The sequence below is a fragment of the Haliotis rufescens genome, unplaced genomic scaffold, assembly GCF_023055435.1.
Source record: "Haliotis rufescens isolate VD_foot unplaced genomic scaffold, xgHalRufe1.0.p SCAF_38, whole genome shotgun sequence".
NCBI lineage: Eukaryota > Metazoa > Mollusca > Gastropoda > Lepetellida > Haliotidae > Haliotis > Haliotis rufescens.
This window is the reverse complement of record NW_025964090.1, coordinates 1,690,784-1,762,491: the sequence shown is the minus strand read 5'-3', so window position 1 is coordinate 1,762,491 and position 71,708 is coordinate 1,690,784. Positions and strand designations below refer to the sequence as shown.

Genomic DNA, 71,708 nt, shown 5'->3' with positions numbered 1-71,708 from the left:
ATCAGAGTCGGGACAGTTCTACAGGAGACAACCCTGGGGAACATGTGTTTCCAATACCCTGCATAGCAAAATCTTCCTTTGCATTCAAGATTACCCTTCCCTTCAGACTCAATAGCAGTGTTCTTGATCATGATAAAATCGAAAACGTGCTTATCTTCAAATATTACAGATCAATAGTGAGATTTTTTGGGAGATAAAAATTTCATACAAGGTTGCATTACTGGACACATGAGGTCTACCTTGTATTAGCTACGTACACTTCTGCATCTTCAGCAATATTACCCATGGGATTAGAAATAATGGAGTTCATAAAAATTGTATGTGCACTGATGCAAATATCACTTCACATACACCAGGTTGTTTCCATCATTTGGGCGGCATTGTTGACGTCATTCGAATCTTATTGTGACGTAAGGTCGGAATGATGTCACAGTAGAAACGACATTTGAATATTGTTGACAAATTTGTGCATTTCTAGGACAGTGGTGGAGATTAGTGCATTTTTCAAAGGGCTGTGCATTTTATGAAACTTGTGTAAAAAATTATGTATTACCCTCGCTCGGGAAATACAAGAATTCTGACACTCGTTTCAAAAAATCAGTATGACACACATGCTCGTGTAATAATCTCTATGATTGAAGTACCCATTCTTACAACATGTACAATGTCCATATTGGTGATTGAGTGAGTGAGTTGGGTTTAACGCCGCTTTTAACAGTTTTCCAGTTATATCGCAGCGTGTCAGCTTAATGTGGGAGGAAAGCCCGAAGGGATGCAGGTCTCAGATGTTTATCACTTTGGTGAAAAATACGAGCACGGGTATGGTGCTGACAAACCTAGAAACATAATCGGGGCAAACCGGGATTCGAACCCACAATCATAGGTTTCTGGCGTGCCCAAGGGACGCAACTCTGCACAGCGGATCGCGGCGCCTTAGACGACTGGGCCACCCGTGCCCCCTGTCCATATCGGTTCTCAAGATTATTGCACTTATATAGCAATATGTGCAAGCATGCATACACTTGTCCAGTTTAATGCCAGCTAGCCATGCCATAGTTGAGTTTCCTTTGGAACGACACGGCAGGGGGTGGAACAATCGCCCTTCCACACCCCGGGCAGACGCTCTATCCACTAGACCACCGAGTCAGTCTGACCCTATCAGATATACATTTGGTTTTTGTGTCTGGTCTGCTTAGAGGAATGAAAGACCATCAAGATGCCTAAGAGAGATTTACCACTTAATGAAATCCAGAAGCCAGTATTTAGCCAAGAATCATAACTGCAGCAAATTTGGATTGGATCCTGGCAGCTAAGGGATGCAACACTGCGTTTCAGGTTGGTGTGGGAGGAAGGTCCATGGTGATGCAGGATTTATGTGTTTACATGTTATTAAAATCATGTGCCTATTGATCAAGCTGTGATTTCACTTCTCGCGTAAAAGGCAACTAACAGGATCGGGTGGTCAGACTCGCTGACTTGGTCGATGCATGTCATCAATCCCAATTGTGTGGATCGATGCTCATAATATCAATCACTGGATTGTCTTGTCCAGACTCAATGATTTACAGACCGCCGTCATAAAGCTGGAATATTGCTGTGCGGTGTAAAACAACTAGACAACCAACCGACATCTGGATGTCCGCCTGACATTACCATGATCACCACCTTCAGGAAATTCAATAGTGCTGGAATGATGCTGGCAAACCCAAAAACATTTTCAGGAAGAATCTGGCATTTGCACCTACAATCATATGTTTCTGGCTCATCTAAGGGATGCAACTCTGCACAGTGAATTGCTGCGTCTACGAAAATTTGGCAATCTGTGCCCCCCGTGTCTTGGTTGAAAGTGACAAGAGTTACTTCCCCTTAATGTTTTTAGTATTGCATTAGTGTTGTGATCATTAAACAGGATTGCAATACTATGATGGCGGTCTATAAATAATCGAATATGGACCAGACAATCCAGTGTTTGACATCATGAACATCAATCCACGCAATTGGGATACGAAGACATGCATCAACCAACTCAGCTATCCCCACCACCCGATCACGTTAGTCTACTCTTACAACAAGCATAAGATATAAAGATATGGTAAAAGAGATTTAATGAGAGACCTTTCATTGTAAAGGACAGAAAGATTTCTGGTGGCCATATTGGAAAATAATGAACTATTATTGCGCAAAGTTTCAATCTTTTATGACAAAAGTACAATTCAAGTTATATTGTCTACTGGACTACATGAGTGCCAAGTCCAAGATTCAGCACACTGCTGTGGAAAATGTTAATGATTAAGTGAGCTGAGGTGAAATGGGGTTTAACGTCGCGTCCAAGATTATTGCACTTATATAGCAACGTGCATGCATGTGTGGGTGTGGGTGGCCGCTTGTACTAGTCCGGACTGATGCTGATTCATAGTGCTAGTATACTGACTCCGAGCCGACCAGTCCTTGTTTCAGCCCCTTATGCCGAGCGCCAGACATGGTACCATCTTTTAACACCTTTTGGTATGACGCTGCTGGGGATCGAACCCTGGACCTTCCGCTCTCTGGGCGCACGCTCTACCACTAGACCACGGAGGCAGTCGTTAATGATTAAGGAAAGTACCTTTGATTTTCTGAATGGATGCCGAACATGTGCTCAGCCAAGGGGCCTGGTTTGGATTAAGAGTAAAATGTCTATTCCATATGTTATATGGCAGTGTAATACACTGCTAAACAATGCTTATAACTGCATTACTTGGTTTCTGTTGAGATTCAGTAGAAGTTCATTGCATTGTATTTGGACAATGATTAGTTGTCAAGAATGTAGTACTAATTAATGTTAGCTGTGGTGAGGAAGTTTTTTACATTTAGATGTTTGAATTATATGTAAACTTCCGGAATAGCATGGATGAATGTCAAGCTTTTTTAGAAACATGTGGAATATTCTGTGATGTTCTAGTGATACTGGACTTGTCAAGGACTGTGTGGAAAGTGCTGGAAGCTGGTTTGACTATACATTTTGTGGGCTGTTTGTTGGTTTCACACTAAATTCTTTATACGTACAAATTTCTGGGCTAACATATTGTTTCGATTTGGGAATCCACACGTAGAAGAGAAAAGAACCTGTTTTAAGAGAGAAACATCAGTGCAACTTACTCTGGTTCATCGCCGTCCCCCCCGGCAGTCTGACGGTACAGGTAGCGGTAGAATCCACTCAGATCCTTCTGCTTCGTCACATCCAGCATTGCTAGTAGAAATAGAGAAATACCATGGGTTAACAACAAGCTCTGCTAGCCTGTATCAGTTCAGTATTGGTGAAGAATGTCAGAGAAATAACATGGGTTAGCAACACACACTACTGGCTTGTATCAGTATAAGTGAGTTTCATGCAACAATTACACTCACCCAGTCCTCTACAACCCACCCCCATCCTCCAAAATCCACCCCAGATCTCCACATCCCACCCCCATCCTCCACATCCCACCCCCATCCTCCACAACCCACCCCCATCCTCCACAACCCAACCCAGTCCTCCACAACCCACCCCCATCCTACAAAATCCACCCCCATCCTCCAAAATCTGCCCCAGTCCACCACATCCCACCTCCAGTCCTCCACAACGCACCCCCATCCTACAAAATCCACCCCCATCCTCCAAAATCCACCCCAGTCCTCCACAACCCACCCCAGTCCTCCACAACCCACCCCCATCCTACAAAATCCACCCCCATCCTCCAAAATCCACCACAGTCCTCCAAATCCAACCCCCGTCCTCCAAAATCCACCCACATCATTCACAATCCACCTCCATCTTCCACAACCCACCCCCTTCCTCCACAACCCACCCCCTTCCTCAACAACCCACCCCCATCCTCCACAACCCACCCCAGTCCTCCACATCCCACCCCCATCCTCCACAACCCACCCCAGTCCTCCACATCCCACCCCCATATTCCACAACTCACCCCATCCTCCACAACCCACCCAGTCCTCCACAACCCACCCCATACTCCACAACCCGCCCCGATCCTACAAAATCCACCACCATCTTCCACAACCCACCCCAGTCCTCCACAACCCATCTCAGTCTTCCACAACCCACCCCGTCCTCCACTACCCATCCCCATCCTCCACAACCCACCCCATCCTCCACAACCCACCCCCATCCTCCACAACCCACCCCAGTCCTCCACAACCCATCCCAGTCTTCCACAACCCACCCCATCCTCCACAACCCACCCCCAACCTACAGAACCCACCCCATCCTTCACAATCCACCCCCATCTTCCACAATCCACAACCATCTTCCACAACCCACCCCAGTCCTCCACTACCCATCCCCATCCTCCACAACCCACCCAATCCTCCACAACCCATCCCCATCCTCCACAACCCACCCAATCCTCCACAACCCACCCCCATCCTCCACAACCCACCCCATCCTCCACAACCCACCCCCATCCTCCACAACCCACCCAATCCTCCACAACCCATCCCCATCCTCCACAACCCACCCAATCCTCCACAACCCATCCCAGTCTTCCACAACCCATCCCAGTCTTCCACAACCCACCCCATCCTCCACAACCCACCCCCATCCTCCACAACCCAACCCAGTCCTCCACAACCCACTCATCCTCCACAACCCAACTCCATCCTCCGCAACCCAACCCCATCCTCCAAACTCACCCTCCATTTCTGCCTTCTTCTTCTCCCTCTCCTCCTCCTCCTGCTGCTCCTGCATCTTCTTCTTGTAGGCAGATGTCACAAAGGCTTCCTTGTCTGCAAACTCATCCCCCTCCTGCTCCCTCTCCTGCTGCACCTTCCTCTCCACGCGTCGCTCGTCCTCCTTCTTGCGGATCTCTGCATGCTTCAGCAGACCTGCGATGTAGCGTGGCTAAACACAACACATACCACCCTTAGAACTGAGAATTTGTTGGTATAAACAGGATATACTTTAATGATAATAATAATAATAATAATAATAAAGTCCATTTCTTCAGCGCCATCTACGTAGTCACTCATAGCGCCTCACACAGGGTCATAGACACATCTAAAGAGATAAGTCTTTAGTTTTGTCTTGAAAGTGTCCAGAGTTGGAGAGTGCCAAATTTCCACTGGAAGGGAATTCCAGAGCACAGATGCAGTGTGAGCAAAAGTAATCACTTTTAGGGACTCTTCATTTGCATCTGTTTATACTGTTAGATGTGTTTCAAATGTCACATATATAGAAGACTGCAAACTGCTTGAGTTAGCTATGGTAACGAATGCATCATAATCAAACATTCACAACACTGAAAAAATACAAAATATTGCATGTGTACATCAGAGGAGCACATCAGAGTAAAGTGATCCAGGTCTACAAGCTGGCAACAGCGATAAGCAAGAGTCAGCTCTTTTGTGCATTATTCACTGCAGTAGAGCATATAAATGTATAATATAATAATATACGTTATGCCTTCATTCAGTCAGTACATGAAGAAGATTAACGAAATACCTCTTTACTGGCTGAAAGGTTTCATTGGGTACTGCTACAAACACTTATTGTTGTTATCATACTGAGTGAGTGAGTGAGTTGCGTTTAACGCCGCTTTCAACAGTATTAGTTATATCGCGGCGTGTAAGCTTAATGGAAAGGGAGGAAAGCCTGAAGTGATGCAGGTCTTAGACGTTTACCACTTCAGTGAAACCGGCGAGCATGGGTATGGTGCTGACAAACCTAGAAACATAATCGGGGCGAACTGGGATTCGAACCCATGATCATCGGTTTCTGGCGTGCCCAAGGGTCACAACTCTGCACAGCGAATCGTGGCGCCTTAGACGACTGGGCCACCGGTGCCCCTGGCTGATGATTAAAACTGACCCTTCTTTCATCACTGTTGATGAGGTGACTATCAACCTGGGCAAAATATATCTGTAAACATCTTAAATGTTGAACATTACACTTAGCAAGTTTCCAGTCATAAAAACGTATTAAGAGTCTGTTAAATATATTCAGGAGTGGAACAAGCATGCCAAGTTTCAGCTCCATTGGCCCGATGGGTGGTCCTGGTGAGCTATACATCAGTTTGAAATAAACAACTGTGGCAGGAAAACTTTGTGTTGATAGTTCGCCTGTCAGACATTGTAATATCCTGGATATATGAGCACAGTAACCATGGTAACCAGGGTAACTCTTACCTTCTTATCAACCTTCGCTTTGACCTTGACATCCTTCTTCTCTTTCTCAGACTGCATGTTGTCATAGATACTGTCATATTCATATACTGTGGCATCCTCTGACAACGCCTTGTCAATCTCGATCTGAGTCTGAAAATTACAAGGAACATTTTACTTTACAGTTTAGTTCCTCTTATTTGTCACTGTTCAGTCTGCATAAACCCATCTCATCATTGCTCATGACTGATTTGTTTGGGATGAATGATAATGTTCCTTTACCCCTTAATCTGCAATATTCCAACAAATATCATGATGACCTTTGAATAATTGAATCTGGGCCAGACAATTCAGTGATTGATAGATGAGTAACAATCAACACCAGTAGAAAGACAAGCAATCAACAAAGTCACCAAACCAGACTACCCGACATATCTGATTTTTGTATTTTGAAAACGAACATAAACAGACAGTTCCAAATGGCAATAATAAAGACTGTACTATTACATTATTGTGGATCGTATAGACTGAGCTCGGTGCCATCTACAACCGAAAGAGAGAACCATCAAACAAATATTTGTGTTCTAGGTGGTTTCTCGCCTCTAAGGTTGTTGGGGCCAATTCTAACCAGATAAACCAGTGATTGATAGCATAAGCAGCAATCCAAGCTATCAGGGTGCTGACACTATATACAAAGTTACAATGTGACTACCAGATCCTCATCATGGGAAGCTGGGGACCTATTTTAACCTGGAATTCCCATGCACTTTAAGGGGGTAGGTGAAATGTCATGTTCAAGATTATTGCGTGTGTGTGTGTGTGTGTGTGTGTGTGTGTGTGTGTGTGTGTGTGTGTGTGTGTGTGTGTGTGTGTGTGTGTGTGTGTGTGTGTGTGTGTGTGTGTGTGTGTGTGCTTGTCCAGACTTATGATAGTTTTATTGAACTAGCCCACTCAGACACAGAGTGAGTGTGAGTGTGTGTGTGTGTGTGTGTGCTTGTCCAGACTTATGCTAGTTTTATTGAACTAGCCCACTCAGAAACAGTAAACCGACTACAAGCCGACCAGTTCTTCTTTTATCTCCTTAATGTCAAGCACCAGGCAGGGTAACAACAAGTACTATCTTTGCAAATCTTATGGTATGGGGATCGAACCTACAACCTTCTGATCTCTGGCCAGAAACTCTACCCACTAGACCATGGATGCGGTATGCACTTTATGAAGCTCCATTAAGGCCGGTGTATGGCATATATTATGAGCAGTATATCATATTATTCTATTATTAGCAGTGAGTGAGTATTATAATTGTATTAGTAAAAATCACCCATAATCATAAGAGAATGGATATAAAGAATATAAATTTTTAAACTGAGAAATGTTATCCTTGCTTCCTGCTTCTTGGCTAGCTCATCATGTCTATTGTTACACTGACGGCTGGTGCAGCAACCGTTGGAAAAATTAAGATGTGAGTTATCTCCCCTGATCGAGTATGCAAGTCTTGGCAAGGGACTTCAGTCCTTCCAAATCCAACTTTGTGCTCGGGTATCCATTTGTTTGTTTGTTGTGATTGTTGTTTAACACCACAATCAGTATTATGTGAGCTACAAAATGGCAGCCTGTTAGACAATCATGTGACTAATATTATGAGTAACAATCAACCTCATCAGGGTACAATCACACGCTGACTACAAAGTCACCAAGTCTGATCACCCAGTCCATTAAGTCATGACCAATCGTATGACCAGCCTAAATTGCAGGGGCGGTCGGGTTGCCTATTGGTTAAAGCGTTCGCTCGTCATGCCCAAGACCCAGGTTCGATTCCCGACATGGGTACAATGTGTGAAGCCCATTTGTGGTGTCCCCCGCCGTGATATTGCTGGAATATTGCTAATAGAGGCGTAAAACCATACTCGCTCTCTCTAACCTGGAATCATTATAGAGCCCCACTAATCATGCTTACAACAGGATATATAATTGAATTACGCCCTCCATACTGACCTGTTTCTTAACTTTGAGGGACTGTGTGGTAGATCTCTGCATTGGGTTGACGTCTGCATTACCTGTGTCCTGTAACCATGGTAACAAAATAAAAACCAAAACATTATAAGACAATCAACATGATCTTGTTGATCACAAAAAGGGCAGATTAAAATGTTTGAGATATAACTGTCAACTCAAGACAAGGTTGGAAATCATTTTTTTTTTTCACTTATCTGCAAACCGAATCTGCTTCATAGCTGGAATCTACCTAATGGCAAAAGTGCTAGTCCACAAGGAAATGGCCTCCTGAATCTTTCTATTCTCGAACTAGATAACAACATATGTAAATTTTGAACCCTGATTCCAAGGGGAAAAGCTACAATTTCACAGCCACGTATTGGGGTTATCCCCAACTTGATGATGTACCTCATCACTGTCATCTCCAAATATATTGGGTCTTCTCTGTATGGAGGCTGTCTTGTTGTTCTTGGGGATAAGTAAACCATATCTGAAAGAAGACACATGGACTTAGCATGCAACAAAATGGAGATGGAGTATTGTATCGCGATACAAGGACCACGATACGATACCTCAAGTTACAACTCCTGTATCGCGATACATACAATACATTACATTTTTCAAGATATATTGGTGTAAAAACGTGTGAATAATAGCAGAAACTGTTCAACACCCAGCTAATGCAGATTCTTTCGAGCTTCCCAGTCAGTGACACGTATCGTAACCATCACAGTGCCTACTAGCCAAAATATTTCTGCCCACAATATTCCATCTTTGATCTCTAAAATTTAAAAACAAATTATTCTGGGTTTCAAATTACATGCAAAAAGAACAAATATCAACTTAATAAAATAAAAGAACAGTTTTAGGATACAAATCGTATTGCAGCCATAGCATCAGATACGTTTTGTATAGCGAGCCCACCATATTGTTACTCCTCTAGCATGTATAACAGGTTTAACGGTGTGTTCAAGAATATTGTGTTGGTGTGTGGCTGCTTTTACTAGTCCAGACTAATGCCGATTTAAAGTGCTAGCTCACTGAGATACCATGCCAAAGTTTAATATGAATACCCCACTCAGACACAGTTTACTGACTCAGAGCCGGCCAGTCCTTGTTTTAACCCCTTAAGGCCAAGCACCAGGCAGGGTAACAAGAAGTGTCATACATATGTTAGTATGACACGGTCGGGGATCGAATCCCTGGCTTTCCGCTATGCGTGCAGAAGCTCTACCCCTAGGCCAGAGAGGCAGTCAGTTCATTATGCATAGCAGCTTACAGGTGTTGGTCAAGTTTGAGTAGCAGACTAAGTAAGTAGTAGCAAGTAATTGTCATGGATCACTGAACCATTCACCTCAGATAAATCCATTAGCTACAAATTAATTCATTTTCGGACAGCACAACCAGTTCTGTTTTTGAGTTCATTTTTGTTGTAATTGTGACAGAGGCCATTCAGAATAGCATAAGTGAATAGCATGCATTCCAGGGATTTATCTACACCTGCTCAGAGGTCGTCATTAGGTCACAACTTGGATTTCAAAATAACTTAAAAGTATTTTATTAGTTAACAGTTATAGCTGATGCTATGTCTTAGTAGCAATGACTTGTATACCACATCTTCCTAAGGCAAGGGAGTTAAATGACTATAAAGTCCAGTTTCCACCCTTGCGTAACTCGGCTGGAATTATGGAGCTGTATTGTGGTACGACAAACGAGTCTATGCATATAGTCCAATCAAAATCGCATAATGAAATCAACATCCTGTTCGTAAACTGATGTGCAGGTTTCGGACGATTGCAGGATTTGCAAACCATGTGTACCGTCAACTTAGCATCAATAGATATTTTCTCAATCTTTACATGTTTTTAATCAAATAGCTCACATGATTTGATGTACTTTACGAAGTAAGACTCGTTTTATTACCATATAGATCTTGAATATTTATCAGACTGTCTTCACTGAGTGCCCTCATTTTATTTGAAGTAAATGCAAGTGATATCAGAGGTAGAATCTGATTGGTCAATAGGAGGGAAATAGAAGGGACATAACTCGTAATAGCCACTGGTGGTGCTAAGATCAAACCCAGAAATTCCAGTCCTGTTCGGCATGGGTGGAAACTGGACTTTTACAGTCATATAACTCCCTTGCCTTGGGAAGACGTACGTATATACCAGGACCAATAATGAGCAAGAGGCTTTAATGCTCGGATTGACATTATTGCATTGAATGTTTCGTTAAACATGTTAAAATACATCTGAAATTAAGAACGTAAGAAGGTTTAAAAAATCTCAATTTTGAATTTATAACACAAGAAAAATCCCTGTCTTCAATCTATACATCTATTCTATATACCGTATTCGATGTAATAAGCGCCCAAGGCACTCTCAAAATTAGAAAGAGGGGGCATTTATTAGAATATTATTTTGGTGGAAAAAACAGAGTTGAAAGATAAATTTCGTGGTTTATGCTGACAGCCTGACTGTTTATATACGACAGATATATTTTTCCAGAATTTAATTGCCCATAATTAAGAGTGCATATAACGCATGAGTGCGTATTATACATGATTAAATAGGTCTTGTGTACATTGATCAATCAGAAGGGGTGCTAATTGGGATTGTTCACTTGCCAATATATTAGCAAATATCGCCGTGGGCGCTTATTAGAACGGGGCGCTTATTACGTCGAACACGGTATTATTACCAGAGATTATTAACTTTCTTAAATGAAAATCTAAAAATACATTGAAACCACATATATTGGCCTGGGAAAACAACAGTTACAGGGACTTTGCTTGATATAATTGGCACGAGGACATTTTTCCGATCTTATCAACATTATAGAACATCCATTCAGCTCTATTAGTATCAAATTTGAAAAATCTTTAGGACATTTTGAGTCAAGGAAGACGAACCAATCTGAAAGTCCGACTTAGTGATTAAATGCCTTGATTCCGTAGATATAGCCTATACCACAACTTTTTCTGTGATGCAGTTGGTGATACAATGATAGATTTGGTAGTCTATAAACATGTAAAACACTAGTATCTAATGCAGATGTTCAAATATCACTCTAATACTACAAAGTAGACAAGAATGATTTGCATCATTAATATTAACCATAGCTGTGACCAAATTACATATCGGTCATTATACAATCTGTTGATTCCAGATTCACTCACTGCTTTTTGTTGCCGTCCATGTTGCTTCGTTCGAGTGACGTCCCTTGGCAAGGGCGGGTAACTCTATGTATGTGTGCCGTACCAGACCACGCCCCCTTGTTGATGTTGATTGGATTTCGTAAATGTACCAGTTTTCAATTGTGTCAAAGAAGGCATGTGAGAGAGAACAGATGACAATTTAGGAACGAATCCATTAGACATAAATCATCGCCATGGCACTCGGGAATGCAATAACAGTTTTGGAAAAGCAAAATTTAGGTACGTTGCAATAAATGTCTATCTCGAATCAATCATATTAGGATAGCAATTTACGATACAAGCTGTTATATGTCGTCATTTGTATGTAGTCACTGCACTTCATTTGAAACAGACTAATGAACATAAGGAGTAATGCATATCGATCACAGGCCCCTGAAGCAGGATAGTGATATTACTGAAACACCGGACATATGGAGCCCGTTTTGTTTGTTTGTTTGTTTGTTTGTTGTTTAACGCCGCACTCAGCAATATTCCAGCTATATGACGGCGGTCTGTAAATAATCAAGTGTGAACCAGACAATCCAGTGATTGACATCATGAGCATCGATCAACCAAGTCAGCGAGCCTGACCACCCGATCCCGTTAGATCCCTTTTACGACAAGCATGGGTTGCTGAAGACCTATTCTACCCCGGAATCTTCACGGGCCCGTATTGCAGTAATGTTACTATCCTGCTTCTGGGGCCCGTGATCGATATGCATTAATCACTTATGTTCAGCTGAAAAGAGTATGTAATGGACTTGACAACGTTCTTCTTTGCGAGACCGCCTCCGTGGTCTAGTGGTAGAGTGTCCGCCCGGAGAGCGGAAGCTCCTGGGTTCGATCCCCTGTCGCGTCATACCAAAAGGCGTTTAAAGATGGTACTTGTTGTTACCCTGTCTGGCGTTCGGCATTAATGGGCTAAAACAAGGAGTGGTTGCCTCTGAGTATGTATACTGTGTCTGAGTGGGGTATTCATGTTAAACTGCGGCATGGTATTTCAGTGAGCTAGCACTATAAATCGGCATCAGTCCGAACTAGAACAAGCAGCCACACACACACGTGCATGCACGCCGCTATATAAGTGCAATAATATTGAACGTGACGTTAAACCCAATTTCACAACCTCTACTTTGCGATTATAGCTATTACTTAAGAAGACTGGGCACAAGCCCGGATTCAGATTATTTTTAAACAGGGGGGAGGGAGCACTTAACATAACACATGCTTGATGAATGCACATAATTCCCGAAACAATTTGCGTTTTGTAGTCTCGATAACTTTGCTGAAAACATATCACCAAATGATTCAGTTACACGGTTTCTTGTACATTGCCATGTTAGGTATGTTTAATCAGAACCTTGTAATCCCATAACCACTAACCCCGCTCTGGATTAATATATATTTAGGGGTAGATTCATATACATGCTTCAGTCACACTGGTTATTTATGCAGCTGAACTGCGGCGTTAAACAGCATTCACTTTAAGAGTTAATATGCCTTTTAACACTGTATTAACAAATATTTCAGTTATATCACGACGAGTCTATGAAATAACCATAACAATTAAACATGTAAAAAAACGCCTAACCCACATTATTCAAGCTAAGTATGTGGCGGATGTTTGTAAATAATACATTCTAGACCAGACAATCCAGTGATTGATAGTATGAGCAACGTCTCACACCGTCGGCGTGCGATGATGCGCAATCAACCAAGTAACCAAACCCTAATCACTCTATTCGGGGGCACGGGTGGCCCAGTCGTCTAAGGCGTCGCGATTCCCTGTGCAGAGTGCGTCCCTTGGGCACGCCAGAAAACTTTGATTGTGGGTTCGAATCCCGGTTCGCCCCGATTATGTTTCTAGGTTTGTCAGCACCATACCCGTGCTCGTGGGTTTCACCGAAGTGGTAAACGTCTGAGACCTGCATCACTTCGGGCTTTTCTCCCACATTAAGCTGACACGCCGCGATATAACTGGAATACTGTTAAAAGCGGCGTTAAACCCACCTCACTCACTCACTCACTAATCACTCTATTCATTGAATCTTAAGTAGTCTCGTGGGGCGGTCGGGAAGCCTAGTGGTTATAGCGTTCGCTCGTCACGCTGAAGACCCGGGTTCGAATCCCGACATGGGTACAATGTTTGAAGCCCATTTCTGGTGTCCCCCGCCGTGATATTGCTGGAATATTGCTAAAAGCGGCGTAAAACCAAACTCACTCACTCACTAAGTAGCCTCGTATGACAAGCACAGGATGCTGTTATCTATTGTAACCAGGGATCACAGCGGGTTTCAGAAGAAGAGTTTGTCCACAATACAATTCCTAGGAATTGCATTCGATTCTGTTTCAGGGCCACGAGTGGCCCGATCGTCTAAGGCGCCGCGATTCGCTGTGCAGAGTTGGGTCCCTTGGGCACGCCAGAAACCTATGATTGTGGGTTCCAATCCCGGTTCGCCCCGATTATGTTTCTAGGTTTGTCAGCACCATTACCGTTCTCGTGGGTTCCACCGAAGTGGTAAACGTCTGAGACCTGCATCACTTCGGGCTTTCCTCCTATATTAAGCTGACACGTCGCGATATAACTGGAATAATGTTAAAAGTGGTGTTGAACCCAACTCACTCACTTACTCGATTATGCTTCTGTGTTGCAGCTTTGACAATCAGCGTATTCTCAGTTCTTATAGTGTTTTATGTAGCACTGGCAGTATTTATCTACCGTCCGAATCGTCGAAGGCGTCAACGTGCTCGAGTGTTCACAGTGGTCGAGGACGACGACACCACTGAAGACGGGCCCAGTAGAGAAGGTCGAGAAGGACGCCGTCCTGATCTCACATCCGGGCCTTCCAATGTACACAGATCTTCAACCAATGAGCTCCGCGGCGTACTGGAGATTCCTTCCTGATACGTGTTTACATCCGGGAACTCAAGTGCCTGCTACTTTCCTGCATTGACCTTCCGTTGGGACCATTAATTTGTGATCTGTCAAATACCAATACTTTTATCATTATTCAAAAATAACATAATTAAAGTTCAGGTAATGATCTACTTGCAGGGTGACTGAAAAGTATATATATTCTAAAACCAGCTTACGAATTCATGTAGCTGCTAAATTCTGAATATATTTTTCGTGTAAATATTAGTGACACCCTATCATGCGATTTAGGTTCAGAAAGTGAAAATGATTTTCATTATTTTCTTGAATACCCTAGGTATACCAAATTCCGTTTTCAGTTAATTTCTGAAATTTTAGAAAGTGGTGTAATCTTTAATATTAATACACATATTTTTGGTAATGTAAACTTTTTGGAAGTTGTTTTTACACCAGTTCATAAATATACTCAGCGATGAAAGAAACGCGAATACCATACATGTTGGTTAATATTTGAAGTATTATTCATATTCAAGAGATTTTAGATTGGTTCGATGCACACACGAACGTACTGTCATGTTGTGTGAACCGACGCTCATGAACGCATCACATGTGACGTCATAGATCCATGACGCTGGATGCACCATTTGTCTCGTGCAGGATTAGCGTGTAAAGTTTGGAAATCACGTGCAGCATATCGTTATAAGAATAAAGGCACTCTGTGGTAACACTTGACTGAGTGTGAGTTTTGTCATTAAGTGGTGCACATTGGAAATATCTATTCTCAACGTACATACTTCTCTATATGTTTCTATGGTTCGCGTTCCTTTTGCGGTGAGTATATATAATGTGTGTGTGTGTGTGCGTGCGTGTGCGTGTGTGTGTGTGTGTGTGTGTGTGTGTGTGTGTGTGTGTGTGTGTGTGTGTGTGTGTGTGCGCGCGCGCGCGCATAATAAAACTTAATCTTGGTTGACCAATGTTAGCATATGTCAACTGATGTACATCACACTTTGGTTGACCTGTATTGCCCATACCTACAGAACTCCGGAGTGCGATACTCTGGTAAGAAACCTCCAAGTAGCGTCTTCGGTAAAGCTAATTTGTTTCATTTATTAATTCAAACATGAAAATGAAAACATTTTGATGAAGAAAATTAACCAGGTGTTGATGGTTTATGTGAGGGAGTATGGTTTTACGCCGCTTTTAGCAATATTCCAGCAATATCACGGCGGGGGACACCAGAAATGGGCTTCACACAATGTACCCATGTCGGGAAACGAACCCGGGTCTTCGGCGTGACGAGCGAACGCTTTAACCACTAGGCTACCTGACCGACCCTGATGGTGTATGTGTATTCTGACATGCGTCCTGGAGACGTAACTTTCGTTGGTTGATATAAGTACTTGAGAAACAATAATGCAACTTTGATGATGATTTTGCATCTCGTTTGCTGTTCTACAAGTTATGGGGCGGTCGGGTAGATTTCTAGTGCTAGCTCACTGAGATACCATGCCGCAGTTTAACATGAATATCCCACTCAGACACAGTATACTGACTCCGAGCCGACCAGTCCTTGTTTCAGGCACTTAATGCCGAGCGCCAGACAGGGTAACATCAAGTACCATCTTTCAACGTCTTTTGGTATGACGCGGGCATGGATCGAACCCCTTCCGCACTCCGGGCGGACGCTCTACCACTAGACCACGGAGGCGGTCGTCCATCAGTTTGGACAAGAATTTCCAGAGTACTTCTGACAACATAATATATTGCTCTAATCAGGGTTGATTGTTCCATATTTGTTTTGTTATCAGAAGTAGAAATTTAAGTTTTTAAGTTTTAAAAAAATTAATTTTAGGTTATTCATTGACAAAATCGTTTAGCCAATAAAGTATTAATACTCTCTAAATCGTTAAAGTTACGGAGGTGAGTTTGAATCATGAGGTGCCTAAAAGAAAACCCTCATTCACAGTAATCTATATTCGTAGAAAATAGTCGCCTCCAATAATGTAAGGTATTGTTTTGATGGTCATATCTCTGCCATACCGGATGCGTTGTGTGTGACAGTTGTTAAACATTACAGCGTCATGGCTGTTGTATTGTACTCCCCGATACGGGAATAATCTCTGCGTTTTTATAAAACAAAATATATGCATTAACACATATTTGACAAGGACAAGGGAGGTACTCCGGTACAGAAGCAGCAGGTGTTACAGATACATCATCTCAACACAAAAACAGAACAATCATCAATTAACCGTGTTCTTTATATTAATGACAAGGTCAGTCAATATGTTTACAGAACAGCCACTTGGAAAGGTCAGTCAATATTTTTACATAACAGCCTATTGATAATGTGACGTAACACTTCCAATATACAGTAAAGTACGTTTATAACGAACACGCTTATAACGACTTGACCTATAAAACGAACTTATTATTTAGTCCCGACCATTTATTGTATAAATGCTGTATATATGCCTATAACGAACTACGGTTATTACGAACTAAAATTAGTGGCCCCTTTGAGTTCGTTATAACCGTAGTTTACTGTAGGCCTATACACACATGAGGTCTTTTGTCGAACAGAAGACTAAATCTATGGACGTTTGCTATTTTCGATATTTGTTTGAAAAGCACTCCGCGGTCGTCATTATGAACAGTGTATTTTTAATAAACGAAACAATTCAGCATATTATACTTTGGATGCTGAATTGAAGTTAAACTCTAAGGAAACTATTACAAGTTACATTTTACAATAATAAACTGCTGTTTGTTTTCATTGGCGCCCTGATGTTTGCAAGGTTACAATTGGACAAAGGGCGTCTCGTGAGATTTCAAGATATCCGACTAGCCGTCTCCCAGGTGACGGAATGACACGAGTAGTGACCATTGCTGTATTAAAGAAGTTTGTTCACCTCGAGTTTAAAAATGTTAAAATCACAGTCCCATTTTTATGTTTCATTTGTCAAAATTACCCTAACGTATTTCCATTCAACGTAAACATAATATCAATCCCATATTAATCTCTCATTCGTGACAACTCGTGTCAATCCGGGACAAATCGCGAGTGGTCACGATTTCATGGCGTCAAGAGATCTCCTTAGTGCTTAGTTTTGTAGTGACAGAGAAAACTATCAGTATGTGTATGCACAGTTATTTAATACACTCACAACGTCCAAGACAACATAAATGTGAGTGAGTTGGGTTTAACGCCGCTTTTAACAGTATTCCAGTTATATCACGGCGTGTCAGCTTAATGTGGGAGGAAAGTCCGAAGTGATGCAGGTCTCAGACGTTTGCCACTTCGGTGAAACCCACGAGCACGGTTATGGTGCTGACAAACCTAGAAACATAATCGGGGCGAACCGGGATTCGAACCCACAATCATAGGTTTCATGCGTGCCTAAGGGACGCAACTCTGTACAGCGCATCGCGGCGCCTTAGACGACTGGGCCTGCCGTGCCCCCCAAGACACCATAAGGTGTGTGTGTGTGTGTGTGTGTGTGTGTGTGTGTGTGTGTGTGTGTGTGTGTGTGTGTGTGTGTGTGTGTGTTGGTGTGTGTGTGTGTGTGTGTGTTTGTGTGTGTGTGTTATAACTAACTGCTTCTTTTTTGCCTTGGAAGTTTATTTAGTAACGCAATACCGTACATTTTGAAAGCTCTTTGAACGCCAAATTCTAAAAAACTAAAAGAAATGTAGGGTCTAGTTACAGTTAAGGTAGACGTCCAGAAGGTATATTGTAATACTCGGCGACTTGGTTGCTTGTGTGTAATCGTACCAAGACGGCAAGGGGCATTGCTGATACTCTCAGTCACAGGTTTGTCTGGCCCAGAATTGATTATTTACAGGCCGAGTGATATGTCTGGAATATTGCCGAGTGTTACAAAACAAACAGAGTGTGCTATTATAGGTCTAAGACCTGCACTGCAAACACGCTTATGGAACTCAGCAGCTGGTTCCAATGATAAGGACGCAGCGTTGTAGGTCACCATAACAACGTTTCAAAAGTTGTGAAAACTCAAATTTACATGCACCTGAAATGGGGTATTTGCGTTCTTCTCGAAGGCTACCGATTCACAGAATAATATCAATTAGTAGAATAATGTGTAGAGAACACTCGGAAGTATACTAATCAGTGAGAGAAGTGTTTGCAGATTATTGACACAACACTTCAGTATCAAAAGGGCGTTATGCTGATTATCAGGAATCTTTATTTTAGCACCACGGTATTGGATACGTGTCATCGAATCATCAGCGTCACCGAAGGATAAATACTGGATCTCGTGAGGGAAGTCAGTCAGTATCACACACTCATCAGCGTCACCGAAGGATAAATACTGGATCTCGTGAGGGAAGTCAGTCAGTATCACACACTCATCAGCGTCACCGAAGGATAAATACTGGATCTCGTGAGGGAAGTCAGTCAGTATCACACACTCATCAGCGTCACCGAAGGATAAATACTGGATCTCGTGGGGGATGTCAGTCAGTATCACACACTCATCAGCGTCACCGAAGGATAAATACTGGATCTCGTGAGGGAAGTCAGTCAGTATCACACACTCATCAGCGTCACCGAAGGATAAATACTGGATCTCGTGAGGGAAGTCAGTCAGTATCACACACTCATCAGCGTCACCGAAGGATAAATACTGGATCTCGTGAGGGAAGTCAGTCAGTATCACACACTCATCAGCGTCACCGAAGGATAAATACTGGATCTCGTGAGGGAAGTCAGTCAGTATCACACACTCATCAGCGTCACCGAAGGATAAATACTGGATCTCGTGAGGGAAGTCAGTCAGTATCACACACTCATCAGCGTCACCGAAGGATAAATACTGGATCTCGTGAGGGAAGTCAGTCAGTATCTTAGTGTGTGAACAGAGTCGGTGGGCGGCTTCATGAAAGCTCTGCTCGAAAAAGAAGATCTATTGTAATTTACACAGTAGTGTCACAGAAGAGGGAAACAACGGAGACTCCAATGATTTGGCCGGATAGAGAAAGCTAGATTCTGGAGAAGACACACAAGAGGACAAATTTAAGAGATTTTTTTCAGGATCTTAGGGACATGAAAATGTGCACTGAAGATTCAATGAATCATTGAAGCCACTGTATACGTATTCTGTTACATTCAATCAAGAAGTTTTAAAACCGGTGGCTTAAAATGGTGTCCATGAAAGGTCTGTGCCGATTCTGCTTGGGTGTGATTATATTTTTGACTGTGACTGTGACTGCTAATCCGACGTCAAAGGATGTTCAAAATGTCCTCAACTTTCTACAGAATAAGGTTGACCGTCGTCTTCGGCCAGTTTCCAACCAGTCTAAACCTGTTGGTGTCAGCTTGACCTTCCACATCCTCACCATCACGGACCTCGATGAAGTCGAGCAAAAGTTATCCTGCACGGGATGGATGGATATCTCGTGGACCGACGAGTTCATGACGTGGAACGAGACTGAATACAATGGCATCAGACAAGTGTATCCGCCCTCTGACTCGCACTGGCTTCCTTTCCTAGCTGTGGCCAATTCCATCGAAGAGATGCGTCCTCTTGGACAGAACATTATCATCACCAAGGCGTTGTCTAACGGTACAATGCACTGGTACCCCGCAGACTCCTTCATTACGGCCTGTACCGTCGACATCAGTAAATACCCGTATGACACCCAGACATGCGTGATAGAATTCTTTCCCTGGGGGAGATCATCTGATGAAATTAGGATGATGGTGGGGGATGGTGTTCCTCTTTATAATTACCGTGAAAATGGAGAATGGGAACTGATAAAGGCATATATGCATCCGTGGACGAAGTTTACTGGTACTGGCTATATCTCCATGGCGTACGTCACCTTCATCATCCGACGGCGTCCAGCGTTCTTCATCCTGAACGTCATCCTACCCGTCCTCCTCCTGTCGCTCCTCAACGTCCTGGTGTTCCTCCTGCCGGCTGAGTCAGGGGAGAGGGTGTCCTATGCCGTCACGGTGCTCCTTGCGCTGGCAGTGTACCTAAGCTTCATCAGCGAGACCATGCCCAAGACCGCGGAGTCAGTGTCCATGCTGTCCGTCTACTTGACCATCATGCTAATTGTCAGTGCGACCAGTGTGGCTGGGTCGATCTGGACCCTCGTGCTCTACCACCGAGACCGGAAGAGACCGATTCCAAGATGGCTGACTCGCTTCATACGTAGACGACGACGGCAGACGGCCCCCACTTCTGGAGCGGACAGTCAACAGAGGGAAGATGACCAGTTTCCTGAAGGTAAACAGAACGAGACAACTTGGGTTCATATATCCAGACATGTTGACAAAATCTTCTTCTCAATCTGTATGCTGGTGATTGTGCCCGCTACCGCCCTGCTCATGGTCATGATATTTCTATGAGGCACTGAATAATATCAGACCGCCTCCGTGGTCTAGTGGTAGAGCGTCCGCCCGGAGAGCGGAAGGTCCAGGGTTCGATCCCGGCCGCGTCATACAAAAAGACGTTCAAAGATGGTACTTGTTGTTACCCTGTCTGGCGCTCGGCATTAAGGGGCTAAAACAAGGACTGGTCGGCTCGGAGTCAGTATACTGTGTCTGAGTGGGGTATTCATGTTAAACTGCGGCATGGTATCTCAGTGAGCTAGCACTATAAATCGGCATCAGTCCGGACTAGTACAAGCAGCCACACACACACATACACGTGCATGCACGTCGCTATATAAGTGCAATAATCTTGGACGCGACGTTAAACCCCATTTCACCTCACCTCACCTGAATAATATCAAGTCCTGATTGAAGAGGGCTATGATTCACAGTTTGTTGCCCACTTTCAGTTTGGGCCTAGTCGTAATGATAAACGCACGTAAGTTTTTCTTTTGGAAACGTGGGGGTGCACTTAAAATAGAAAATGGAAATGGAAATAATTTAGAAAAGAGTTAAGTCCGTTTATTTTTATTTTATGTCCCAAAAAAGTTTGATAAGGGTTAGAACATTCAAGACCTCAGCAAAGTTATCGAAACGTTTCATGGTAGATTTGTGGAGGACATTTCCAAATTTCCATACCTTTTCACTAACAGCTGGTATCATCACTATTTGATGATGATTTCATAAACACATGCTCATGAGGAGAGGTGAGGTGAAATTGGGTTTAACGTTGCGTCCAAGATTATTGCACTTATATAGCGACGTGCATGCACGTGTGTGTGTGGCTGCTTGTACTAGTCCGGACTGATGCCGATTTAAAGTGCTAGCTCACTGAGATACCATGCCGCAGTTTAACATGAATACCCCACTCAGACACAGTATACTGACTCCCAGCCGACCAGTCCTTGTTTTAGCCCCTTAATGCCGAGCGCCAGACAGGGTAACAACAAGTTCCATCTTTTAACGTATTTTGGTATGACGCGGCCGGGGATCGAACCCCGAACCGTCCACTCTCCGGGCGGACGCTCTACCACTAGACCACGGAGGCGGTCACATGCTCATGATATTGTCGGAATCGTACAATGGAGATTTCTTACGATTATGGAAGGTATTTTGTCTCTTTTATTTATACGTCAAAAGGCATCTACGTATGAATTACCTAGCGAAGTTTTAACATGAATTGTTAAATACTAGTTTCTGACAGTTTGTACGAGAGTTATTTAATTTAAAATACATGAACATATAAAGTGTGACTTCTCCTCGATTAGCCTGTGTCTAATACTTCTCCGTTCTATTGAAAAATACCCGTCTTCAGACCCAGTCACCTCCATGGCTTCGTTTCGGAAGTGACGTCACAGATCGTAACTTACAACAGATTTTCTCTCGCTCAACTTATGAACGCCGGCATATATCAACATTCACACTTGTCCTTGTGCAATATCATTAAAATTAGATTTTAATACTCGCTACCGCTAATCACAAATCTCAGGACACCCGACCTTTCGCGAACTTCGACTGACCAATGAAAAGACTGATAAGAAGTCGACATAAACCAATCAGCTTTCTCGAGCTTTACAGCACTTGTTTGGAACTGACGACTATATATATATATATATATCTTCAAGATTTGTAAACTGGACAAAGTATAATTCGGGAATGTCTAATAGATGGCCGATATTATATGGCAATACTAATCATGGGCTATGAAAGTGTCTGTCGTTTCTAATGTTTATCCCATCGTAACGAGAAATAGACGTACAGTCCGTAACTGTCGCTCAGAAAACACCCGTGTTGACCTTTTCGAGATTGGCTTGATCAGAAAACACATTCCGACTGACACTTTTCCGATCTGGTAATCGACGCTCTGAAAGGTCGGAGAAACGTTCGCTCGTGATTGGATGTCCTTAGGTTTTGCTTAGCGGTAGAGAAACCTAAAATCTGATTTTACTACAATCATGCGATAATTTAATAGAATGAGAAGAGCAATATGAAGGATTTTTTCTGGAAAAGATCTTTTCCTGCGAACTCATTTAAGACAAGGGGAAGTCATCGACAAGACGTTTATTTAAGAATGAACACAAAGACTATCGAGGTGATATCGCCGCTTTTTGCAATCACGACCCATTTTGTGTAATTTGATTGGATGTCTATTTCTAACGTCGTGTCATTTGAATCGGAGTCTTACCAATGGTATTGTGGCGAATGGCTCCATGTTTTATGTTTTTCTCATCTCCAACCTCAACGGGTGGCCCAGTCGTCTAAGGCGCCTCGATTCGCTGTGCAGAGTTGCGTCCCTTAAAATTGGGCACACCAGAAACCTATGATTGTGGGTTCGAATCCCGGTTCGCCCCGAGTATGTTTCTAGGTTTGTCAGCACCATACCCGTGCTCGTGGGTTTCACCGAAGTGGTAAACGTCTGAGACCTGCATCACTTCGGGCTTTCCTCCCACATTAAGCTGACACGCCGCGATATAACTGGAATACTGTTAAAAGCGGCGTTAAACCAAACTCACTCACTCACTCCAACCTCAACCAGTAAAGAGAGCGGGCGGGCGAAATTAAAAAACTAAAAATAATAAATATAAATATAAAAAACCGTTTTTCACTGATTGCGGAGCTTATTTTATGAAATTGTAAGTAAAGAACACCTCGTAACAACCCTAAAATAAATTTATGACGTCGTTTGAGTTGCTTTGCGATTTTTTTTTAAATATAGCTGAAGAAAGATCATGCTGACCTGATTTTATTAGTTTGCAATTGTAGGAGTATTATTTTAGCACATCGAGGCATACATTTCCACAGCTGCGGGGACAAATGAGATAAGATATCTTTTTATTATTTTACGCCAAAACGAAAATTCAGGGCGGGTGGGAGATGGGAAACTCAGAAAAATATACCGACAGTCCTACTCCAATGTCTTTGTTCAATAGCTGGTAATTTGTTTTGCCTTGTCATACCCGTTGTTAAGTGGGAACCGTTTAAGAGCTCCATCACTTGAGGCTTATTTTTTTCCTTATGTTTTTTGACAATCAGTTATATATAACTGAGGTACACTTTCTCACTCGGTTTTATATATGATTTGGAAGATGATTACCATTACCTGGAGATGTGCCTTAGTTAGAATGTGTTCAGCAGATTGTATTTACCAAATATGAGTACAGGATTCTTTGCATCTTTATGATTATCAATTTATTAGAGACGTTATTGATATCTTATTATTGCAAGCAAATTTAGCTGTTGTCCTACACTGAATAAACATTGTTCATAAAACAGTTTTAGCCGTTGTCGTCATCTTTCTCTCCGTTGAAACCTCCCCAGTGATGAAGCGTCATGTTCGTAACAATGAGAACACAAAGGGACCGACCGTTAGAGGCGACTAACGGGATCGGGTGGTCAGGCTCGCTGACTTGGTTTATGCATGTCATCGATCCCAATTGCATGGATCGATTATCATGATATCAATCACTGGATTGTCTGGTCCAGATTCGATTATTAACAGACCGCCATCATATAGCAGGAATATTGCTGAGTGCGGCGTAAAACAACAAACCAACCAACCAACCAACTAAGGGGCCGACCAAGGGCCATTCTTTTATAAAATATTTAAGCTTATACATGTACCTTTAATTAAAATAAATATCTGGTTTTCCATCTGTATCTAGTTTCCATATAAAATGAACCCCGGTCCCTAATTTGTGTGCACGCCATCTCCTGATAAAATCATCTTCCCGAGGCAAGTGAGTTAACTGACTTTAAAAGTCCAGTTTACACCCTTGCCGAACTAGGCTGGAATTTCTTGGCTCGATCGTAGCGCCACCAGTGGCTATTACGAGTTATGTCCCTTCTTTGCCCCGCCTATGGACCAATCAAATTCCACCTCTCGTACCACTTGCATTTGTTTCAAACAAAATGGCGGCGCCCTGTCAAGACGATCTGATCGATAATTCCAGATCAATATTGTCATAAAACGGGTCTTACATCGCGAAATGCATCAAATCACGTGATCACCTTGATTAAAAACTTGAAAAGATTTGGAAAATATCTGTTGACAACGAGTTGGCGGTGCCCATGCTGTGCAAATCCCGCAATCGACCGAAATCTGCATGACAGTTTACGAACCGGATTTCGATTTCGGTGCACGATTTTGATTGGACTATGCATAGACTCGTTAGTCCAGCCAAACTCCATAATACCAGCCTAGTTCGGCAAGGGTGGAAACTGAACTTTTATAGTCAATTAACTCTCTTGCCGCGGGAAGATGGATAAAATTAGTTGGCTGTCATCCTACGCGAGTGTTTGGCTCACCCTTTAGAGAAACACATGGATGTCATCAACAGAAGAAACGGTCTGTCTCTAACAAAAGTCCAAGCCCAAACCCAACCAGAATATTACATAGTCGGTCCCTCAGTGGTTGGGATCCATTCATTACAGAACTGTTCATACTTTGAAAGTTGTTCTTATATCACTTTAACTGAAACAGTGGCAAGAAGTAGCTTTCATGTCCTACAGACTTCAAAATTTCAGGCAAAGGCCTCCTGTTTCAGCTCTATCGGACATAATTCGGTCGTTTTCGGGGGTTGCTTTTGTCAGTTTGAACTGTATAACGGTGAAAACAACCAGTAGCGTCCAACACCGAAACTACATTACACACATTTCGAGAACACTTGATAGGTGTGTGGCGCGGACAAGCTGGTGTAAAAAAAAAGGCGTGTCAGAAATCTATGATAGATGGTTCAAATCCCAGATTCGCCCTGATTATATTCCACATTGGCAAATGTCTAAAACCTGAATCACATTTAAGCTGACACGTCGTGATATGGCCACGTGAAGATCCGGGGTAAAACAGGTCTGCAGTAACCCATGCATGCAGTTAAGGGCGACCATGCTTGTCGTAAGATGCGACTAACGGGTGGTCAGGCTCGCTGACTTGGTTGAGGCATGTCATCGTGTCCCAATTGCGTGGATCGATGCTCATGATGTCAATCACTGGATTGTCTGGTCCAGACTTGATTATTTACAGACCGCTGTCATGTAGCTTGAATATTGCCGAGTGCGGCGTTAAACAACAAACAAAACAAAACAAGAAAACCGTGAATGCCGTGATATAACTGGCATACTATTCAAAGCGGCGTAAACCACAACTCACTCACCCATTAATACCATGAATCCGGTTGGAGGTCTATGAGTACTCGGTCATTCCATGCAAGGCTTTCTTTGTGTGGTCAGTAAACATAGATTCTTGACAGTTCTATGACAGTTATCCCTTTTAGTGAGATATTTCCTGTGTTTAATGAATGTGTGGTATACCGTTACTTAGGTTCCTGGGAACTTTAATCCATCCTGGAAGGTCGGTGGTTCGAACGACTGGTCGCGTCGTACCAAAAGACGGTAAAATACGGTACGTGTTACACTGCCTGAGGCTTGGCATTCTGGGGATGAAATAAGGACTGGTCCTCTCAGAGTCTGTATCCATGTATCTCAGTATCACACAAACTCGCACGCACGCACGCACGCACGCACGCACGCACAAGCGACTGAAATTAAAATGTTAGTGTACGATATGTGACCTAGCTGATTGTGTGTCATTCATTTATACCGATGGCACGGCTCGTTGCTTGTAAGAGGCGACTAACGGGATCGGGTCAGGCTTGCTGACTTGGTTGATCAATGTCATCGTATCCAAATTGCATGGGACCCGTGAAGATCGGGTTAGAATAGGTCTTCAGCAACCCAGGCTTGCCGTAAAGGGCGACTATGCTTGTCGTAATAGGTGACTAGCGGGATCGGGTGGTCAGGCTCGCTGACTGGGTTGAAGCATGTCATCATATCGCAATTGCTTGGAACGATGCTCATGATATTAATAACTGGATTGTCTGGTCCAGACTCGATTACTTACAGACCACCGTCATATAGCTGGTATATTGCTGCATGAGTGCGGCGTTAAACAACAACCAAACCAAACCAAATATAATGCACGTGCACTCCAAATCTAACTGATACCATTACAACATAAATGCTTTGCCTGTTTATATGTGCACTGGATTCGTAAAACCGCCAATATCAATACATCATGGAAGTTAATGCGAGCACACATGGCCACGCCCATTAGTCACGTGACTGTCTAAGTACACATAGTACACTTGCCGCGAGACAACACGCAATAGTCGCGGCACGCGTCACACATGTCCCTCGTGCTGCACTTGGCACATCCTGGGGCACATCCTGGAAACAGAGAAAACATAAGTTCAGAAGCTCACCCTTAGATGTGTTTGTTTGTTTGTTTTTGTGTTTGTTTGTTATCTAACGCCGCACTATTCTAGCTATATGAAGGCGACCTGTAAATAATCGAGTCTGGCCCAGACAATCCAGTGATTGACATCATGAGCAAATATGAACGTCTGGGGATACGATGACATATATCAGCCAAGTCTCTGAGCCTGACAACCCGATCCCGTTAGTCGCCCATTTCGACACGCATGGGCTGCAGAAGACCAAGACTAACCCGAACCTTCACAGGTCAGATGTTCTGGTCTGAACACCAATGCTAATATACACCCTCATTCGAGCTAGTTTGAGGATATTTTATGAGGTAAACATTGAATATATAATGCTAGAAGGCGAGCATTCATTCATTTTAGTCTTGTCAAAACACGTACACGTGAAAAAGGCCTGACTGAGACACGAAACCAAACAACTAAGGCCAACATTGCCGACACTTTCAGTTGTATAAAATTCATTCTTTAGTGGTAAAATGCTAATCCTAAGGCTGACAGAGGGATGCTGGAGTGTGCAGCTGTATTTAATCACCCACCCCTTACAGATGGCGTGTTTCGCCGTCCAGTTGAAATTCATGGCATTTGGGTTGTGTGCGTGTGTCTGAGTTTGAGTAAGTGAGTATGTGTGCGTCTGTGAGTGTGTCTCTGTCTCGATGCGTCTGTGTCTGTGTCTGTGCGAATTGGTGCAAAATAGATCGATCCTGGATTAATGTTTATTGGAACATGAACGACAAAAATCATTTATTCCAAGGAATGAACTTGTGTTTTCACCTCACATTCAGATACCATCTTGATGGTTTAGTGAGTGAGTTAAAATTTAACGTCGCATCGGCATTATTTCAGCCATATAGCGACGAGTGGTGGTTAAGGCGGTTGTTTTCCTCACCTGAGCAGAGAAGCTCCCCTTCTTCTACGAGTCTGTACCAGCCATCTGGACAAAGAGGGCCCTTGGTGCAGTAGTACTGAGGCTCGGTCCTGCCGGGAAGCAAGGTCAATAACGTCATCCTCGATTATCCAGTGTATTATTATTATTATTTTTTTATTTTTTTATTTATTTATTTTATTTTATTTTTTTTTAAATTTTAATTATCATTAGACCGCCTCCGTCGTCTAGTGGATACAACGTCTACCCAGTGAGCGGATTTGGATGCTAACCTGCGGCATGGTATCTCAGTGGGCCAGCACTATGAAACCACACGCCCACGCACACGCACACGCACGCACGCACGCACGTGAATGCACGTCCCTATAAAAGTGTAATAATCTTAAACGTGACGTAAAATTCCATTCTCCAATACTCCAGTCAGATAACTGCAGGTAGACTACAGAAATAGGCAATCTCATTAAAATCAGATCTTAGTTTTCGCTACCGCTAAACATAGATCTGAGGACAACCCATTACGGGTCACGCCAGAACAACCTTTTATCCAACCAATCAGAGGGTCGCTTACCAGATCATGAAAGTAACGGACGGTATGTGTTTTCTCATCATGCAACCTCAAAAAATTTAACAGAGGGTATTCCGAACGACAGTTACGGGTTTTATGATTATATCCATACAATCCAGACCATCTATAAGCCATTCCAGAATGTTCTTTTTATCAGTGTTAAATTTTTTAATCGAGACTACGTCAAAATATATTTCGAAGCGCAGTCACCAGTTTGAAACGTGTCGTAAAGCTCGAGGAAGCTGCCTTCTGATTGGCGAATGTCGTTTTCTTGTCCGTCATTTCATTGGTTGGTCAAAGTTCGCGAAAGGTCGTTCTGACGTGACCCGTAATGGGATGTCCTCAGATCTTTGTTTAGCGATAGCGAGAACTAAGATCTGATTTTAATGAGATTGCAGAAATAGGCTTCATACATATGTACCCACGTGGGAATTGAACCCGCTAGCCTACCCTACCGCGCCATGTATATCTAACAGATGTTCCAAACCAAATTTATTCACAGCTCAATTGATTCGATTCAGCGTAAGCCTCTGTGATTACTTACACGCTCTGCGAGACCAGAACCTGCACGCCCTTATAGTTCTGCATACCAAATGAGAAACCCGCAGAGTGGTTGAAGTGCTTGGGGTTAGAGATGCGCAGATATCCGTCTGCGCATTGGTTACAGCCTTGATTGCCGAACGTCTGGACCACGGAACACGGATGGATACAGTGATCTACTTCTTTCGGACATGGTGCTAAAAAATAAGTTCGTAATCCTGTTCACATAAACAAGGACGATCAGGGCGACTGTAATTTTTGAAATTATCTTTGTTTGTTTGTTTGTTGTTAAAATCCAGCAATATTCCAGCTATATGACGACGGTCTGTAAATAATCGCGTCAGGATCATATTATCATGAGCATCCGTCTACGCAACTGGGATACGATGACATGCATCAAGCAAGCCGGCACATCGGAGAGTGTGATCAGGGAGATGTGAAAGTTGGTTCTGTGAGAAACTGGACCACAGAGCCTTTCATGTATCCAAGTTTTCGAAATTTAAACTTATTTTATTTTAAAGAAGTACACGATAAACGTTTTCTTAACCATTTAAAAGTTCAAAGGTTTTGTAGCAGAAGATAGATGCATTTGTGAAAACTGTATCCTTAACTTAATTGAACTGAGCGGCGGCCATTTTGATTAATTTTTTTAAAATGCAGAGTCGATCTTGGTCTGTGAAAATGAATTTACATGTTCACTGGTGTAAAAAAAGGAGCTCAGTGAATTGGCGGACGGACGAACGGACGGACAAAACCCAAGCTCTAATGGACTTTCTCAAAGAGAGTTAAAACTAATGTTAAAAGACAGTGGGATGGTGGGACACCCAGTAGACAACACATGTAAATATTACAGTCTCGAGATAACAGGCTGGCAGACAGTAGGACACCGAATGGACAACACATGTAAATATTACAGTCCCAGGATAACGGGTTGGCAGACAGTGGGATGGTGGGACACCCAGTAGACAACACTTGTAAATATTACAGTCCCAGGATAACGGGCTGGCAGACAGTGGGATGGTGGGACACCCAGTAGACAACACATGTAAATATATCAGTCCCGGGGTAACGGGCTGGCAGACAGTGGGATGGTTGAACACCCAGTAGACAGAACATGTAAATATTATAGTCCCGGGGTAACGGGCTGGCAGACAGTGGGATGGTGGGACACCCAGTAGACAGAACATGTAAATATTATAGTCCCGGGGTAACGGGCTGGCAGACAGTGGGATGGTGGGACACCCAGTAGACAACACATGTAAATATTACAGTCCCGGGGTAACCAGTACACCCAGTACACAACAGGAGTACGTGAAACGTTTCATTGCTGAAACGTGACTCTGGTTTCCATGCTTTATACAGTGGGGATAGCAGGAGTCATGTTTGATTTATGAAAAGTAACATTTAAGTCAAACGAAACGAGAAAATATTTTAACTTACCTTTTTGTCCATGAATACTAACTGCACAAACAACAATAAAGACAAAAGTAAAAATCATTACTGACTTTCAGGAACAATCAGGTAAAGACCTCGATCGAGTTCCGAGGAGGGTCTAGAAGAGGGGTCATACAGCCAGTAAATATATATTTCCAATCGTCGACTTACTATGTTCGCTGGTGTGGAAAATCAGCATAAAGTGAAATCATTTTCTTTTCACATAGCCAATTTGGATATATATCGAGGAAGTCGTGAGGGACACAAGACTTTTGTTTGTTGTTGACACCGAATTAAGAAATAGTCCAGCTAAAAGATTGCAACCTTGAATTTATAGGTTCTGAACCAGACATACCACTGACTGATTTGTTTGTTTGTTGTTTAACGCCGCACTCAGCAATATTCCAGCTATATGACGGCGGTCTATAAATAATCGAGTCTGGACCAGAAAACCCACTGATTGACATCATGAGCATCTATCCACGCAATTGGGATCGATTACACGCATCAACCAAGTCAGCCAGCCTGATCAGACAATCCCGTTAGTCGCCTCTTTCGACAAGCTTAGTTGCCTTTTACGACAAGCATGGGTTGCTGAAGATCTATTCTAACCCGGATTTTTCCGGTCTACCGGTGATTGATATTATGAACAACATGCCACGCAATCACCGAACTTGTCCAGTTGATCCATCACGTCGCCTCCTATGACCAGCATAGGTTGCTGGGGACAAATTCTAACCCGGGAATCCCAACGGGGTACAAAACATAAGATATTAAGACCGTAATATTCAGTCCGATGGTGTACCTTTCTTCATTCAGGTATGACGGGAACCCTGACCATACGACCGCCTCCGTGGTCTAGTGGTAGAGCGTCCGCCCGGAGAGCGGAAGGTCCGGGGTTCGATCCCCGACCGCGTCATACCATAAGACGATTAAAGATGGTACTTGTTGTTACCCTGTCTGGCGCTCGGCATTAAGGGGCTAAATCAAGGACTGGTCGGCTCGGAGTCAGTAAACTGTGTCTGAGTGGGGTATCCATGTTAAACTGCGGCATGGTATCTCAGTGTGCTAGCACTATAAATCGGCATCAGTCCGGGCTAGTACAAGCAGCCACACACACACGTGCATGCACGTCGCTATATAAGTGCAATAATCTCGGACGCGACGTTAAACCCCATTTTCACCTCACCTCACCGTGACGATACATATTAGAATTGGTCTTCACCAACCCATGCTTGCCGAAAAATGCGACTAAAGAGATCGGGTTTTCAGTCGCTGACTTGTTGATGCATGTCATCGTATCCCGAATGCGCAGGTCGATGCTCATGATGTCAATCACTGGATTGTCTGGTCCAGACTCGATTATTTATAAAGCTGGAGTATGAAAGAGTGCGGCGTAAAACAACAACCTTTAAGCACAAACATTTGTAGGTGGATTTGTTAATTACATGTTATTAATTAGAACTTCGTTTTCTTGTATGATTCACAGCCAATCGTACCCAGATCCTCGGCACGACTCTCTTTCCAGTACCCTACAATCAAACGATGAACACACAAAAGAGGAGATACGGTAATCGCTCGGGTGAGTGTAAGCAGGAGAAGGAGCCCAATCAGGTCTGTGCCAGACAATGCTCTTACCAGACATCAAAGCTCTTCAGCAACCAGGCGACTATGCTTGTCGTAAGAGGAGACTGTCGAGATCGGGTGGTCAGGCTTGCTGACTTGGTTGAATCATGTCATTGATCCCAATTGCGTGGATCGACGCTCATGATGTCAATCACTGGATTTCCTGGTCCAGACTTAATTATTTTCAGACCGCCGTCATAGAGTGACGCGTTAAACAACAAACAAACAATCGAGACAGCATGAGCATCGATAAAGAAAGTCACCGAGTCACTCGATTCAGTCACCTTCTACGACAAGCACAGTTTGCTGCGCACCAATTTTCTTATCCGGGCTCCCACAGGATAACACGTGCAACACCGATGACGTTGAGTGAGTGAGTATGGTTTTACGCCGCTTTTAGCAATATTCCAGCAATATCACAGCTAGGGACCCCAGAAATGGGCTTCACACATTGTACCCATGTCGGGAATCGAACCCGGGTCTTCGAACGCTTCAACCACTAGGCTACCCGACCGACCCCCCGATGACGTTGACACACAATAAACCAACCAATTCCATTTTAGTGTGTGTTAATGTGAATTGCGATTTACCGTTGTGTTCAAGGTACGAGTAATTGCACTTATATAGCAGTGTGCATGCACGTGTGTTTATGTGCGTGTGTGGCAACTTGTGCTACTCCGGAATTATGCCAGCTTTATAGAGCTCGCCCACAGCGATACCATGCCACAGATGCCCCACTAAGACACAGTATACTGACTCCGAGCCGACCAGTCCTTGTTTTATCCCCTTAATTTCGAGGACAGGGCATTTCAACAATAAGTACCATCTTTTGACGTCTTTTGGTATGAGTTCATCGATATAATGCATAGCTACACAAGCCTGTAAGCTATGGCCAACCCGTATGCTCGGCCCACACATCTAGAACCTCAAGGTGGGTTTGGTATCGCGAGATAAGACACTGGGTTAGCACTGGATAGTAGTGGTATTTCGGTGATAGCGTGTTGCTCACATGGAGACGTAACATATTGTCTTGCTTTGTTTTAACAACCTGGCAGTAATATTCCCAATATATGGCAGGCCTATAAATATGTCATTCTGGGCTAGACAATCAAGTGGTTGCTATACAGTAAACTACGGTTATAACGAACTCAAAGGGACCACAAATTTTAGTTCGTTATAACCGTAGTTCGTTATAAGCATATATATAGCATATATACAGCATCTATACAGAAAATGGCCAGGACCAAAAAAACAGTTCGTTATATCCGCCAGTTCGTTATAAGCGTGTTCGTTATAAACGTAGTTTACTGTACTTAAGAACAAGGTCGAAAGGTGGACAGGCTTCCAACTGAAGGCTTGGGCCCATTCCACAAAGCGATCTTAGCGCTATACCGCTATATATACGATCGTCGTAAGTTGATGTTACAGTATAGAAGTTACGATCACCTTAGCACTAAGATCATATAGTGGAACGGGCCCTGGTCATTTATTATGGGGGAGGCGGGAGGGGACTGGTCTTTGTATATCACAGTTATTTACAAAACAAATATCCTAATTACATTACTGAGCAGTGAGCATAAGCATCCGATCGGGTTACTCACCTCTTACAAGCTGGGTTGCTGAAGGCCAATTCTAACCCACATTTAGGCCTCCACACAGAGTAGGAAAATTGAATGGAATAACTTTATGGTAACTGCACATGTGCATTTAACGATTGTCAATACTGAAGCAATATGATGTCACACAGTTCATTGTTGAGAACAGCTTGCTTGTTTGTTGTTTAACACCACACCCGCAAAAATAGCTGCTAATTATTATTACTTAAGCCAGGGTACTGCAATGAAAAGTCATAAACTGGAAAACAAGAACATGAGTGAGTGAGAGTGGGTGGTTTTTTACACAAGCAATATCCCGTGGAGGTGGTTTTACACCGCTTTTCCAGCAATATCACGTGGGGGAGGGGGTGACACCAAAAATTGTACCCATTGTCGGGAATCGAACCCAGGTCTTCGGCGTGACGAGAGCTTTAACCACTAGGCTACCCGACCGCCCCACAAGAACATGAAGAAAGAGCTGAGTTTCCCATCCTCTATTTTATGGTCTCAGCCCTGTTATACCTTGCCTTTTTTAAATGTTCTGGTTTGTTATTTGCTGCACTCAGCAATATTCCAGCTATATGACGGTGGTCTGCAAAATAATCGAGTCTGAGCCAGACAATCCAGTGATCAACATCATGAGCATCGATCCACACAATTGGGGTACGATGACATGTATCAACCAAGTCAGTGAGCCTGCCCACCCGATCCTGTTAGTCGCCTCTTACAAGCATTGTCGTTTTTTACAAGCATGGATTGCTGAAGACCTATTCTAACCCAGATCTTCATGGGTCTTGAAAACAATATGTCATCATTGATTTTTCATGACCTCACATATTGATAAAAATATCATCTTAGCAATAAGTTGATTAAGTTAAGATTCAGTTGAAATGAAACACGTTTTCATTTTTAATATTCTCTCCTTAAATATAACCGAGTCAATATAGAATAACCATCTTGAAACACAAATTTACAAATTATGTCCCTAATGAATGAACACTTAAATCTCTGCCAAGGTGTCCTCCTTGTACCATCCATTCACTGTGGGCAGAGAATCCATACTCAAATTTCTTGTAGTTTGTTGTTTATTCTCCAATCTCTTTAAAATCAGATCTTAGTTCTCTCTGCCGCTAAACAAAGATCTGAGGACATCCCATTACGGGTCACGTCAGACTGACCTCTGACCGACCAATGGAATGACTGACAAGAAGTTGACATTAGCCAATCAGAAGGCAGCTTTATCGTGCTTTGCGGCACTAATTTCAAATTGGCGACTACACATCGAAACATATTTTGACAAATTCTCGCTTAAAAATTTGAAACCTGAACAAAAGAACGTTCTAGAATGGCTAATATATATGGTCTAGATTGTATAGATTCAGTCGTTAATACCCCGTTTTAACGGTTTTGAGGCTGCATGATTAGAAATCACATTCCGACTGTCACTTTAATGATCTGGTAAGCAACGCTCTGATTGGTCAGATGAAAGGTCGTTCTGACGTGACCCCTAATGGGATGTCCTCAGATCTTTGTTTAGCAGTAGCGAGAACTAAGATCTGATTTTAATGAGATTGGTTATTCTCTAAAACTGAGTGAGATGGGTTTAACGCTGCCAGTATATATCACTGTGTGTCAGCTTAATGTGGGACGAAAGCCTGAAGTGATGCAGGTCTCAGACGCTTACCACTTCGGTGAAACCCACAAGTACGGGTATGGTGCTGACAAACCTAGAAACATAATCAGGGCGAGCTGGGATTCGAACCCACAATCATAGGTTTCTGGTGTGCCCAAGGGATGCAACTCTGCACAGCGAATTGCAGCGCCATAGACGACACTGGGCCACCCGTGCCCCCTCTAAATATGAAAGAAATCTCCTACAATGGTCTTCTGCTTACTGAAACCATAACACAAAAATTGTTGTGAAAATAGCTTTTTAATCATCCAGTGAAGTCAGCAATCACACAAGCATATAAACATGATAAACAAATAACATCTTGAATATATGAATATCTACACTGCAAATGTTAAGGTTACGAACACACAGAACAGCTTATTGTAAAAACATTCTGACAATGAAAACATAAATTATCATCAAGGTACATTTTCAATAAATAGATAATTATCTTGACTAACACAATTCTAGAAAAGATGTTGTTGGTCCTGATTCTATAGACATTGCTATTCTTCGTATTAACTACTAATCAAATGACGAGAAGAATCAGAATCAGAATTAATGTTTATATCAAACAATATTCCAACCTTAATTGATGTGTCAAGATGTGACATACTAATTTCTAAGATCCTGAAAACATACTCAAAGCAAAATATACTTATTTTTCATCAAATTACTACCGGTAATAATAAGTCCAGTTATAATACATCAGATTCCTTATTACCCCGGTCTTTGGGTCAGTAGGTACTCAAATTTTATTCTCAGCTCCCTGGGAAGTATACAATTCAAGCTGCGTAATGAGGCGATAGATGCTTTCAAGTCATATTACTATCTCATCACATTATCATCTCATTGAGTTTTTTCAAAGCACAACTCACAAACCCCTCTCAGTGTCCAAAAAGATAATACTGTACTGGCGTTTATTTGAGAAAAAGATAAAACCAATTTGACTTGTTTGCTTGTTTGTTGGTTAATGCAGCACTCAGCAATTCCAGCCATATGACTGCGACCTGACTATAATTGAATCTAGACCAGACAATCCAGTGATTGATATTATGAGCAACAATCCATGCCATCAGGGAATGATCACATGACACCTTTCATCATCTCTACAGTTGCTGCCAAAGGTGGGGACAATTCCAACTCAGAATCCCTATGGGCAATTTGCCTTCTGAAAAAAATTAAGGAACATGAAACTAAAATTTCAAGAAATTCAAATTCTACCAAGCTCATTACACAAATTATGAGAAATGACTGGGGATTTTCATTCTCCTAACAAAATAACATCAGTTTGAAAATGAGAGAAAATTTGAGGAGTGAATTTTTCTAAAACCGCAATACCATTAAAAAACAGCATCAAGCTGACATGCATTTGTTGTGTTCACATTAAAAATAACGATTGATCGTCAATCCATTGTCTATATCATCATAATTATTATTATTTTCAGTTATCAATACGACTCCTCTCATAATAGATATATCATTTTACTTTTGAAAAAATGGAGGTGTTTACAGTCAATGACAAAGCCATCAGACATATAGTTCGTGTACAAGTACCAACCAATCTGTGGCAAGTCAATGGATGATTTTGTGACTTGAACAATCTTCGTCATGTTAAATTTGTTGTTTGTTTGACATGGAGAAGAGTAGGTGCTAACATCAGCAGAAGGTCAACTTTGAATTTGAGACATTTTTTTCAATAACATATCTTGAAAAGAAAAGAAAAACTTTCTTTTGTATAAACTGACCTTTCGTTGACCCATGTAAATAGAACCACACAAAATTGGCTTGGCTTTGACCAATGTAATTTTCTCACTACTGTGACTGAAATTATTCAACTTTCACATTTCTTATCTGCTGCACATTCTGTGAGTGAGAGTGAATTTGGTTTAGCGCCGTTTTAAACAGTATTACAGTTATATCACAGCGTGTTAGCTTGATGTGGGAGGAAAACCCTAAGTGATGCAGGTCTCAGACGTTTACAACTTCGGTGAAACCCACGAGCACGGGTATGGTGCTGACAAACCTAGAAACATAATCAGGGCGAATCGAGATTCGAACCCACAATCATAGGTTTCTGGCGTGCCCAGGGGACGCAGCTCTGCACAGCGAATCGCGGCACCTTAGATGACTGGGCCACCAGTGACCCCTGCACATTCTGTGAGTCAGAGTTAACACTGCTTGGAACATTATTTCATCTGCAGGAGAGAAACAAGAATAAGAGACGATTACCCGTGACAATACCCAAGAATAGTGCTGACAGATCAAGTAACATAATCTAGACAAATTTATGTTTCTCATGATCATGAAACTCATGATTAGCAGATCCTGCACTGCAAAGGGACGCAACTATGCACGGAAAATGTTGTCGTCTTAACCTGTACAGCAATTAGACACTAGAAACAAACACTAGACTGTGTGGAATCTATTTCTTCTTAAGCCTAGGGTAGGAGTCGAAAGACACCAATGATTAGAAACTTTGTTATATACTAGCACAATGTAACATAACAGTTAAAGCTTGTGGTGTCTGTAGAGTGAGTGAATTAGGTTAAAAGTTTCACAATGCCATAGGCCCCTTAGAATATGAGTGAATGAGTGAGCTGGATTTAACACCGCTTTGAACAGTATTCCAGTTATATTCAGGTGTGTCAGCATATTGTGTTTGTTTGTTTGTTTGTTTGTTTGTTTTGTTTGTTGTTTAATGCCGCACTCAGCAATATTCCAGCTATATGCCGGCAGTCTGTAAATAATCGAGTCTGGACCAGACAATCCAGTGATTAATATCATGAGCATCAATCCACGCAATTGGGATCGATGACATGCATCAACCAAGTCAGCGAGCCTGACCACCCGATTACGTTAGTCGCCTTTTACGACAAGCATAGTTACCTTTTACGGCAAGCATGGGTTGCTGAAGACCTATTCTACCCCGGGATCTTCACGGGTCCAGCGTATTGTGGAAGGAAAACACAAAGTGATGCACGTCTCATTTACCACTTTGGTGAAACCCACCAGTATGAGTACGGTGCTGGGAAACTTGAAACATAATCAGGGCGAACCAAGATTCAAACCAACAATCATAGGAAGCCCATTTCTGGTGTCCCCCGCCGTGATATTGCTGGAATATTGCTAAAAGCGGCGTAAAACCATACTCACTCACTCACTCACAATCATAGGAACGCAACTCTCACATTGGAATTGTGGCACCTAAGATGACTGGGTGACATCTCACTCTCTCGCTCACTCTCACACTCACAACTACACACACGCAACCCCTCTGAGAATGTGGAGCAGTGTAAGTAGTTATTCTCCATGATAGTGAGTTGGGTTTAATGCCACTTTGAACATTCATTTCTTTAATGTCATGTCACTGTGATGTTGCAGGAAAGCCCAAAGTGATGCAGAAGCTTAGCACTTTCCTGAAACCCACGGTATGGTGCAATCTCATTCAAATCAGATCTTAGTTTTCGCTACCGCTAAACAGAGATCTGAGGACATCCCATTACGGGTCACGTCAGACCGACCTTGCGCGAACTTTGACCGACGGATTGAATGACCAATCAGAAGGCAGCTTCTCGTGCTTTACGGCACAAATTTCAAATTAGCGACTACGTTTCGAAACATATTTTGACAAATTCTCGATTACAAATTTGAAACCTGAACAAAAAAACATTCTGGAATGGCTAATAGATGGTCTAGGTTGTAAGGATTCAGTCGTTAAACCCGTAACTATCATTCGATATACCCCATGTGAAAGTTTTCGAGATTGCATGATTAGAAATCACATTCCGACTGTCACTTTCATAATCTGGTAAGCGAGGCACTAATTGGTCGGATGAAAGGTCGTTCTGACGTGACCCCTCATGGGATGTCTTCAGATCTTTGTTAAGCCGTAGCGAGAACTAAGATCTGATTTTAATGAGATTGAGGTATGGTGTGATACCAACCCACCATCATTGGATCATGGCAAGCCTCAGTGATGAAGCTCAGTGATGAAGCTCTGCTCTGCAAATTGTGGTGCCAAAGATGACAGTCCACCTGTTCCCTGACTTCCATAAAGAAGCCTAGATCCGAGAATATGATGATGTCTTGTAGGGCTGGGACGGGTAACTCGGGTCGGGTGCTTCCTGAGTAGGACCCGGATACCCACAGGACTACACGGACCTGTTGTAAGTCACGTGATATATTGCATAATGGTAAAAATTATCTAGAACTTCCACAATTACACTATAAGTGACTAATGTTCGAATGTCTTTCTGACTAATAGTCTATGCACCCATTCCTTCTGACTTCATATGTTTGAATAGAGATAAAACCTCAGTCAGCTTCAATGTATGCATTGTTTTCTATGAGTATCTTAATACATTTTGCCAGGGCTACAGTCACACTATTCCCAACCAGACATTTGTACCTATCTCTTGAGACCTACAGCGGGTACCCGGGTAGGGTCAGTAATAGTTTGGTGAGTACCCAGGTAGTAAATTTGGACTCGTCCCAGCCCTAATGTCTTGTATAAAAAGTCCATGCAATATCTACAAACATATATCAACTGATTGAATTTACATTGAGACTATACATTCAAATATATGAGATACCAAAAGGAAAAAAATATATGTCATCAGAGGCTTTAAAACACTGGATGACTACATGGTACTTGTGCTAACAGTTACCCACACATTTGACAGTTGAAAATGGTAATTTGTGACAAATAAAAAAGATTAAAAAAACCAACAGAACTGATTCTGCTCTTGAGACAATAAACTATTGTCATTATCATATTCATTGTTTCCTTTGAATCAACAAAAGAAAACATATTTTCTAGTTCTAACAACACTTAATCCACTGAAGCTTGGAAGATTGAAGGGTGTAATTATTCAATGTTCTAAGTAGAATCTTTTTCAAAGTTATTTTCAACACATGATGTGTTGTGACGTGGCGCAGGCTTGTCAACCTCTGGGCTTTTTCACTGGAGGCTGCTTCTCCTTCTCGGTTCCAAGAACAGCAGCGTCTATCTGCCACAAGTCAATATTCTTGGCCTTGATAGCATTCTGGTGAATAAAGCAGAAAATAACATAAAGAAATTATAACACATCTTACACAGATTTACAGATGTTTTTTATTCTACCCTAAAATAATCAAAAGTGACAATCTGAAAACACTATTTGTTTACTCTGCTGACTGCTAACTTAAGTGTGGATTTGTTTGTTGTCTGACACCACACACAGCAATAATCCGGCTATATGCAGTGGTCTGTAAATAATGGAACCTGGACCAAAACATTCAATGATTGACACCATGGGCTTCGATCCATGCAATTAAGATGCAATCAACCTAACCACTAAGTCTGACCATCCGATCCATTTAGGTTGCTCGGGACCTACCGTATTCGACGTAATAAGCGCCCAGGGCGCTCTCAAAATTAGAAATAGGGGTCTTTGATTGGAATATTATTTTGGTGAACAAAGTTCGTAAATTTCGTGGTTTATGCTGACAGCCTGAAATATTTATATACAACATATATATTTTTCCAGGATTTAATTGCCCATAATTAAGGGTGCATATAATACACGAGTGCGTATTATACACGAATAAATAAGTCTTGTGTACATTGATCCATCGGAAGGGGTGCTAATTGAGATTATTCACTAGCCAATATATTAGCAAATATCGCCGTGGGCGGTTATTAGAGCGGGGCGCTTATTACGTCGAATACGGTATGTTCTTACCCAGAATCCCCATGGCTGTGAAATTGCAGTTAAATTGCGGCGTGTCAGCTTAATGTGGGAGGAAAGCCCCAAGTGATGCAGGTCTCAGACGTTTACCACTTCGGTGAAACCCACGAGCACGGGTATGGTGCTGACAAACCTAGAAACATAATCGGGGCGAACCGGGATTCCAACCCACAATCATAGGTCTCTGGTGTGCCCAAGGGACGCAACGCCTTAGACGACTGGGACACCTGTGCCCCCAACTCATGTGTGAGAAAGGTTTTGTTGGATGGCATCACTTCCGAAACAAAGCCTCAGTAGCAAATGGATTCAGAGTCATAACAATATGGAAATGTAAAACAATAGATTATCGATGCAGTCAACTGTAACAGTACATGCCCTTTTCCCAGCGGCGTTTACCTAGTCTATGCAAACGGAGTCATCATATGTGTACTAGGTACTTCAGTACTTGTCATGAAATCATGAACAATTGCAGTTAACACACTAACTGTTCAAAGTGAAATTCAGTATGTACCACACAGGTGAGGTGAGGTGAAATGGGGTTTAACGTCGCGCCCAAGATTATTGCACTTATATAGCGACGAGCATGCACGTATATGTGTGTGTGGCTGCTTGTACTACTCCGGACTGATGCCGATTTATAGTGCCAGCCTACTGGGATACCATGCCTCAGTTTAACATGAATACCCCACTCAGACACAGTATACTTACTCCGAGCCGACCAGTCCTTGTTTTAGCCCCTTAATGACGAGTGACAGACAGGGTAACAACAAGTACCATCTTTAAACGTCTTTTGGTATGAAGCAGCAGGGGATCAAACCCCATACCTTCTGCTCTCCGGGCGGATGCTCTACCACTAGACCACGGAGGTTGTTGTACCACACAGTGGCAACCCACTTTTCCAGGCTTCATCAGAGGACAGACGAGCATGATGCATGACAGTAATGTTGGTGAATATAAACTGACATGGTGACATCTGTGACCCCTTCCTTGGCCAACAACTCACCAGGAGAAATGAGATTGTGATCAGCTGGTGAGGCAAGCTGTCTCATCTGCTGGACCCCATCAAGGCTCTCGACTAATCCCACTTACTTTTTCTACCTAATCAAGTGATTAAGGATTTACAATAAACTTAAAGAACACAGTTTTGTAACTGTTATCATTACCTTCACACAATTCTGATAAACACGAAAGAGTGGAGCACACTCGTCCTCCTTTTGTCCTCTTAAGAATTTGTCTGCAAACCACTTATTAAAACAGTCATCGTATGCTTTCTTCAAGTCCTGACACTCTTGCCCGACGCTGTTCATTTTCACGTTTCATCAGTCGCCACACGTTTTGACCCGACAGTGCGAGTAGGAAGTGACGTCAGGACAGAATTGGATTTCCCCTTTCTATTTTTATACATAGACGCCTCGGGCGTTAATCCTTTGATCGCCGTTGGTTAAAATGTCCTCACATAGCTTCGACTGCATAAGTCAAATAAGCAGTTTTCCAATTTGAAGTTGACGCTTCTTTGAAATAGCTTCTACTTAACTTTTCAGCAATGTGAATTCCGGAAGTACTAACGAACAACACCTATGCTATATATGATACAACTTCCTGCAAATAGTTCGCCATACACTTTAATGGATTCGTGATAATGTCTCAATTTATTAGGTCGGTTACACATGTCACAGATTTTTCAACTGTATTTAAATAATATAAGTTACTTCAACCTCTCTTCATTCCTCTGGGCATTATGGAATCCTGAATTTATGCGAATTATATCAATGCGCATTTTAGTATGCAGAGTTGTCTGCTCTTGACGAGTTTAAGCTTGGAGAATATTTCATTAACGATGATACGAAGCTCTGCTCTTTTGTGTCAGCGTTGCTTACGTCTCTCAAAGCAAACAAAACGTCGCTTTGCGTCGAAGGTAGATTTACATTGTTTCTCTACATGTAGACATAATATGCAATAACTCAACTTTTTTCTGTCAGGCACCACAATGAAGTCTATTCAGATCACAGCACATTGTGACCAGAAATTGTAGACCATGCTATTAATACTTTTTCAGGAACACGAAACGAGTTCAACCAACTTTAAGTGTTGCTCATAGTATTAGACGTGTGTCTGATTTTTCTTTTGTTAGAAGGCGTTTAATAGTTTGATAGTAATACTCAGGAAAAGTGCTGACGAAGAATATTTTATTGAATAAAGATAAAATATTATAATAATCACTCTACGTATGTATATCGTTTGTAGGTTCCAGAAAATCCAACATGGATTAAAATAGATCCAAAGAAGTTGCCTGAGGTGAGTATATGTACAAGAATGTATAAGCATTTACAAGACAAGCAATGCTTTGAGGATAACAAATTTGCTTCTTGTATCTAGGATGTCTGATAATTTATTTGACCAAGGTAAAAAAAAATTAAGGTGCCGTATTCGCCAGGTCATAGCAGCCGTTTCGCTTGAGGCGAGGTGACGTTTTTGTCCATCGGTGCCGTTTTCGCCCGATGACGTTTTGCTGAGGTGCCGTTTTAGTTATAACCCATAAACATGCTGCTCAAGATTTTATTGGACCCGATTAGATTACACATTAGATGTATAGGTGGAATGTCCCAAATAGAGGTTCAAATCATTTACTTTTCAGGATAATAAAAGAGGGATGTAGGCATAATATCCAGGTTGACCTGGTTTATCTGTTGCTGCAGGTTCCTGAGATCAGCAAGGAATTGGTGGAGCAGTTGGAGAGACTGTCACTGGTGGAGTTCAGTAATGAGGAGGGTATCGCATGTCTCTCCGCTGCTATCCGATCTGCCAACACTCTCTACATGGTCAACACAGAAGGCGTGGAGCCTCTGGACACAGTGCTGGAAAACAGGTACATTGCTAGTGGCCTGCGTCTACTGTATATCATCTTCCTGAGGCAAGTGAGTTAACTGACTTTTAAAGTCCAGTTTCCACCCTTGCCGAACTAGGCTGGAATTACTGGGCTCGATTGTAGCGCCACCAGTGGCTATTACGAGTTATGTCCCTTCTCTGCCTCTCCTATGGGCCAATCAAATTCCACCTCTCATATCACTTGCGTTTATTTCAAACAAAATGGCGGCACCCAGCCAAGACGATCTGATCGATAATCTAGATCAATATTGTGATAAAACGGGTCTTACATCGCGAAGTGCATCAAATCACGTAACCATCTTGATTAAAAAATTGAAAAGATTTTGAAAATATCTGTTGACAATGACATGCTGTGCAAATCCCGCAATCAACCGAAATTTGCATGACAGTTTACGAACCGGATTTCGATTTTGGTGCACGATTTTGATTAGACTATGCATAGACTCGTTAGTCCAGCCAAAATCTAACTCCATAATTCCAGCCTAGTTCGGCAAGGGTGGAAACTGAACTTTTATAGTCAATTAACTCTCTTGCCTCGGGAAGCCACTGTATCAGATTGTCAGTAGCAACTTGATAATAATGATCCCATGTATAGAATCCATATCATTTTCTGTTAAGTTTACCCTACACTGCTGACCCGTGAAGATTCCGGGGTAGAATAGGTCTTCAGCAACAAAGCTTGCCGTAAAAGGTGACTATGCTTGTTGTAAAAGACGACTAACAGGATCGGGTGGTCAGGCTCGCTGACTTGGTTGATACATGTCATCGATCCCAATTGCGTGGATCGATGCTCATAATGTTAATCACTGGATTGTCTGGTCCAGACTCGATTATTTTACAGACTGCCGTCATATGGCTGGAATATTGCTGAGTGCGGCATTAAACAACAAACAAACAAACAAGTGTTTCTGTAGACTGCTTATGTCAGTACCTGATTGGTAGGGTCAGACAAATGTTTTTAATTTTGTATGTCATGTAAACGAACTGTATCTAAATTTTATGCTGAGATAAGATGTGTAGTAGGGCTATTTATTGTTACGAAAGTCACGATACCATACATCCCAACACATTGATTTCCAATACGATATGTTGACTAGGACTGTGACAACTCAACAAAGATTAATTAACTTAAATCTATTAATTATGTAGAGCCATTGGCATGATTTAAGGCATGGATACCATGCAATATGAATATGCACTTAGTGTTATCATTACGAAATGTGTTTTCGTCACATTTCTTTTCATTCTATTTGATGATGGAATATGTCTCCTAACATTAGTATAGTGTTGCATCAAATCATACTACAACCTGACTACCTTAATATGTATTATGATGTCACGGTGTATCGTTGCAGTCCTAAATTTAAAAAAATAAGACTTAGTTGGTTGCGATGCAAAATGTATCACAATACTCAAGTATTGACAGTAGGCAATCAACAAGCCCTGCGCTTCAATATTAGTTGGCCATGTGGGATTTGAATCTGTGTCTTTAATATATCATGTCTATGAAACAACAACAATTTGTAGTGGAGAAGAAGCATGTATGAATTAAAAGAAAAGACAATTTGGTTGCCAGGGAATTGTATCTACGAAATGATGACATCACCGATGGCAACTGCCGAGATGACATCCTCTCAAATGCTGTCAAAACAGAAGAAGAGTACTTTGTTGCGCCACCAGGTATGTTAGAGAGGACAGTAATTAAATGTCATTTACTGCAGGCAAGGATGCCCTACCATTATGATGCTGTAGATACAATCTCATTAAAATCAGATCTTAGTTTTCGCTACCGCTAAACAAAGATCTGAGGACATCCCATAACGGGTCACGTCAGAACGACCTTTCGCGAACTTTGACCGACCAATGAAATGACTGACAAGAAATCGACATTAGCCAATCAGAAGGTAGCTTTATCAAGCTTTGTGACACAAGTTTCAAACTGGCGACCACGCTTCAAAACATATTTTGACGTATTCTCGATTAAAAAAATCAAAACTGATAAAAAGAACATTCTGGAATGGCTTATAGATGGCCTAGATTGTATGGATATTAAAAAAACAACCATAACTGTCATTCAGAATACCCTCTGTTAATTTTTTCGAGGTTGCATGATCAGAAAACACACTCCGTCAGTCACTTCCATGATCTGGAAAGCGACGCTCTGATTGGTTGTATGAAAGGTCGTTCTGACGTGACCCGTAATGGGATGTCCTCAGATCTTTGTTAAGCGATAGCAAAAACTAAGATCTGATTTTAATGAGATTGCTGTAGATATGACATCTCAACACATGACAGACTACCGCCAAATGAAGAGACGTGTTGATACAACAGAAGTTTACAATACACTCTTTCAGTCGCCGTTCATCGGGGCGGCATGGGTGGCCCAGTCGTCTTAGGCGCCGCTATTCACTGTGCAGAGTTGCTTCCCTTGGACACGCCAGAAACCTATGTTTGTGGGTTTGAATCCTGGTTCGCCCCGATTATGTTTCTAGGTTTGTCAGCACCATACCTGTGCTCGTGGGTTTCACCAATGTGGTAAACGTCTGAGACCTGCATCACTTCGGGCTTTCCTCCCACATTAAGCTGACACACCGTGATATAACTGGAACACTTTTTAAAGCGGTGTTAAAAACCCAACTCACTCACTCACTCACTCACTGTTCATCGGGTTTTCTGTATAAAACGAATTGCTGCACATGCTTTAAATAAGTTTTTTTTCTCATGACATATTTTTTGGCAAGGTATATGCAGCAAAATTAGTATTTGTAATTGCCGGTAGTATGCAATATAATAAATATTTTTTCACCTTAGTTATCAGCAAAATCATACTTGTACATAGAATATATCCCTCTGTCGGTATTCAGGATGGAAAAAATTTGTAAGCCAAGAATGACCCCCAAATTATGTTGCTCTTGGATAGAGTTTAACATGTCCACGGAATAAAAATGCAACAGTCCAGTTCACAGTTAAACAGTTACACTCCTAATATTGCAACCATTTCTGTTAACTAATGGTTTGGTGAATTTCTATTTGGGAGGCATGGCTGGCTAAGCATTCTGGGACTGTCTAATTTGTTGTGCGGATTTGAGTACCTGTACGTTTGATTATGGGTTCGAAAACCAGATTCTCCCTGAAAATAATTCTTGGTTTGTCAGCACCACTAACATGCACACAAGTTCTCAAAAGTGATCAACATCTGAGAGCTATGTCACTTTTGTCCCACATTTAGCTCACATGCTGTGATATCAACTGAGTTGGTTGGTTGGTTTGTTGTTTAACGACGCATTCAGTAATATTCCAGCTATATGACGACAGTCTGTAAATAATCGAGTCTGGACCAGACAATCCAGTGAATAATATCATGAGCATCGATCCACGCAATTAGGATCGATGACATGCATCAACCAAGTCAGCGAGCCTGACCACCCGATCCCGTTAGTCACCTTTAACGACAAGCATAGTCGCCTTTTACGGCAAGCATGGGTTGCTGAAGACCGGATCTTCACGGGTAGATATCAACTGAGGATGAGATACTGTTCAAATCACCTATAAACCCAATTCATTCACTCTCATCATCTATCAACTGTCCAGTTGTATTTCAAACAATTATATATTTTCTTTATCTATGAAACCACAAGTCTATCAGTATGATACCAGGAATCATGTACCGTATTTAACATAATAAGCGCCAAGGGCGCTCTCAAAATTAGAAATCATGAAATAGGGGGCTTTTATTAGAATATTATTTTGGTGAAAAAAAAGTTGAAAGATCGTAAATTTCGTGGTTTATGCCGACAGCCTGAAATGTTTACATACGACAGATATATTTTTCCATAATTTAATTGCCCATAATTAAGGGTACATGTAACACCAGGTGCGTATTATACACGAGTAAATAAGTCTTGTGTTCATTGATCAATCAGAAGGGGTGCTGATTGGGATTGTTCACTAAGCCAATATATTTGCAAATATCGCCGTGGGCGCTTATTACGTCCAATCCGGTGTGCTTAAATAGAAAATGCCTTTGTTTTACATTACGGAACCATTTATTCATATCTCAAAGCAACTAGCGGGATCAGGTGGTCAGGCTTGCTGACTTGGTTGGTGCATGTCATTGTGTCCCAATTGTGCTCATATCAATCACTTGTCTGTCCAGACACGATTAGTTACAGACCATTGTCATAATTATAGCTGGATTATTGCCGAGTGCAGCGTTAAACAACAAACCTGGAACAGTGTCTCGGGTTCATCATAGCTCGACAGCTTAATGTGGGAAGAAAGCCCAATGTGATGCAGGTTTTAGATGTTTACCACTTTGGTGAACCTACAGGAGTGGGTTAGTTCTGATACATCTGGTATCATGAATAGGAGCTTTATGGGATTAAAACTGATAGCTATTGAATTCCATCATGCTTAAGGTATGCAACTTTCGATAATTATAGAACACTGCAAACAAAGCTGTGATACAGCTTGAATAATGCTGATTGACAAAAACATCCACTCACGGGGAGCAAAAATGATTAATGTTATATTATATAAAAATATTTTACTTTCAGGAAATATTCCTCTGGAATCCAAAGACGAAGATTACAAGAAGTTTCTTTCTTGACACAAAGTTGATGTCATTCCTGTGTAAGCTTGTGTTGTGTGCTAAAGACTGAATCTGTTCTATAGATGTGTGAAATCGCGAGTCAGTCGTCCCCCAACCTTGAAGAATAGCAATAAATAAAACTTGTCTAGTTCTGGTTTTTGTTTGCATGTATACCTTTGGATCAGTACCCCAACTATAAAACACCTCATCTTGTGGTCCCTAAGCCACAAAAATGAAAATCACTATTTGCATGATTTGTGTCCCATCTTTATGAAATACAGTATGTAAGAATAGAATGTTTCATGTAAGCTCCGTTTTGTTACCAACAGAAAAAAAAGAAGAAATCTTCAATCAGTTAATTCCAAACCTCATGACTTGTTTAGGCATGAAAGGACACTGTATTGCGCATGCCTCCCCCAATAAGAGCAACAGCAATGACCACTACCAGTCATCCTGGGTTAACATGGCTGTCCACAGACAAGCAGGGTGGGCTGAAATGGAGTCTTGTCAATTCAAGATTATCATACTTATATGTTGATGTGCGTGCACTAGTCAAGAATAATGCAGGTTTTGTTTCAAGTACTCACCCACCGAAATATCATGCAGTCGTTTAACATTGAAACCCCACACGGACACATGCAGCTCCCATGCTACTAGTCCTTTTAGCCCCTTTCGCTCTTCAGGCAGACACTATCCACTAGCCCACAGAGGTGGTTTCTATTTGCAGTCCAGCAACAAGGCTGGATAATCATGTGTAGGAATCAGTGACTAATTGAAATATTCCAATGAAACTGCCTTGGTTAGTCTTCAATCCCAACTTTTTCAGTAACCTGTGCTTTGAAAGTACAGCACCGACTGTGGATGGTTAGGGATTTTGCAATTCAACAAGGTATCAGCAATAATTGTTGAACACCACAAACAAAACAAAGTATGACGATGCATCAATAGTATACCTCCGTGAATCCTATCCGAGACCTGCTGCAACACATGGGTTAAGATTCTGCTATAAAGTGGTCAGACTTGGTGATTGCGTGTCATTGTACCCTGAATGTATGTGAAGTTGTTCATGATATCAATCACTGGTCTGTTTCGATTATTTACAGGCCAATGTCATGTGGCTGGAATAAGTGTGGTATTAAACATTGCACTCTCAAATATTCAAGCCATATGACAGCCTGAGAATATTCAACAAGTCTGGGTCAAATAAACCAATGACTGATAAGTTATCTAACCGTGTCCTGATAAAAAAAAGTATTGGATCATGCATTTCCAAGTTCTATATTGAGAATAGGTAGTGCTACACTCAGTTACAGCCATGTTCTCTTCATGTGCTGAAGGTATCAGGGTGAAAAATAACATAAATAATCAGATTTTAAGATATCTGCATCCTTTATTAATACAAACAAGACAAACATAAAACATCAGGGTGTAATTATCTTTAAAAATACTGTTGTGATAAGAAACAGAAGAGCATTATGGTCCTGAAAAGCAATATTCAAGATGAGTGAATGCAATGTGCCGAGTTTTGGGGAAGTGGGAAAGGAAACAAGATGATCAACTGAAATGAGTTAAGAAATGGCTTTTGGATATTAGACTCATACATAGTAAAGAGGAAAACTTACCCATTCAATTATCCCGCGATTATCAAATTTCCTCTCGCGCTGGCAGTTCCTATCTAACTTACCGTTAACTTAATCCTAATTGAATTATGGAGTTGTTACATCCTTTAGCTTCCAGATTCCATCCAAACGATTTTAATGCGACGCTCCGAAATCTTCCTTGATTGATATCTTCATTCAATCCTGTTTCGTTCAAGTATGCATCAATGCTAAATTCACACACATGCTTTTCCAGTGACAAAATCAGTGAAAGAGCACATATCTGATATGAACAAAGCTGCATAATTAGAACTAATCTTACCGTATTCCTCCTGGCGGATGTTCCAAGAATTTTAGTTCACTATCCTCTGCGCGAATCCTGATTCTATCCTTACATTTCGGCCTCCAAACTCTCTCCTGTCCTTTCCTTTAATGTTCCTATGCTCCCAGTCTCCTTCCCTCTCATTAATAATCCTCATGTTGTTCGTTCCTATCCTTCCTTAATTTTTATCCATAATCCATCCAGTCCAAGGCAAATATATCCTATGAAAGGATAGTAATGAAATCCAGCGAGATTTCAGAGCCTTCATTTTATCCAGATCCTCTTAAAACTATGATCCAAATGGGATATCTGTTAAAGGAATCGTTTAGAATCCTAGGATGGAAATGGGCCGCAAATTTTAACTGTGGGTTTCTGTTTTCCTCCTGAAATCCACAGTGAAATCCTTATGGGTCCCTTGAGTTATCCACGGAACATCCTCCTATTCTTTGATTCCAGAATACTTACTTGAATTCAAGATTCCCAAATATGACCTAGATACTGGAAATCCTGATTTCACGTAATTTAAAAGATTTTTTCAATGCAAAATTTTCAGGCAAGATTCCAGTGGTTTAAAATCCTGTCTACACCATGATTCAAATGTCCTGAAAGATGGATCCAAATTTTTAGTTCTATTTCCTTGACTGCGATATTTGAAATCCGGATTATTTCCCCTAACTGGGGGAAATTCCTATGTTCCAAAGCGAATTCCTACAGATATCCAGATTTTGAAATCCTGATATCCTAATGAGCCGTGGGGAGGATCCTAAAGAGCCATTTCTATGTATCCTGTTTCCTCTCCTAATGAAATGCTAATCCTTCCCTTTGATCCGCGGATCCTACTCTCTCCAACGCAGTCAATGCATTATGTTTCCAACTGAACAAAAGGAAAAGGACAACACATATTAGCACAGGAAAAAACAGTTCATGAAATTACTTTCCACGACACATAATCAGTTAAAAGTCTCTCTGGACACAGCACTTTGGCCATAGCCCCAGAGCTTGTAAATCAGCTAGAGGTGTAGAAAATTATGCTGCAGCTTGAAGTCATTCCAACATATTTTGTTTCATGAAAAATTTGGGTAGGTCATGATTCTTTTGCAAATGTTTCACCTTACAAATTTGGGATGTGTTTCAGTGTCACTTTGAAATCAACTAATGTTTAGACTTTTTCTGAAGAGAACTAGAACATTGGTGGACCACCATGTTTGAGAGTTAGCTAAAAAGATAAAACTATTCATGCACAAAACACAGATGTTGGCAATAAAGCAGTTATTCTAGCACAAGGCAAACCAGAGCATGGTGATTAGCAGTCATAAAAGCATACCATGCCTATTCCCTCCATGAGTCCTATCCAAAGTTCATAACTCTAGTTGCTGTCGCTAGGAGAGGCTCGAGTTGTCTCCCCTAGGGCATCGTTCTCACGACTACAGCATTTTTGTTTGTTAGCCTCCTAGTTCCTATTCAGCATCTGGAGAAGGAGAGATAAAAATATCAAGAACTGGACAATTAAAATGTGTTGGCATTACATCAGGGTCTGATTTTTTTGGGCTACTTTGGAGGGCAAAATGCTGATGACGCTATATTACATACATACATAAATCGGATGAAATGATACATCATTGTGTGGCTACGTCAGTTTTATCATTGCGAATGGGTTACATGAGAAGCCATAGCTCAGTATGGGGAGCGTGACCTCGACCGTCCCCGGGAATACGAACTTGATCGGGATCGCATTGGGGAGTAGCGGGGGCTGCCTCGGGATTGTCTTCGTGGTGAAAAGCTTGGGCTTCGACTACGAGACTTTCCTCGAGAATCTTGTTTCACACGGATGTAACTTGCTTCACCCTGAAAATCATATGAAAAGAGTGAATGTTGTATCACTTAACAGTCAGCAATATCTATGATATATTAGTGATACATAACCATGATAACAGGATGATGCATATATTAGCCAAGAAAATTGTAAATCAGTTTGTACTGGTATGGTGACATTCTCCATTAGATTCAAGGGGTTCATTTTGGAATGATCAAGTGGAATGCAATATTACAGGTTGGAAGAACAAATGTTAAAAGTAAGCAACATTATTACTCAAAGCTGCGTCACATTACACTGACTAGCCTGTATCAAACTTAAATAATTACTGTTATGGGACAGTTACTAACATTCAAACTTATCAGATTTTCTAGTCTTACCTCATGGGAGCGGAACTTTGAGTCGTCTAGTTTTCTTACAGCATATTTCATGTCTTCCTTGCGGAGAAACTCAACTACTCCTGTACCATCCTTGAAGACATCAGCATAGCACACATCCCCAGCCTCTCTCATGTGGTCCTTCAAGTCCTGCCAGCTACCAGTGGGAGGCAAACCTGGACAGTGAAACATAACATGGATATTTTGAATCAAGGGACTATATACTGCAAATCTGGAAATTAATGTATCTCCAAATTAATACGACTGCTGACCCCTAGCCAAAAATGTGACTCCTCCCATCCCCAGTGGAATGATGCATATCCTTACTTCAATTCAACCTTACCTTAATCAAATTAAATAGTAAATAGCACGGCTTAATAGCACTGAGTAGAGCACTTCCATAAAAACAATAAACAGTGTTTTCCTCAAACACAGTTTATAAATAATTGAACCAACCAGGGTTAGAAACTTGTTTTTTTCCACTAATCCTTATAATGATAACACATAGCAAAACCCTTAAAATGGGCCAATTTCTACTAGTCCTTAGGATACCTTTACTATTGGGAAGTTTGGTAAGGACTACAGGACTAGTGCCAATTTCTAACGCTGCCAACAACAGTCCACTTATTGGTATGCAGAGAAGGTGTGTCAACAAGCTTGACATGAGCGGGAAGAACTCTTGACCCCAGAAGTGATAACACACCGGATGCCCTTTGTGTAATTCCTATTTCTGAATGACATTGTTATATATACTTGTTACAACTGCTGCTCAATAAACTCTTCTTATATTCAAGTTGGTATTTCTGCTCTCCAAAGAGTGCAATGAAGCCGTCTCATTGCTGATAGTAATTTTGGAGACATAAACGCAAAGTTAACTAATGCAAGCAAAGACCACTCGCCAATTTTTCTCATTTAATTCACTCGAATTAATTAAAAGATTTACAGTATTCAAAACCCCTTTTTTAGGAATGATCTTAATTATTAATTATTTAATTTCACCAACTGATTCAGAGGCTTAGAATTATGAAGTGCTGTACAGGAAAATGCATGTTGACATTCTTACCCGACACTAGAACTCTGTATTCTGATCTTCTTGATGGAGGTCCACCACGCCTTCTACCTCCGCCACCACCACCATCACCGCGACCTCCGCCGCCGCCACCACCCCCTGGGCCAATTCCACCTCTGCTAGGCCCGGGTCCTGTGCCTCTGGGAAATTCCACCCTCAATGTGTAGCCATCATAGTTATACCCATCTCTTTGCTGAACAGCATCTTCTGCATCTCTGGCAACAGGGATTAGAGATGTTATCATAACATAGGAACATAAACTAGCCAAAAACTAAATGCCTTTATTAGTGTACACCTGATTGTCTATGCCTGAAATTGAAAAGCGCTCCATATTTGAACACAGGGTTTGCAAATACATTTTCCTGTAACCAATATGACCAGTCCCACAGACGATTAGCTAAAATAAATACCATTACCTAACAACTGAGCATTAACACACGTTACAGAATGTATATCAGAATCAGAATCCTTCAGCATGTTGAGTGCATTGTAACATGTATCGAGACAATTAAGGTTCAAATAACTTGATACAAGTTACATTCACCAATAACATTGGGTTGATCACGACTGAGTTGTTGTAAGAACAGGTCGAGAGAGAGCAACGTGGAATGGCCTCAACAATGGAAACAGCTTGGTCAGGTCACCATGATAAATGTATCAGCAAACAAACATTTCTCATACACTGCTGCGTGAAAGTAATGGTGTGTGAATAAAAAACATAGCATTGTTCTTTATGAGGTAGTTACGAATACACAAGATCAAGAGTGCCGCGCTTGGTAGGGTTTCGTTGAGGAACCCCTTTACATGTCAATCATATCAAAAAGCCAAACAATTTTGGGAAAAATTAAATTACGAGCAAATAACTACCTGGGGTCGTCGAATTCGACGAACGCAAAAGGGGGACCTCGTCTGTTTTTCAAGTCGATGAAAACGATTTTACCATATTTATAAAACAAATCTTCGATATCACGTGTTCTGATATCTGGAGGCAGATTGCCAACATAGATTCTGCTATCATTAGGAATACCGCCCCTATATGCCATGATTAACTATCAACGTTTTAAGTTCAGCACCTATCGCCCTATCCTTGATCTAATATGGCCGTCCACGCGTCGTTTTCGCACAGGATTGTGGGATCGCGTGAGCCCAAGACAGACGTGCGTTCGTGTGCGCTGCAGTCACAAGGCGAATGAGAACAGGTTCTAGTGTAAGGAAGAACTAAGTTCACGAACTCTTGGGAGCGACGGCGGAATAGATTCGGCGACACCTATTGTTTTTATCCCATCGCGAACCATAACAACGATAATGATAAAGCATAATAATGTATCACATGGTAACGACAGTAAAGAAGCTTATGAGAATGAAATAGAGGGAAATATGATATGGACTGTCAATCCCAACAATGTATGAAGGATTGATTTTAGTGGGCTCACGAGTCTTGACCATGCGGACTAGTGGTCGATAGTAGGAGCACAACGACCCCATTTTTGGTTAAGTCGTCGGGGTTAAGCCACATGGGTTTGTATCGCATGTATAGATGCTAATTATTACTTAGGCCAGGGTACTGTGCATGATGTCAACGAAAAGTCATAAAAAATGATAAGTTGTTTGTTGTTTAACGCCGCATTCAGCAATATGCTAGCTATATTACGGCAGTCTGTAAATAATCGAGTCTGGACCAGACAATCCAGTGATTAATATCATGAGCATCGATCCTCACAATTGGGATACGATGACATGCATCAACCAAGTCAGTGAGCCTGACCACCCGATTCCGTTAGTCGCCTCTTTTACGACAAGCATGGGTTGCTGAAGACCTATTCTACCCTGGATCTTCACAGGTCGCCTTTTTTAAAATTCAGCGACATGACTAAACTGAATTGGTCCTAGTTTTCCGGTTCATAGTTTTAGACAAATACATTTGAAATAGTTAATGTGTTTAGAAAGGGAAATGTTTTGGGAATTAGTGGGTTATCTGACTGCTTGAGATCGCCGGTGCGAAATCAGCATTTGATTTCTACTGCTATGTTGTGGGAATCATCAAGCCATATTTTCTGATTTTATATGGTAGTGGCAAATGGATCATATCTGCTGGGGAGTAGGCGATCAGATCTAATGGGTTCTTATGGTTGTTGTGATGAGATGGTGTTAAGAGGTCGAAATTTGCATTTTGCAGCCAACGTCACAAATATCGGATAAAACCGCCTCCGTTGGACAGATATGCACGAATTCTTCGAGGCATGCTTTCGATGAGTTGACCAATGTCAGCTTGACCCATACCGTTCCATTCATCAGTGAGAGCAACGCCGAGCTCATTGAGAGTGGTGGGTGGATGTTGACGTTGACTACAGTTCAGTGGGGGAAAGGTCCGGACTGAGTGCTGCTGACCACGACATGACATAAATGTCTTGCTGTTGGAGTAATTTGGTCACAACCCTGGCACGATGAGCACGTGCATTATCATCTTGAAAGATGAAACGTTGCCCATGGGCAACATGCTGTGCAAATCGCACCACGTGCGGTGCAGTGATGTTCTTCCGATTATAAAAAACTCTCTGACATGGACAATGTAGAGCACACCTCGGCCAGTCATTGTGACCCAACCCCAAAACGATCATATGCTGCCCGACCGCCTCCGTGGTCTAGTGGTAGAGCGTCCGCCCGGAGAGCGGAAGGTCCAGGGTTCGATCCCCGGCCGCGTCATACCAAAAGAGTTTAAAAGATGGTACTTGTTGTTACCCTGTCTGGCGCTCGGCATTAAGAGGCTAAAACAAAGACTGGTCGGCTCGGAGTCAGTATACTGTGTCTGAGTGGCCTATTCATGTTAAACTACGGCATGGTATCTCAGTGAACTAGCACAATAAATCGGCATCAGTCCGGACTAGTACAAGCAGCCACACAAACACATACGTACATGCACGTCGCTATATAAGTGCAATAATCTTGGACGCGACGTTAAACCCCATTTCACCTCACCTCATCTCATATGCTGCCCGACGTTATCGTCCATGAAACACTCATTGGGGCGACTCCAAACTCCATTCCTGGAAATCGAGAGTGAGGTGAGGTGAAATTTGATTTAACGTCGCGTCCAAGATTATTGCACTTATATAGCGACGTGCATGCACGTGTATGTGTGTGTGTGGCTGCTTGTACGAGTCCGGACTGATGCCGATTTATAGTGCTAGCTCACTGAGATACCATGCCGCAGTTTAACATGAATACCCCACTCTGACACAGTATACTGACTCCGAGCCGACCAGTCCTTGTTTTAGCCCCTTAATGCCGAGCGCCAGACAGGGTAACAACAAGTACAATCTTTTAACGTCTTTTTGTATGACGCGGCCCGGGATCGAACCCTTGACCTTCCGCTCTCCGGGCGGACGCTCTACCACAAGACCACGGAGGCGGTCAAATCGAGAGTGAACTTCGATTCATAAGAAAACATGACATTAGACCATCGTCCATTGCCCCAGTGCTGACGTTCCCTACACCACTGACGTCCCTGATTCAAATGACGTACAATAAATTGTGGGATGACACGTGTACGTCGTGCACGCAAGGGCCATATGAGCAGACGATTTCGCACGGTCTGGGCAAGAACCGGTACATCTGTTGCCTGTTGCACGGCCCCTTATCCGATTTCCTAGTGCCATCATCTTGACTAATCTGCCCTGGACTGGACTTGCTGCCCCTCGGCGTCCAGAGCGGCGTCGATCATCGACGTTATGTGTTTTTTTCCGTACCGGTCCCACAATCTGATGATGACAGATTGAGGAACATGCAGCGTTTGCGCAACAATATTCTGACGTGTGCCCACTTGCAACATGCCCATGGCCCGTAAGCGTTCAGCACGTTGCAAACATCGCATGACCAATGATTAAATGTGTTAAATAAAGTGTCTTTGAGTGTTTGGTTCCAAGAAAACAATATGCGTCTGTTCACAGCCGAGTCCGAGTGATACCCCCCCTTGCACGTACTGGCCGAGGTCACGTGCTTCATGACTGTCACAATGTTGTGAAAGTTGATTTGACTCAGCAATATTCCAGCTATATGACGGCGGTCTGTAAATAATCGAGTCTGGACCAGACAAGCCAGTGATTGATATCATTGGCATCGATCCACGCATTTTGGGGATCGATGACATTTATCAGATACCAAGTCAGCGAGCCTGAACACCCGATCCCGTTAGTCGCCTCTTACGACAAGCATAGTCGCCTATTACGGTATGACGGGGCAACCAACACAGTCGTGACAGACATATATATATATATGGCTGATTTGGGGAATGTTGACACAACGGAACACTCCCATATATGGTGTCGTTTATCAATATATGCTTGAACGGCTTGAACTGTACATTACTTGAATACAGAGGGAGAGCAAAGATCGATAGGCTACTGATGAGGTATAGTCATGGGCGGATACAGGGTGTGTGTGTGTGTGTGTGTGTGTGTGTGCTCCCCCCTTTTATTTCGAAAAAATCTTTATTTCTGCACACACACACACACACACACACACACACACACACACACACCCCACACACACACACACACTTTTTTATTTCGAAAAAATCTTTATTTCTGTATAAATTACCACCAAAAGGCAATAAATAGATCTTAATTGTGCGCCCCCCTTTTCAAAAAAGCTGTATCAGCCCATGATAGTTATACCCGTATTCTTTTATTATAAAGTAAGAACTGTAAAAAAATACAATTGGGATGGGTTGTGCAAAAATAGATAGTAAATGAATTTGGTTGTTATACTATTTATAGATCTACAGCTTGTCGTGAAACAGAATGTTGTTTCTTTTCTCACAAACATTTTGAGTCGTGTAGGCTACCGAATTGCCGCATTCGTATGTAATTAATATTTAATATTATAAAGAATGAACATTCCTTTCTGTGAATATACAGATATCTCCATTACAACTAGTTCCATTAAAAAGTGATCATAAATACAAATGACACACAAGTCAAGCTTGTTGCTACGTTTGTTTGCAAACAGGGCGTGCTCCAGCTCGAAATGGCTGCGAAAAGGACTTGTTCTTAGACCCGCGAAAACAGTGTCCACGGATACGGTTGCTACAAGACAACTGGGGATTATGGGATGTTCAAAACTCCTAGCGGTGTTCCTGCTATAGCCAATCAGCGATCGCAAGTCAACCAATCACATTCACGGACTTAGCGTCGGGGGAAATATATAGCGAGAGAAGAGTTGCTAAGGTTTGTGTGACATCTTTGATTCATAACAGCGTGGAGCCAACTGCTATTTGTATTACATTTTCAACGCAGGTCACAAATAAAAAAGGTACGTATTATGCAGTCATAGTAAATCGAATACCATGAAATTTCTTTGATGTTTATTTAATCGATTTTAGATGTATATTTCATTATCATAGACCATGTTAAACGTTTATGAGCATGTGGATAGGCTTATACGAGAAAAATATCGTTTGATCCCACGCATTTAACCGTTCGCACATGTGCTAATGGTATATTGTAAAGATACTTTCAGACCTCATCCCTATAACCGATTTATTCTATGATATATTCTGTGTGTTCATTGATATACCGAATTAAAAATTGATGATTAGTATAATTTATGAAAAGGCCAGAGGTAGCAGATATATTGGCAAAAATGCAACGTTTATCCGAACTAGGCCTAGGCATACTGTACATAAGCCGACGTGAATCTGCCACCACGTGATTGCCTGGCACCATATCGGTGCGTCATCTATTTATGTTAGAATTTCGAGTGTTTGCAGTGTGAGGGTATACCTATTGCGATTTTGTAAAATATTTACTATCCTTTTACCGAAACTCTTTTCTTGGTTGATTTTTCTTTCTTGCACACCAATTGAGTCACTTACAGGCAGATTTGTTATCAGAAATTGCACAATGGTAATTAATTTACAGTAGAATTCTATATACGACAACCAGAACAGTCTGGGGATAGACCAAACAAGCCTTACCTATACACTCAGAAATTTCATTTAATGTTCAATTAGTCACAAGGTACATGACATTCCATTTTTATCTCTCCATGTTTTTGAAAACTGAAAAAAGTCACAAGTGCAAGTGACTATAAAGAGCCAAATCAAACTACACAGACAGTTAAACCTTTGCAGTTTGAACTTCAAGATTGACAGAAAAATTCCTGTTTTAATGGTTTTCCTTATATTATAGCACCATGTCGGAGAGGAAAGCTGTCATCAAGAATGCTGACATGAGCGAGGACATGCAGCAGGATGCTGTAGACTGCGCCACAGCAGCCCTCGAGAAGTACAACATTGAGAAGGACATCGCTGCATACATCAAGAAGGAGTTCGACAAGAAGTACAACCCCACATGGCATTGTATTGTCGGTCGCAACTTTGGCAGCTACGTCACCCACGAGACCAAGCACTTCATCTACTTCTATCTGGGACAGGTGGCTGTTCTCCTCTTCAAATCAGGATGAACCTTCCTTCACAGCCTATGGAGGTTCTACTTGTTTGCATTGCTCCTGTATTTTGGGCATGTGCTTAACTCGCAAAGTAAATCGACGATTCTATATTGGAGGAAAACCAAAAGCTCAGCGCTGGATCAAAGGGACCGTATTGAATCAGGAACTATTGGAAATACTGTTATAGTGTACTTAGGCACAACAGTTGCATGATCTCTAGAACTGATGCAGCTGTTTGTGTGCATGTCAGCATCGCAAACATGGTGAAACATTTAGTGTTGTGTCGATGTGTAGCAACTAGTTGCCTGAAATCTAATCAAACCTCTTAGTCTACAGATTTCAGCAATGCCAAAGAATTGTCAAAGCATTTAGTGAAATTTTACTGGTTTGCTGCACATGCGGGTAAAGCAACGCCATCCAACATGGATCTGTCAATGTTCATTATAACATTTATTTCAGCATTGTTTTATATTCTTAAATAAATTATATTTTGTTTGTAGAGTTCATTTTGCCTGTTATTTGTTGTTTTTCACGTTTTAAGCTGTACTGATAGTTGACTGGACATGATAAAGTCTTACGAGAATGGATGCGAATTCCATGGGACACAGTAATTTAGTATGTTACAATCTGCTACATATTTTCTGAAGATAAAACACAAAACTTGGACTTCATCTCATCATTATCAGATCTTTTCCTCCAATAAGTTCCTCTGTGAAAATCTGAGGACACCTCCATAGTAATCTGTCATACATACTTGAAATAAACACATGTACATGTATATCCAATACAGCCCATGCAAGTCTAATATTTAGTAAGTCTAGATTACTGCAGTATCAGGAACTGAAGAGTCTCTGGACTCCTTTTTATTATATTTTATATCTGTATTTTAGCAACTGTTGGTATCAGTAAAATATGTTCATTTCAGAGACTAGCTGTTTATCTAAGACTACCAAAGGTGTCAACCTTCTAATCCACCATTGAGTCTTCTACATTCTTGACATGAGTGAGCAAAACATTCAGACAAGCACCGATTTCTGCATCTTGAAAAGAAATATAATTGAAGAATCTGAATGCAAAATATAGTCAGGCCATTGTACTGCTGTGGATATTTTTTACGTCGTGTCGTTTCTTAACGCTCTGACATCTATACCCGATACTTGAAAGGTTGTACTGTTGATGGAATGTAAGTTGTGTGTGGTTTTTTTTTTATTTGCTAACCTCAAAACTTCAAAATCAAGGTGGTAAAGAAATAAAAGCCCATGCAGCCATCATTCTTTCATTTACATTGGTCGATCCAAGTTCGGATGAGGTATAATAAAAGATCTGATTTTAATGAGACTGCTTAGTACTGTCAGATTTCATTCAGTCACTGTTTCTGTCTCCATCTAACAGGGAAAGCCAAGCAAAATCTTTTGTAAGTTTAATTTGATCAGAATCAGTACTGTTTGTAACCCTTGCACATGACATACACAAATTAATTATCAATCATGTCAATAGCATGAAATAAACAGTATTAAATGAGAAGTTATTAAATTTCATATGCTAAAGACAAACTGATTCTTTTCTGATAGTTTTCAAAACAATCATTGATCTGTTGGAGCTAAATAATTATTGCGAATGGTCACCTGATTCCCAACACAAACCATATAAGTCACACCCACCCCTCTGTAGGGATTCTGGTTAAAACCTGTCCCCAGAAGCTTGTAAGAGGCAACTTTCTGGTCTGGGTGGTCAGACTCGGTTGTTTGGTTCATTGTATACCTTGTACTGATGGCGGTGTTGATCTTTGATCACAATATCAGACATTGATTGTCTGGACAAAACCCAATTGTTCAGAAGTCACCAACATTGAGAAGGAATATTGCTGAGTCAGTGTTAGAAATTGGTCCTGTAGTCCTTGCCAAACTGCCCAATAGTTAAGGTATCATAAGGATTAGTAGAAATTTGCCATTTTAAAGGGTTTTGCTATATGTTATCATCATAAGGACTAGTGGACTGAAACTTAGTTTCTACCGCTGTTGAGTGTGGTATTACTACACTACACTACACTACACTACACTACACTACACTACACTACACTACACTACACTACACTACACTACACTCGAGTCACCTTAAATATTTATTTGTTTCCATCAGGGTTATGACAAGGACTCAATATACTTATTTATTTGAGACACTTACATTGCGACCTTTATGAACCTATAAATTGTGGGTTTTTATCCAGTAGAGAATGAACAAATACAAACGTCCTTCACCTCTGTGCGTTATGCAAAATCAGTCTGGGCCCATGACATTTTGAATCTACAAAACATCATTTTCAATAAAATTATTTTGTTATTTGGGTTATTATTAGCTAAGCTTTCTGGACCTGACTCTGGGTCAGACTAACAAAAAGTTGTGTTTCATAGTGGTAGGAGACATAAGGTCATTGATATTGAATTGAATTATGACCTCCATGTTTGAAAAATGTTTGCCTTCCCTAACCATACAGATCACTGGTAAGTATGAGGTCAATCTGAAACTGTATTTGGAACAAGATTATTTTATTACCTCAACAATATGACCTGTAACATTTCTTCCACTGTAGGCAGTCACTTATTCCATATCTCAACATGACTAAACCATATTGTTTAATAGCAATATCAATTATTTTTTTTTTAAATTTGACACAGGTATTAAATAGATTTCAAAACACTTACAGTTAATGGCATCACTGGAGCGGACATGGACCAGTTTGTTGATATTGTTTATTGTTTAGAAAATGTTTAAGATCCTTCACCATTAAACAAAATTGGAAACCATGATATTCCAAATGGTGGCATTTGGGGTCAGATTCGTGCCCCAGTGTCACTGAGTAAAGACACCGTTTTTGGATTGAAAGGATTGTGACTAGAAGTATAGTCAACATAGTTTTGTAACTGTGTTTACATATCACCTTAGACAAGATATAAGGTCAGTTAAATATTCTGGTGTCTCTTGAGCATTTGTGGTGTAGAGAGGGAGGGTTTTATATTTTATTTTTTGGGGGAGGTGAAAGCTTAATAAAGGTAAATTAATTTATTCATAAAAAGTCGGAATCCAGTGAAAAAAATTATTTGGGTTGAAAAACGTTTCTGAATTGTAAAGGTAGATTGGGTTCAGATTAAATTACAACCCTAGAAAATTTGATAAAAGTTATTCAAAACCAACTTTGTATATTCATTTTATATATATATATATATATATATATATACATATATATATATAATAAAATAATAAAGTCCACATCTTCTTTATATCAGTTTCAATCATAGTACTTTCGCTGTCTCATGACAGCTCTTCAGTGTAACTGACAATGGCATAATATGACGTCATACTTATGATGACGTCATAAATTACAACTGTGACGTCATAATGTATTTACACACTCCAGCGACGACACCAAGTAATTTAACAATTGTAGGGAGACATTTGAATTAAAATATACAGTATTTGTAAAGTAACAGTGTAGAATGTATTAACAGATTTCTCATTTCAATCGTAAATGTTACACTGTTACTTTACAAATACTGTATATTTTAATTCAAATGTCTCCCTACAATTGTTAAATTACTTGGTGTCGTCGCTGGAGTGTGTAAATACATTATGACGTCACAGTTGTAATTTATGACGTCATATTATATGTCATTGTCAGTTACACTGAAGAGCTGTCATGAGACAGCGAAAGTACTATGATTGAAACTGATATAAAGAAGATGATTGACTAACGTGGACTTTATTATTTTATTATATATTACATGTACACCGAGTGAACATTTACCTCATTTTTGTATATATATATATATATATATATATATATATATATATATATATATATATTAGTTGCACACACGCACACACATATTGTAAGTGGCGGGTCACGAGAAACCCGTAGGTGATGGGACAACGCCTCTGAAACAATCCCCACATCTTAACAGAACCCACCATAAAGCCCGATTATTAAGTAAATTTGGTTTACAATTGCAAATATTATGAAACAGGTATTGTGCTGATCGTAGGCGTAGTGATATTTTACGAGTGTTTCTATATTACGTCTCTGCTATTGAAAAAAGCTTTACAATATGTGTTCGCTCGTTATTTGGGTTGAAAAACGTTTCTGAATTGTAAAGGTAGATTGGGTTCAGATTAAATTACAACCCTAGAAAATTTGATAAAAGTTATTCAAAACCAACTTTGCATATATATATATACCCCACATCTTAACAGAACCCACCATAAAACCCGATTATTAAGTAAATTTGGTTTACAATTGCAAATATTATGAAACAGGTATTGTGCTGATCGTAGGCGTAGTGATATTTTACGAGTGTTTCTATATTACGTCTCTGCTATTAAAAAAAGCTTTACAATATGTGTTCGCTCGCAAGAGCAGCAGCCAAGGCTTGGTCCAGTCGTCTAGGAATCGCCGGAATTCGTTGTGCAGTGTTGTGTGCTAGACGATTTAGAAACCTGTGATCGCGGGTTGGAATCCCGGTTCGCCCTGATTATGTTTCTAGGTTTATCAGCACCACCCCTGTGCTCATGGGTTTTACCAGAGGAATAAAAAACGTCTACGACTTGCATCACTTCGGGCCTTCCCCCCCCCGCCTTGACGAAGGAGTTATGTAATCTGTTAATCATCCACAATCACCATTTTAAGTCTCACAATCCTCTATAATCAACACGCAATCTCCCAATCTTAAGCTCCCCGATCCAATCTCCAAAGCTCTGCATGCAATATCTCGATCTCCCATGTTCCCCATCCAATCTCCCAATCTCCCATGTTCGACGTGCAATATCACAAATCAACCTTGCTCCCAATCTCTTATCCCAATTTCCCAATCCAATCTCCTAATCTTCTTCATTTATTTGTAGTGATAATAGTCAAAGAGAACTCACATGTTTTAAATTTAGCATACTAACCCATTTGGGGGATTTTCGGATAAATTACAATGCCATACCTGTAAAATGTTGTCTTTTAACCGCCGCAGTAACATGTTTTAAAACATGGGTTTTTACCACATGCTTGAAAGAGACAGAGATCACCAAATCTGAAAATACATAACTAAAGTCTTTTTCTGTTGACCATGTTTCATACAAAGCAAAAATGCCATGTTGAGATACAAAATTAACAAAGTCGCTATTGGTCAGTTTGTTCCTTAAACCTTTTATATTCCAAGCAGTTAACATAAAAATTATATCCCAGATAAAGAAAACTAGACAAGAAAACGGAACTTTATTCATTGCATCCTTAATGAGGTATCAGGGTCAAGGATTCATCCTGACTTGAAGAGGAGAACAGACACCTGTCCCACATAGAAGTAGATGAAGTGCTTGGTCTCGTGGGTGACGTAGCTGCCAAAGTTGCGACCGACAATACAATGCCATGTGGGGTTGTACTTCTTGTCGAACTCCTTCTTGATGTATGCAGCGATGTCCTTCTCAATGTTGTACTTCTCGAGGGCTGCTGTGGCGCAGTCTACAGCATCCCGCTGCATGTCCTCGCTCATGTCAGCATTCTTGATGACAGCTTTTCTCTCCGACATGGTGCTGTGAAAGACAACAGGTAACTTAACTAATGGTGTACGGTAAAACCTCGTTAGTCTCGACCCCGTCAATCAGAAACCTGTTTCCCGGCAACCATACCTATAGAATATACTGCTCCCAACAGAAAATGCGTTAATCTGGATTCGGCTCATCCGGATTAACCGGGGTTCATATGTACAATTCTATTTTACACAGCCCATGTTTTTTTACAGGACATCTAGTATATCTAACAAACATCACTTTTGTTTTCAAAACCAGAGGGCTACTACCCAAGACACTTCCTGCAATATCTTTTACAATGAATAGTGGAGACCCGACGGAAGTTGTTCGTGGATGCTCAAATGTGCCTTTGTTCAAGTGAGTACTTTTTCGCAGTGATTTACAAATCAGGTAATGCTACAGGCTTTCGATTATGTCAACTTGACGGGTTTTTTCACCCAACTCGTTGTTATACCTGCAGTGGAGAAGCCGTTCATTTTCAGGGTACAATATGACGATAGCGGGTGTTATATACTGACTTTTAATATCCTGAAAAGTTGTTTTTGTCTGAAGAAAGCGTGTAGCTGGAATATTGCTGACTTATTGAACACTCACACATTTTGGATTTTGAGTAGGAGAGAGATGGATTTTATAATTTGTGTGAATCTTTGGTGAAATTGGGTGATTGAGATTACACATAGGAAACGCATTGGGTCGGGATGCAAAAGAAACAAGGTTGCTGGATAGGACGAATAGGAAATAGCCATGATTAGCATGGGTTACTGGGAGATTTGATGGGGAACTTGGAGATATGATTAGGTGAGTGAGTGAGTTTGGTTTTACGCCGCTTTTAGCAATATTCCAGCAATATCACGGCGGGGGACACCAGAAATGGGCTTCACACATTGTACCCATGTCGGGAATCGAACCCGGGTCTTCGGCGTGACGAGCAAACGCTTTAACCACTAGGCTACCCGACCGCCCCAGATATGATTAGGAACATGGAAAATAGGATTGGGATCATGGAAGAAAGGAGGATTAGATGTAGATCATAGAAGAAGGAGAGTGACTTGGAAACACGGGAGATTGTGATAGAGGATTGGGGGACATAGGAGATTGGATGGGAACATGGGAGATTGAACGGGGAACATGGAACACGGGAGATGGGATTGGGAACATGGGCTATGAGATTGGGAACAAGGTTGATTTGTGATATTGCACGTCGAACATGGGAGATTTGGAGATTGGATGGGTAACATGGGAGATTGAACGGGGAACATGGAACACGGGAGATGGGATTGGGAACATGGGCTATGAGATTGGGAACAAGGTTGATTTGTGATATTGCACGTCGAACATGGGAGATTGGAAGATTGGATGGGGAACATGGGAGATCTAGATATTGCACGAAGAGCTTTAGAGATTGATTTGAGGAACTTGAGATTGCGTGTTGATTATAGAGGATTATGAGATATAAAGTGGTGATTATGGACGCTTAACAGATTCCATAGTGTTTATCCATGGGTAATTATGTGAATTGGGGGTGAACAAGAGAGATTGTTGGAAGGGGCGGTTGAGGGTGGGAGATGTGTGTATTCTACTATAAAATGGAAAAATATAATTTGTTCAGTCGAACATGTTCTTTCTACGAAGATTTCAATAAGCGTCACACAACTCTTGTCCAACAGGGTTACAATATTCAGTGCCCATGTAAAGCTTTCAAAAATGTGTATGGTTGACATGTTGAGGACAATCTGATTAAAACCAGATCTTTTACTCCGATGCGATACCTCTCTGTGTGAAGATCTGGGGACACCTCCATAGAAGGTCGCGGCGAAGGTTCTAAAAAGCCAACGAGTCACACAAAAAAAACATCAGATAGTGAACCAAAAGGCTTCTAGGTTTGGTTATGATGACATTAAGCTACCAGATTTATCAACAGCATAATAATAAGTACTTAAGAGGGTCTACATTGTGAATATTTATGGTCATTTGACCTTAAGCCTGTTAAACAGCGTGGGATCTTTACTTAGCATGAAGTGCTGTTTGACTGGTTCTAATACACCAATTAAACACTGAAACACCGTTCTATCTTAAATTAAAATAACGAATTCTTGTAATATCTGTGAAAGAAAGAAAGAAACACAAGTTTTGTTGCGTATTCATAAATGCGTTAATCATGAAAAAACAACATGCACTGGAGTAAGGCAACACAGACCCTCAAACTCGGATTGCCCATGTAATTAACATCTATTATCTCATGCAATTTCTGATTTCATATTTGAAGAATCGCTTTTTTATATCAAAGTTGCGGCTACTTTTTGCAATCCAGTACCCTACCGGTTTTCGCAATATTGATATTTGTGGTACTACAGATAACATATTACTGAACAAATCTATTAACGAACCCTACCTTCCTAATGCCTTTAAGCGATAAGAAACAGCCTATAACGTTTGATTATTCTTATGGAAAACTTGCAAGGGAAACATTTTTCAATCGGATGAAGTACCAGTTTATAATAAGAACTTACTTTACTTGGAGTGACACCTGGAGTTAATTTAAGAGAAACACAAAGTAAGACCACAGAGGTTTCCCCCGAACCAGTGTAGTTTCCTTGAGGCTAAGATCAAGGGATATATACACATGCACAAAAGTTAAGCGCCACCATATTCATAGTCTCTTGATTTCACGTTTGGAATCAGAAATACGAAATATGATGTATGACTGAATTAGGCTTCCATAGTTTCATGAACCCAAATGTGTCCAGATACCACAAGGAAAGCGTGCTTTACGTGTTGCTGCAGTTCCCCTACCTTATAAATAGTGAAATTCAAGTTTCAGACACGTGGTTGCATTTTGCTCCTGTGTGGGATTCCCCTTCCAATAGAGGTTGAAAATCAGCCATGGTGAGGAGAAAGTTGACGAACGCTGAAAGATGGCAAGTGATAGGCATGAAAAATGTTGGCATGTCATGCAGGGCCATTGCAAGACAAATGGGTCGTCATCACATTGTTATCACTCGTTTGATTGTCAAACATGGTCAAACCAATGATGTCAATGACAGGCATAGGTCTGGTAGGCCAAGAAAGACCTATTACAGAGAGGATAGGCGTCTTTTCAGGATAGTCAGACGAAATCCATTTGCCACTTCAACAGATTTAAGACTGCAGTGGATTACCCATCACAGACTCTCGACGATGACCGTAAGGCGTCGCCTCAGAGCGGCTGGTTATAACGCCAGAAGACCAGTAAAACGTCCTCAACTGACTGAGAGGCACATGCGGAATCGTCTGATATGGTGTCGTGCCCATAGTCGATGGAACTTGGCCAACTGGAGAAGGATCCATTAGTCTGACGAGTGTCGAATGCTGCTACGAACTGTTGATGGTCGAATACGTGTTTGGAGGCAACGTAACACTCGTTTTGCACCAAGGAACATCCAGAAGAGACCTTAGCATGTGGCGGGGGGTCTGTCATGATATGGGGTTGTGTTTCCTTCGGCTGCAAACTTCTGCTGGTGACAATTCGTGGAAACCTGAATGGCCAACAATACCAAGATGCCGTTCTTCGTCCAGTGGTAGTCCCTCATTTTGACAACCATCCTCTTCAGACAAGACCTGTTTACATGGACGACAATGCTAGACCACACAGATCTCGGGCAGTTTTGGCTTATTTGCGTCAAGAAGCTATTGCCACTCTTCCTTGGCCGGCCTGTAGTCCGGATCTTAATCCGATTGAGCATCTCTGGGACATTCTTGGCCGGAAAATCAGACATCGTGATCCCCCAGTTCAAAATCTCGCTGGACTTGAAGCCGCACTTCATGAAGAATGGATCCGTTTGCCTCAGAGAAGCATTTAACGACTTCTAATGAGTATGAGGCGTAGGGTTGAAGCTGTGGTCAATGTCCGTGGATCATACACACGATACTGACGTTTCTGTCTTGCAATAGACTCTGCACTCCCTAGGGTGTCTATGTGACACCTGATATGGTCTGCTGATATCATGACAGTTACATGACAAAAAATGTTTTTCAATGTTTTATAATCCTTCAATTTCTGGTCTTTAGTAAAATTCCTTTCTCCTCATATTCTTTTGGAACACAAGATAAACTTGCTTTGGGACAACTTTTGCATCACATGAGGTTTACATATACGGCTTATAACAATCGTACATCTCGTTATAATAGTCATCATTAATCGCCAAAATTAAAAGCTCACAAAAATGGTGGGTGGCGCTTAACTTTTGTGCATGTGTATATGATCAACTTATATCAACGGCACCAGACACGTTTCGAGCCAACGCTTTAACCACTAGGCCCCCACCACCCCCACAACCCCACCCCCACCCCCACCCCCACCCCCCTTGATTCTATTTCCTATTGAGCTCCCTTTCAGTATGATGCAATCCAGTTTTACACTTTCCACATCTGTGGCCAGAATGGGTAAGCATCACACACATGGTGTCTTCTATATCCCATTTACATTACGGGCCACAACGATGAACCTATTCACACTAACACAACCAATCCACCAAACTCCATGTCCGGAGAATGAGCATCCCCATGAAGTTGTATGTGTTGATTTTCAGACAGATGAGTAGAAAGACCTTATTGTCGTGGCATTATTTATTGGTCCACATAACAAATAGGTAAATGCCAAAAAATATAAGAGAAAAAAAACAATCAAATGTATTCATATATCTTCCAAATGTTGCGGTCTCATCTCAGACCGACCGAGAAAATGATATTTTAACAGAACAAATTGAGGAATTCACAAATATTCATTCCTTCTGTCAAAGTATCTAAATCATTACAAATGATCAATGGCAGTTGAGCTAAATGTGAAATATGACAAAATATATCAATGACGTAACAAGTTATTCTTCTCAAGCACCTTAAGGTTACCACACAAGGGTACCAAACAGTACACGGGAATCGGGTTCCCAAGTCCTGGTGTGTCTCCTTATATCCATATACAGCCAAACGTCTTGTCATGTAAAACGAGAGTATGTTGATGTGCCATAGTGCAGGTTCTCCACATTGCCAAATAGGTTTTGCTTCGGGCGGTCTTGTATTCAAACCTTGCATTTCAATTCCATTCAAGAGTACTGTTTTTTAAGGTAATGATAACTATTTGTATGAGCCTGGCTTGACTACATACAAGGAGATGTCAGAAGACATGTTGTACTAGTAGTCATGGAAACCCGTAGGAGACACAGGTTATCCTGATTTGAAGAGGAGAACAGCCACCTGTCCCAAATAGAAGTAGATGAAGTGCTTGGTCTCGTGGGTGACGTAGCTGCCAAAGTTGCGACCGACAATACAATGCCATGTGGGGTTGTACTTCTTGTCGAACTCCTTCTTGATGAATGCAGCGATGTCCTTCTCAATGTTGTACTTCTCCAGTGCTTGTGATGCATAGTCCACTGCAACCTGCTGCATGTCCTCGCTCATGTCGGCATTCTTCACCACCGCCTTCTTGTCTGCCATTCTGAAACATGGAATTATCTTCGTAGGTTATAATGGTGTTCCTAGAATATTTGTGATGAACCTAGGGCAACTGTACCTTGAAATACTGGCCCCTGGAAAATAGAACCCGGAAAACTTTTACCTGGAAAATGAATTTAGGACCCGGAGTCGTTTAGCCACAGGGGTACAATGTGTGAAGCCTATCTCTTGTGTCCCCCGCCGTTATATTGCTAGAATATTACTAATAAGCGGCAAAAAACTATCCTTACTCACTCACGCGAGTGGAAGGGGCGGGCTTAAACCTAAATTTTGTAGGTAACTTCCTCCAGCAAGACCATAAATGGGGTGTCTGTATATAAAGGCTCCCCCTCCGCCGTATTGTCGTTACAGCGTGCACACAAACCTTATTAACGCATCGCTTTCGATGTTTTGAATACGATATTTGCATTAGCGATCTATCCAAATATGCAAAGTTGTATATACCCATGAGACTTGTACTTTAAGGTAGTCTCAGGGCACGATAGTCTCCGTGACTAGTGTAAATCAATATTAATGTGTATGTAAGTATGACGTAATGACGCTTTAAGCTATATTCCAGCAATAACACGTTGGGGAAGACCAGGGTGCGTGATCCAGGGCTAATAGTTAAAGCCATTC

At 41.5% G+C, this 71,708-nt stretch overlaps 6 protein-coding genes, 1 long non-coding RNA gene and 1 pseudogene across 8 annotated transcripts in view; 3 read left to right on the top strand and 5 right to left on the bottom strand.

Annotated features, from left to right (window-relative positions):
- Nucleotides 1–11,363, bottom strand: part of LOC124119356 (nuclear speckle splicing regulatory protein 1-like) — a 17,565-nt gene extending 6,202 nt beyond the window's left edge. Inside the window, exons 1-6 of the mRNA XM_046481844.2 lie at nucleotides 11,315–11,363; nucleotides 8,542–8,623; nucleotides 8,134–8,202; nucleotides 6,163–6,291; nucleotides 4,672–4,879; nucleotides 3,139–3,229 (exon numbers count right to left, since the gene is read on the bottom strand). Of these exons, the coding sequence (XP_046337800.2) occupies nucleotides 3,139–3,229; nucleotides 4,672–4,879; nucleotides 6,163–6,291; nucleotides 8,134–8,202; nucleotides 8,542–8,623; nucleotides 11,315–11,334 (599 nt within the window). The 5' untranslated portion in view covers nucleotides 11,335–11,363. The remainder of the gene's footprint in view (nucleotides 1–3,138; nucleotides 3,230–4,671; nucleotides 4,880–6,162; nucleotides 6,292–8,133; nucleotides 8,203–8,541; nucleotides 8,624–11,314) is intronic.
- Nucleotides 11,364–18,394: 7,031 nt separating this feature from the next.
- LOC124119368 (neuronal acetylcholine receptor subunit beta-3-like) lies at nucleotides 18,395–29,980 on the top strand. Its single transcript, XM_048381348.1, has 4 exons — nucleotides 18,395–20,583; nucleotides 27,924–27,946; nucleotides 28,586–28,622; nucleotides 29,861–29,980. The coding sequence occupies exons 1-4, from the start codon at nucleotides 19,372–19,374 to the stop codon at nucleotides 29,978–29,980; spliced, it is 1,392 nt and encodes a 463-aa protein (XP_048237305.1). The 5' UTR covers nucleotides 18,395–19,371.
- Nucleotides 29,981–36,073: 6,093 nt separating this feature from the next.
- On the bottom strand, nucleotides 36,074–37,187 carry LOC125372188. Its single transcript, XR_007218022.1, has 2 exons — nucleotides 37,040–37,187; nucleotides 36,074–36,150 (listed from the first exon to the last, which is right to left on the bottom strand). It is a non-coding gene; the product is annotated as an uncharacterized LOC125372188 (long non-coding RNA).
- Nucleotides 37,188–39,039: 1,852 nt separating this feature from the next.
- Nucleotides 39,040–42,479, bottom strand: LOC124119374 (TP53-regulated inhibitor of apoptosis 1-like). Its single transcript, XM_046481862.2, has 2 exons — nucleotides 42,096–42,479; nucleotides 39,040–40,248 (listed from the first exon to the last, which is right to left on the bottom strand). Exons 1-2 carry the CDS (start codon nucleotides 42,237–42,239, stop codon nucleotides 40,147–40,149), a joined length of 246 nt encoding a protein of 81 aa, XP_046337818.1. The 5' UTR covers nucleotides 42,240–42,479; the 3' UTR covers nucleotides 39,040–40,146.
- Nucleotides 42,480–42,725: 246 nt separating this feature from the next.
- LOC124119375 (glutamyl-tRNA(Gln) amidotransferase subunit C, mitochondrial-like) lies at nucleotides 42,726–48,557 on the top strand. The gene is made up of 5 exons (XM_046481863.2): nucleotides 42,726–42,847; nucleotides 43,177–43,227; nucleotides 43,629–43,798; nucleotides 45,395–45,498; nucleotides 48,375–48,557. Exons 1-5 carry the CDS (start codon nucleotides 42,770–42,772, stop codon nucleotides 48,425–48,427), a joined length of 456 nt encoding a protein of 151 aa, XP_046337819.2. The 5' UTR covers nucleotides 42,726–42,769; the 3' UTR covers nucleotides 48,428–48,557.
- A 1,222-nt stretch (nucleotides 48,558–49,779) lies between these two features.
- On the bottom strand, nucleotides 49,780–54,722 carry LOC124119354 (serine/arginine-rich splicing factor 1-like). 2 transcript variants are annotated; one of them, XR_006858632.2, is made up of 5 exons: nucleotides 54,456–54,722; nucleotides 53,583–53,803; nucleotides 52,523–52,695; nucleotides 51,654–52,174; nucleotides 49,780–51,203 (listed from the first exon to the last, which is right to left on the bottom strand). XR_006858632.2 is itself a non-coding variant. In XM_046481841.2 (4 exons), the coding sequence occupies exons 1-4, from the start codon at nucleotides 54,629–54,631 to the stop codon at nucleotides 52,004–52,006; spliced, it is 741 nt and encodes a 246-aa protein (XP_046337797.1). In that variant the 5' UTR covers nucleotides 54,632–54,722; the 3' UTR covers nucleotides 49,780–52,003. The 2 variants fall into 2 exon arrangements, 1 of the variants encoding a protein (XP_046337797.1); XM_046481841.2 differs by having other exon boundaries at nucleotides 49,780–52,174.
- A 4,024-nt stretch (nucleotides 54,723–58,746) lies between these two features.
- Nucleotides 58,747–60,541, top strand: LOC124119359 (dynein light chain 2, cytoplasmic). Its single transcript, XM_046481847.2, has 2 exons — nucleotides 58,747–58,898; nucleotides 59,777–60,541. Exon 2 carries the CDS (start codon nucleotides 59,781–59,783, stop codon nucleotides 60,048–60,050), a length of 270 nt encoding a protein of 89 aa, XP_046337803.1. The 5' UTR covers nucleotides 58,747–58,898; nucleotides 59,777–59,780; the 3' UTR covers nucleotides 60,051–60,541.
- A 4,737-nt stretch (nucleotides 60,542–65,278) lies between these two features.
- On the bottom strand, nucleotides 65,279–71,073 carry LOC124119365 (annotated as a pseudogene).
- Between the last annotated feature and the right edge of the window lie 635 nt (nucleotides 71,074–71,708).

What these genes read in the sequence shown, in the direction of transcription:
- LOC124119368 (XM_048381348.1), top strand. Translation starts at nt 19,372, where the DNA reads ATGGTGTCCATGAAAGGTCTGTGCCGATTCTGCTTGGGTGTGATTATA. An exon ending in TCATGGTCATGATATTTCTA is followed by an intron (nt 20,584 to 27,923) that starts TGAGGCACTGAA and finishes TATTATTATTTT; the next exon opens with TTTATTTTTTTATTTATTTA. An exon ending in TCTTGTCCGTCATTTCATTG is followed by an intron (nt 28,623 to 29,860) that starts GTTGGTCAAAGT and finishes TAAATATTACAG; the next exon opens with TCCCAGGATAACGGGCTGGC.
- LOC124119374 (XM_046481862.2), bottom strand. Translation starts at nt 42,239, where the DNA reads ATGAACAGCGTCGGGCAAGAGTGTCAGGACTTGAAGAAAGCATACGAT. An exon ending in TTTATCAGAATTGTGTGAAG is followed by an intron (nt 40,249 to 42,095) that starts GTAATGATAACA and finishes TTTATTCACCAG; the next exon opens with AATGCTATCAAGGCCAAGAA.
- LOC124119375 (XM_046481863.2), top strand. Translation starts at nt 42,770, where the DNA reads ATGATACGAAGCTCTGCTCTTTTGTGTCAGCGTTGCTTACGTCTCTCA. An exon ending in AACGTCGCTTTGCGTCGAAG is followed by an intron (nt 42,848 to 43,176) that starts GTAGATTTACAT and finishes TATCGTTTGTAG; the next exon opens with GTTCCAGAAAATCCAACATG. An exon ending in GTACTTTGTTGCGCCACCAG is followed by an intron (nt 45,499 to 48,374) that starts GTATGTTAGAGA and finishes TTTTACTTTCAG; the next exon opens with GAAATATTCCTCTGGAATCC.
- LOC124119354 (XM_046481841.2), bottom strand. Translation starts at nt 54,631, where the DNA reads ATGGCATATAGGGGCGGTATTCCTAATGATAGCAGAATCTATGTTGGC. An exon ending in GTCGAATTCGACGACCCCAG is followed by an intron (nt 53,804 to 54,455) that starts GTAGTTATTTGC and finishes CCCTGTTGCCAG; the next exon opens with AGATGCAGAAGATGCTGTTC. An exon ending in ATACAGAGTTCTAGTGTCGG is followed by an intron (nt 52,696 to 53,582) that starts GTAAGAATGTCA and finishes TTCACTGTCCAG; the next exon opens with GTTTGCCTCCCACTGGTAGC.
- LOC124119359 (XM_046481847.2), top strand. Translation starts at nt 59,781, where the DNA reads ATGTCGGAGAGGAAAGCTGTCATCAAGAATGCTGACATGAGCGAGGAC.